At 45.8% G+C, this 60948-nt stretch overlaps 3 long non-coding RNA genes and 1 other non-coding gene across 4 annotated transcripts; 3 read left to right on the top strand and 1 right to left on the bottom strand.

The window, feature by feature from the left end:
* Positions 1-12777: 12777 nt before the first annotated feature.
* Positions 12778-15113, bottom strand: LOC135372345 (uncharacterized). Its single transcript, XR_010415960.1, has 2 exons — positions 13600-15113; positions 12778-13502 (listed from the first exon to the last, which is right to left on the bottom strand). It is a non-coding gene; the product is annotated as an uncharacterized LOC135372345 (long non-coding RNA).
* Positions 15114-24814: 9701 nt separating this feature from the next.
* Positions 24815-25932, top strand: LOC135372389 (uncharacterized). Its single transcript, XR_010415980.1, has 3 exons — positions 24815-25190; positions 25263-25581; positions 25676-25932. It is a non-coding gene; the product is annotated as an uncharacterized LOC135372389 (long non-coding RNA).
* A 13715-nt stretch (positions 25933-39647) lies between these two features.
* On the top strand, positions 39648-39720 carry Trnas-aga (transfer RNA serine (anticodon AGA)). Its single transcript has one exon. It is a non-coding gene; the product is annotated as a tRNA-Ser (tRNA).
* A 10545-nt stretch (positions 39721-50265) lies between these two features.
* On the top strand, positions 50266-51146 carry LOC135372390 (uncharacterized). The gene is made up of 3 exons (XR_010415981.1): positions 50266-50437; positions 50535-50646; positions 51130-51146. It is a non-coding gene; the product is annotated as an uncharacterized LOC135372390 (long non-coding RNA).
* Positions 51147-60948: the final 9802 nt, after the last annotated feature.

The following is a 60948-nucleotide window of genomic DNA, read 5'->3' as shown; positions in this document are numbered from 1 at the left end:
GTTTTCGTTAAAGAAGCAACGGTGTTTGTAAAGAACTTTCGAAGGGGTGCCAAGTGGCTACCTGCGACTGTGCTAAACCATTCCGGCACAGTGTCTTAGCTATTGCACGTCGAGACTTCCTAGGGGTATACAAGTGTGGAAACGACACGTGGATCACATACACTAAGGACAGTCTCCAAGACTCATCACGTCGCAGCCTCTCCCACACCACATAATAGTGACACAGTAGTGCTGATACCGATACGGATACTCCACTAGCGACTCCTAACGACACCAACGGCCATCCACGAGCAGCGACGGAACTACCTTCCACTTCCACACAAAACCGAACCTCCGAGGTGATGTCTCCACGCACCGAAAGACCTCAAGAAGGGCCGTCATAAGCAGAACCGGTATCCCCATCGTGAAAGGAGATCACCGGACTGGTACAAGCCATGAACTTTTTTAAAAATCAATTCCATTGAGATAAATTTATTTACTTATTTTTTTATAGCGTTGTTTATTTGATGTCCGGTGTCTCGTACCCTGTTGGAACTTTGTTTCTGCTAACACACCTTTTGGTCTTCACGGGGGAGGAATGTGGTGAACGCGATATCAGTTATCGCGGTGATGTAACACTGTTATCACCTTGTTTGTCTGGGTGGTATCACTTTAAGGAGCCTGCTCCCTAGACTAAGCGTTCAGTTCTTGTAGGCAATTACTGGTTGCCGTCTCGGCGTTCATTGTGTGTATTTGTTACATGCCTGTCCTGGACGGAATAAAGTCATTCCGTCCAACTGGTTGTTCCTGCGTACGTACACAACAGAATGCACCGAAGCGTGTCACATGAACTTTTGTCCCGCGCTGTACCAAGGCGGAACCATGCAAAGGTTGCATCAGCTTCGCGCGGGACCGTAGCATCTCCAGAAGCCACAGTTTCCTTTCTCTGTGTGTGTGTTTTTTTACGTGAGCTTTTTTTTTACATAGGTTACTTTGCGAACTTGGATTCGATTACACATCTGGAAAAAAAGTTTCAAATGATATCTGTGGGAACAATCTGACAGAGTGGACTCACAGTCGCTCCACTGATGGATGACAGGGAACAGGGGAGCCTGAGAGCATTAGATGCGTATTGTAAAATTCTGAAGGTCAAACCACAAACGTGTATGTGCTTCTTCACACAACAAGTTTCGGATGAAAATATGCATGCTCCGCTATGGACAACAACTTCAAAGTAGCACCCCCCGAGTGTATCACATGTTTCAAATCCATAAGCAACACCTTAAGTGGTAAAGCTGCTTTTACTCGGGCTCTAGTATGGATTTGACCATGTGATGAGACACCATAAAAAAGCAACAGCTGCAGGCACAGAAGTGAACAGGTAAGAGTAATTGTTGACTATCGTTTTGTGCAGTGTCTTTTCTGCTAGTATCATTTCTTGATTTCTTTTCTTGCTCTTTTTTTTTTTCATCACATACTCTATTGGGGAGTTCCACGGGAGACGATCGAACAGCCCTGCTCGGCCCTCACAAAACCATGACGAATTGTTACAAAGTGTTTTTGGGAGTTCCTCATTGTGGAAAATGACACACCCCGAAACGTTTCTTCCCATATCTCAATGTAGGGGGTGCTAGACACGCGCGAAGGTCGCAGCGCTTGCGAAAACCGTACCTGGCGTGAACGGGAGCTGCGGTTCACAAGTACCAAGAAGTGTGCGGTTTTGATGATGATGATGATGATTGGAGCTTTAATGGCGCATTGACAACGCAGGTCATAATGCGCCAACGCTGTGATTAAAAGTAGACTAGTAAAAGGTAGGTGCAATACTTAAAAAAGGAGAGAAGTAACATCTAAAATACAAAACTACACAAGACTTACAATTCCGATGTCTCTTAAAAAATTAAAAATTCTACTAAAAGGGATGATAGCCTCATCACCAAGCAATAGCGCTGGATGAAGAGGCAAGAAATATGTATAAAACTCTTTGAAATGATGCTGACGATGGATTTCGTGGTGCGTGCAGGTGATAAGAATCTGTATGACAGAGACGAGTTCACCACAGCACTCACACAGTGGCGGCTCTTCTCCACAGAGTAAAAATTTGTGCGTGAGGAAGGTGTGGCCTATCCGTAACCTCGTTCGCAGAACACTCAAGGGACGTTTTTCGTGGCGGTCTCCATAACTTTGGATGTGTTGTTTAATGAAGTGTAGCTTGTTTTGTGTCTGAGTGTTCCAGAAACTCTGCCATTTTGTGTACGGTGATTTCCTAAGTGCTGACCTAATACCTTGCATAGGCATCTTGAAAGGACTGACGTCTTTTGAGGCTGCCGCAGCAGCAGCGCGGTTGACAACCTCATTGCCTTGTATGCCTGTGTGGCTAGGCATCCAGCATAAAATAACTGAATATTGTGCCATTTTTGTGCCTCTTTTGTGCCATACTGACTAAGGACTCTGCCCGCTGTATCAGAAAATTCTTTGGTTTGGGAGTGCTGCAAATAGCGGCCCCCAAGGAACGCCTTCAGTGGCCCGAAGAGATGGAAATCGCTGGAGGCGAGGTCTGGACTGTAAGGGGGATGTGGCAGCAACTCCCAGCCAAGTTCCTGTAAGGTGCGTGTCGTGAGATACGCGGTATGTGGGCGTGCATAGTCCTGTAGGACGAGGACTCCGTCGGTGATGAGGCCCGGCCGCTTTTGCTTCAGCGCCTTATGCAGATCCCTGAGAACCTGGCGGTAATATGCACTATTGATGGTGGTACAACTGGGCAGAAAATCAACATGAACGCCAGAAAACCGTGGAAAACTTGGATGTTCTCACGAACTCTGACACTGGGCTCTGAGCCGCCCCGGCCGGGATCGTCCTGCAGTGATGTACGGCCGTCTCGGAACCGTTGGCACCACTCAAACGCTTTGCTGCGGCTAAGTGTATCGTGGTCATACTGAGCCAGAAGTCTTCTGTGAATTTCAGATGACTTTACGCCTTCATTCACGAGAAACTTCATGACAATTCGCTGTTCGATGTGCGCGCTCACCTCGTTGTCGGCCATCTTGTCCAGCACGTGTCTTCTGCTTTGCACAAACTTTGGACCACCACGTGGTGAACGCGAAGGCCTGTCGCGTGTGAAAATGACGAAAAAGAAGTAGCGCGAGCCATTTGTGCACTCAGGAGACAGAAAGTCCCGGTTTGACTTGAACACCCCTCGTATAACTGCTGACCTGATGCAGCCTTCAAGAATGTGCGTAAGTGCGAGGATGATAGCATAAATATCTGCGGTAAAGATAGATGCTATATTGGTTAGACGATGTGACCTGTCACATGTGCCAGAAGTAATAGCACAGGTCACACCTGCACTAGACTTTGATCCGTCCGTGTAAATTTCTGTGTGAGTCCCAAAACTCTCCCTCAGGTGTTCAAATTCTTGCTGTAGTACTTGTGTAGAGGTGTTCTGTTTGCTGTATTTAGTCAAAGTGGTATCATGCCTTGGGGGTGGTCCCCATGGTGGGACCATCATCCCATATTCTACAACTTGGCAATTATAGGAAGAAAAATTGTGATCCCCAATATTCCGTTCAATTCTCATTGAAAAAGGGGGGACTACTGAAGGCCTGTTAATAAACAGCTGTTTGAAACGTGTACTTTTAACACAAGTCAGAGCAGGGTGTTGCGCATAACTCCTTATTCTTAGTGCATATGACACCCCAAGATAAAATCGTCTTCTAGTCAAGGAATATTCATGTGATTCCACATAGACACTTTCGGCTGGAGAGTTTCGGAATGCACCAAGGATGAGCCTGAGCCCTTGGTGATGAACAGGATCTAGGACTTTCAATACGGATTGGCGGCCTCAGCCGTAGACGACAGACCCATAATCTATCTTGGAGCGAATGCAGGCTGTATATACACGGCGGAGTGTCTCCTCGTCTGCACCCCAAGATCTGTGAGAGAGGATTTTCAGTAGATTCAGTGACTTCACACATTTTGCCTTCAGGTTTTGAATATGGGGCTTGAAAGTGAGCTTTGAATCGAACGTAATGCCAAGAAATTTGCATTCTGATTTCACAAGAATGTCTTGTTCATTCCATTGCAGTGCAGGAGACTGAAACACTCCTCTGATTCTCGAGAAATGAATACAGATTGTTTTTTCAGGAGAGCATTTAAACTCATTATGTGAGGATCATTTTGCCATTTTATTTATACAGAGTTGCATCTGTCGTTCACATATGGGTAAGCTTGCAGAACAAAAAGATATCTGAATGTCATCCACATACAAGGAAAAGGATATAGAGGGTGGGATGACACTGGCTATAGAGTTGATTTTGATAAGGAATAATGCGACGCTGAGAACAGATCCTTGCGGGACACCATTCTCCTGCACGAACGAACGGGATAAGGTAGTTCCCAGCTTAACTCTGAATGTTCTGCGTTGAAGGAAATCAGCAATACATTTAAAGAGACGACCGCGTATACCGAACGAATGGAGATCCTGTAGTATACCGTATCGCCACACAGTCTCTTATGCTTTCTCCAAGTCAAAGAAAACTGACAAACAGTGTTTCCTCCTCACAAAAGCTTCACGGATGGTTGTTCCTAGACGAACGATCTGATCCATTGTGGAGCACCCCGTTCCAAAACCACACTGGAATTCTGACAGGCACTTATTCATTTCAAGAAAATCAACCAGTCTGTTATTCACCATTCGCTCAAAAATTTTGCCTACGCAGCTTGTCAGAGCAATGGGACGATAACTGGCAGGACAAGAGGCTTCCTTTCCGGGTTTCAGGAGGGGGATTATGGTGGCAATTTTCCATGCAGACGGCAGTGTCCCCTGTATCCAAACATGGTTGAAGATCTGAAGTAAACATTTTTTCGATATGTCAGATAAGTTTTCAAGCATTGAGTATGTGACACGGTCTGGGCCTAAAGCAGTCACTTTTGCTGACGATAAGGAGAGTGACAATTCTACCATGGTGAAAGGCTGATTATATCCAAAACAGTCTCCACCACTTGCTGCGCCTGCTCCGCCTTTAATTTTAAGGAATTCACGTTATAATGGGCAGAACTTGAAATGCTTTGGAAGTGTTCCCCGAGTGTCTCAGCCTGTTCTTCTAGGCTTTCGCATACCTGATCGCTAACTTCTAAAAGAGGGACTGAATGACTGATATGCTCTCCTCTGATTTTACCGAGTCTGTCGCATACGATTTTGGACGGAGTATTACAAGATAGAGAAAATACGGAAGTTCGCCAAGAGGATCGTTTAGCTTGTTTTCGTGTCCATATGGCTTCGCTCTTGCCTTTTTGAAGAGTAAGAGATTTTCTGAGGTGGGGTATCTCCGAAATTTACCCCAGGCACGATTTTGAAGTTTGCGAGTTTCCTCACATTGATTATTCCACCAGGGTTAGGTCGCTTTGGGAGACGACCAGAAGTCTGGGGAATGGATTCCGTTGCTGCATCAAGTATGATGTTGCTGATAAGACAATTAGCTTCCTCTATCGTTACACTATCAATAGAAATTAAAGACAGGTCACTTCTTTCTGAAAACTGCTTCCAGTCGGCTAGTTGGAGTTTCCATCTAGGAAGGCGTGTTGTCAGAGGGTTCACCGGCGTAAGATATTTTAACACCACAGGGAAGTGGTCGCTCCCAAGCGGGTTTTCTTCAACAGCCCATTCTATCTCTCGAAACAAGGATGGACTGCAAAAGGACAGGTCTAAGGCTGAGAGAGACTGACTCGAAGAATGTATATATGTAGGTGTCCCTGTGTTTAAAAGGCAGATGGATGTTGATAATAAAAATTTCTCTAACATTTTTCCTCGAGTGTCAGTTCTTGTACTGCCACAAAGTAGGTTGTGAGCATTAAAGTCACCCAGAAGTATATAAGGACCTGGAAGTTGGCTGCACAAATTTTCGAAATCTCTTTGTGTAATTGTGCCTGATGGTGGCAAATAGACTGAGCAGATGGTGACTATCCTGTCCAGACAAACCTGCACAGCTACAGCTTCAAAGTCTGTAACTAGGTGAAAAGCTTTGGTTGGAAAGATCCTCGCGTGACGATCGCAACACTACCAGAAGCTCAGGTGGCGTCAGTTCGATCTCTTCGAAAAATATTGTGTCTACGCAGTGGAGTTTGTGTTTGTGTGTTCAGATATGTTTCTTGAAGACAAAAGCATGGTGTGTTATACTTCTCGAAAAGATCGTTGATGTCATATAAATTAGAGAGTAACCCACGGCAAACCCATTGGAGGATCGTATGTTGCATAATGATTGCAGTAAGAAGAAAGACGTGTGTCAGCAACTTTTGCCGACTAGGAAGAGCTTCCATTACCTATTTTTTTGTTGGGGGTGTGACCCGCGGCCTTGTGGGTTTCTTCCGCGCAGCCGCAAGCTCGCTGTCAGATATGTCAGCGAGTGACCCACTCCCCGACAGACTAGATCTATTCTTTTGTTGGGGCTTGGGAGCTCGTGCTCGCAAAGGAGCGCTCAGAGCTCGTCTCGTCCTCGCAATCCATGGATGTCACCTCCGTGGACTGTGAGGACAGGAGTGGCGCCGGTGTTAGCGACTTCACAGGAATTTCGGGAGTTGGAGGTGGATCTGCACCTCTTTGGATCCAACTTGCGTTGGTCTGGGTGAATTTTGACTGATCGGTCTGTGTGTAATGTGTAACTGGTTTTAAGTTCTGTTTTACAGCTGTGGCAAAAGATTTCTCGAAAAAGATGGGAGCTACTTTTTTTCTTGATTCTGGGTAAGTGAGGTTATGTGTGACCTTAACATGTAGGACTTCTTTTTCGTATTTCCGTTTTGCGCAGGATCTCGAGTAGGATGGGTGGTTAACACAACAGCATGGCCCTTTGCATTCTTTCGTTTCGTGGTCAGACTTCCCACACCGTGCGCAACAGGCGGAGCCATGCACTGCACAGTCGGCAGCATGACCGAATCTGTTACAACGGAAGCAGCGCAACGGGTTTGGGATGTATGGGCGAACTTCTGCTGACAGATATCCTACTTTTAGCTTTTGAGGCAGAGTCGGGCGATCAAAGGTAAGAATAATATTGCGGGTTGTAATGTACCCATTGTTCTTTCTTATTTTTATTTTTCGTACATCTATGACGTCCTGGTCTTTCAGGTTTAGAAGAATTTCCTCAACGGGCACGTCGATGAGTTCAGATACGGCGATGACGCCTCGGCTGGTGTTCAGTGACTCGTGTAAGGAAGCTGATATTCATTTTCCCAACATTTCATGTGTGTTCAGAATGGTCTCACAGTCTGTTTCAGAAGTGCACTTTATTAACAAGTCGCCAGATCGCATGCGCTTGATCTCAGGTATATGTTTAGACAGAGATACCACCGCCTCCTCAATGAAGAACAGCGACATCTTACCCAGGGGGACTACCTTTTCTTTGACATTTCCTGTTGCTGAAAGCACGATGTACTTTGCTATGAAGTTTGTAGACGATGTTTCATATACTTCGGTCCGGGGACGTTTGCCGCCCCTGCTCGTAGAAGGGGAAGAATTATTAACCATGCGCAGTTTTAGAAAATGGACGCTCCTACATGTCGCTGATGTTTCACGTCCATACGCGTGAGAAGGTCCCGGAGTTTTAAGGAAAACCCGCCGGCCGGGGCTTGACCGAGACCATGACCGCCACCGTTCAAGGCTTCTACCTTTCGCCTTTCATCCCCTTGGCACGGTACGGATAACACCTTGGGACTGGTAGCTGGGGTCCGTGGTGGCGCCACTCACCAAACACCAGCCGAAGCCGGTGCCCCCTGCGGGGAGTGTGCGGTTTTCTTTTGCGTATAGAGGAAACCATGATCTACACAGTGTCGGAAATCCAGGTTGCCACGCCCTAACGGGTGCTGGTGTATACAGGCCGGAAGTTTCGCAATTTTCCTGTTATTTCACAATTTTTTGTGGAAAATCATACCATTGCATTTTAATGTTTTTTTTGTTTTTGTTGTTGTTGTTGTTCTAAGGTCTCATTGAATACTTCTGCGAAATTGCAAGGCATGTAACTTTCGTAGTTACTGCTGGAAAAACAGGGAAAATATGCGTTTTTCCAATATGCTCTACAATCGGGCGGTCAACACGCAATGAAAAGGTCAGAAGAGACGTCAGAAACCAATGCAGTTTGATAGAACGAACTTTCCTGTACAACATATAAAAAAATCTCGATGGTGTTTTTCCGTACACGAGAGAAAATGATTTTTTGGTAGTAGGAGGTATTACGACCACAGTGACCTATGTTGCGTATATTTGGTGGGGTGCATGTTCTATCTTCGTTTCCTGGACTCCCGTTTTAATTCGTTTCATTTCAAATTCTTCCTAGCATGGCTGGTTTTCAATGTGCAAGCAATATCCTGTCGCACGAACTTCTGCAGGGCTACCACAGTCTTTCCTTCTGTAGCATTTCCTTCCGCAAGTTTCCTTGCGGATATCCGCTTCCATCTGTGGATGGTGCAGGGCTTTAGCCGGCACCGTGCACACCGGAAACAAGGCGAAACGCAGCCAGCCTCTACATGCCCGCTGGCTTGTAGAGGCTTACCGTGAACTCCAATCTCGTAACAACGGCATCTGTGCTGGTTTTGTGAAAGCAGGTATCTGCAATGCCAAGTGATACACTATGTGAATAAAGTACTCATGTTCCAGTGGCGTTTCAATTATAGTAATGTTTGATAAGACCAAAGTATCAGAATAAAGGCCGTCAAGTAAGTCAATCTGTCTATGTGGAGCTCATGGGAACCGGTCCACTCGTCACAATCCCACTCGTCACCGGAAGACTCGTCACAGGATAATTGGTCACACCGGCCGTCTGGTACGAGGTCCTGCTGTCACCGGAACACTTGTCAAGGGGGCCGGTTCGTCACCGGAACACTAGTTGCAAGGTTGACCCCGTTCCAAAGGGAATGCGTGTCACCGTGTTTTACCAAAGGGATTAGTCCAGTGCACGACCCGCACTTCCGCGGACCCGGATTCCGAAGACCGCTGACCGTACAAATTTCACGTCTTTGCTAAGGGCACGGAGAGCATGGAAGTGACGAAAACTCAGCGTGGGGCTCCGTTGCTGGGGCGCGGACAAAAGTTGAGAGACTGACCAAGGTGAGGTCAGGAGAGCCTTTTACGTATTTCACACGTTGGGGAGTGGGTCAGTTCATGTAGAATATACACCCGTCAAGACTGACGAAGGTTAGGTCAGGAGAGCCTTTTACGTATTTCACACGTTGGGCAGTACGGTGCGGTGAGCAGGTGGCAGGTTCACGTTGACGATTATTCCGGCGTGACGACAGTTCCTCGTACGAGGTGTCCTGTGACGAGCTGGCATCTTTGACGGGTTCACCTATGACGAGTTGGCCTGTGACGACCGGGTTTGTGACGAGTTCTTTTCCTCACGCGTTTTCGCCTGTCGCGTCATTCAACTGGACTACTACCTCCATAAAATTCGCCGCTCTGTCTCTCCTCTTTGCCCTTATTGCCAGCAAGACGAAACCATTGAATACCTTTTCCTCCACTGTTCACGCTACTCCTCCCAACGCGCCATATTCCTAGCCGTCCCGTTTCCGTGCCCAGGATATTCCACTGTCGGCATCTTCCATTCTGTCTTTTGGTAGACTGCCAGGTCGTCATTCCGCTCCCCCGCTCATCTTTTATTCAATCATTTCATTCATCTCATCCTCTCACCGCTTCGCATAACCGTCATTAATTGGGCCCTCATGTCACGATCTGTGGCCAATGAGGCTTGTGCAGTGACGTCACGCTTGGTCACGTGACTCGTGAAAACATATTGCCGCACCGGAGTTACTCCAGTGAGTTGTTGCAGTGTGCATGTAATTACCAGCGTATATTGCAAAACACAAGCTGTTGGCTCATTTCTTACGCGGTGTGACGCCTGTGACGCATCCCCATGTTTTCCCGAGTCACGTGGCTCAAAGGCGCTCAAAGGCCGCGCGTGACGTCATCTGCACGAGATTCATTGCCCCGTGCTACGCGCCACTGAGGAGGGAGAAGAAGAAGAAGAAGAAGACGTCTGATGAAAGTGTGTGTGCCAATTTACCGGATAGCACGAAAGGTATAACGAAGAGGAGAACCATGATGCCACGTCCCCGAAGACGTTGCAGGGCCCATGTTCGTTGGCCGCTGTAAACCAGTTTTGCCAGTTCCCCCCCGAGAATCGGGGAAAGAAGGACCGGCCGAATCATGACCGAGCCAGGAGCAATGCTTTTTCAGAGCCCCGAACAGCCGAGTAACAGACGACAGCTACGTAGCAGACACCATTTTTCTGAACCAATCAGCGAGGACGGACTCTTAGGGTCATTCCAGGCCAAATCATCCAATGCTTGCGCTCGATTCCCCGAACTTTGGTTCCCAAAAATTATGATCGACACGTCCTGACATTAGAAAGCACATCCCAAGGTTTTATCGAAAAATATTCAACCCCTCTCGATCTACGCGGTGTCAAAGTTCAGGGTAATCACAAAGACTATGGTGCGGAAGTAGTAGACCAGGCAGTGGACCGTTTGATCTAGCCAGACATTCTTGGTACAGAACACAAGATCAAAGTCCGAATAACGTACTGAGCGCAAACCATTTCCCTGCATTTCATGTTTTACCCGTCAGAGGGGTGCACGCTGCGCCGCGATTTCTCCATTGTTCACGCCTCAATAAGGACACTTTCTGAGAAACCTAGAAAGCCCCAAATTTTTTATCATACTTGAAAATTCCCAGAGAATGAAACAGCAAATTTTGAAGATCTTAGTCGCTGTGGTTTTCGTCCCATTTAATGCGAAACATGGCAATTTCTTCAAAGCTGGACGTTTTCAATGCCAGTTTTGGAAATGAAGCGGTCGATGGACAGTAATCATTCGGTATGCATATGATAGAGAGCTGGCTTCGAAGTAACGCACATAAAAAAAAATCGAAGATGTACTCTTTGAAAAGGCCGAGGAAATATTTGCGTTTGACAGGGTCCGCCAAGCCGGTATCGACATCGGCTAGCGCAATGTAGTTTCAGCTGCTTTTGGTTTTGGGTGCAAAATCCAATAACATTCTCAATTGGAATTCATATTGGTTGTATCGTTTCCAATGCAACCGACCTGGATTCCAATATGTCCTAATTGGAAACCAATTTGCTGAGATTGGATTACAATATGTCCAACTGGAATCCAATTTGCTGAGATTGGAGTCCAATAAGTTGCAATTGGATACCAATTTGCTGAAATCGGAGTCCAGTCAGTTGCAATTGGAGACCAATTTGCCGCGACTGGAGTCCAATAACTTGCAATTGGATACCAATTTGCCGACATTGGAGTCCAATAAGTTGCAATTGGAAAACAATTTGCTGAGATTGGATTACAATATGTCCAACTGGAATCCAATTTGCTGAGATTGGAGTCCAATAAGTTGCAATTGGATACCAATTTGCTGAAATCGGAGTCCAGTAAGTTGCAATTGGAGACCAATTTGCCGAGACTGGAGTCCAATAACTTGCAATTGGATACCAATTTGCCGACATTGGAGTCCAATAAGTTGAAATTGGAAAACAATTTACAAAGGTTGGAGTACAAGTTGCAATTGGAAACCAATTTGCCGAGATTGGAGTCCAGTACTTGCAATTGGATTTCCAATTTACTGAGATAGGAGTTCAATAAGTTGCAACAGGAAACCGATTGATCGCGATTGGATTGAATAAGTTGTATCTGGCAACCAATTACCGAGATTGGATTTTCAATAGGTTGTAACTCAAAACCAATTTCCACACATTGGATTCCAGTAAGTTGTGACTGGAAGCAAGTTCGTCACACTGGCTAATTTATGGGCACTTTATTTGATATTAATGGGCAGCAATAGATATGGTCTGTTGTAAACCAATTCATGCTTAATAGACCACAATAAACTGAATAGAAACCTGTATATTCTGTTATATGCTGCACCCACATTCAACTACATCATTTCATTTTATTGTAAAAGAATCTCGCTTTAAATGTAGCACGCTGTAGTCCCTGAACATTTCAGCATTCTAGTCACACATAGTCATGGAGCCAACATATAAAGAGAACATTGTCACGATATATTTTGTATGAAATGAAAAACTGTAGCAAACTAAAAATTATGATTGGTTGGAGCAAACACAAATACAGTGGACTCTCGTTAATCTAAAGTCTACCTAGAGACTTCAGTCACAAAATGTGCACCTCTTCAGACGCTACCTTCTTTCTTTTTCTTGTTCTCTTTGTTTTCTTCTCGTAGAAACAAAAGTGTTTAAAGGGGTTGTGACAGTATGTCTGAAGTTATTCTGCATAAATGCAAAATGCAATTATTTCCTTCATTCCAAATTTTACATCAAGGGTGTAACAGACACATAGTAAACACACAATACCTAATCTCTTGCGTGTCTAACATCGCGACAGGCAAGAGGTTATCCACCAATGGGAACGGCAGGATCTCACAGCTTGACCATTACGTGCGTTGAACCGCTTATATCTCGTCAAGTACGACATGTAGAACTTTTTAATTTAGATAATACTTTTTTCTTTCTGAATACTCTAGTGTGCAATACAATTTGTGAATAATGCAATGAACCACATATATGAAAACGTCACAACAAATGATGAAACTCATTCTTCATCATCTCGCAATAAAGTTGTTGTTGTCACAGCTTCTTCCCATTTCCAACTGAATAGTGTTTGATTCAATGAGTCAAATGCTAATGCACAAAAAGTAAGTGGGCTACAAGGAAAAATGTCTACTGACGTTCAATACTATTCGCCAAGTCGCACACGTAGGACCTCTTTTCTGATGAAAAGGAGATGTACAAGCACACGCGTTTAATATCGCCTACTTCCGCAAGCATCAGTGGCCCGGATGGTGGCAAGAAACACCCTTTATATGATGTGGGAACTGATTTTCCCCATCCACTAGAACAAATCGTCTGCATACCAGAACACACTAGTCCCCACCATCACAGTTCACCTGAAATATTCGCAGAATGCACAGATTGTTATTTGTTTCTGTTACAATCACTGTCGCGTTGCTCTTTTTGCTCTTTGTATATCTCTGGCTGTGGTAAACTTGACCTCCCCAAAGGAACCGCTGGTACTCTTTGGCTGTAGTTGGGACAGTGTTGTACTCTCTAAAAAAACTTCTGTCTCCTCTGGTGTAAACTGGTTCACATGATGTGCAACTCGAAGCAGCAATGCACCTTCAACGCTACTGAAGTTCTGCACATGCCGCACCTGAAGCATCTCGCTGCAGATCTTCTTGACTTATGCTCTGTGTGGCAGGGAACCTAGCAGCAGACGGAGTTGTTGAAGGAGCATCACCTTTTCTACGACTTGAACAGGCACGCCCTTTGCTGCAGTAACCGTTTACGAAAGGTGGACATTTCCGCCCTCAAACACAAAGGCTGAGTGTGCCCATAACGGCCCCAAATACTCTGTCGATTTGCAGAGATGCAGCACCTGATGCACGTTGAACGTGACATGACGTTCACCATACAACGAGTGCACCATGGAAACAAAGTTCTGCAGCAGCGTGCCTGGAGGGGGCAATTGAGAATTATGTCATGTCACAACATTAGGTCATCTATGCATGCAACCTGTGTACGGGCTACATTATCAGTAGCTAATACGTACAGATCCCAAGAAAAGCATGAAACACTTGGGTCGCATATTTCTTCCTCTGGGCGATACTCTAGTAGTGAATGGCAGGTGACCAACCAGGAAACAGGTCACCAGGTAATGCATCCTCACGTCATTATGTGTCTGCATTCTTGTCGACTTCTATTGTACGGTGTTGCTCCGATGAGGAAATCAGGAACCCCAGTGTGTCTTTTTGCTTCATTCAGCGTTCGCGAACAGAAAAAGGAAAGGAAAGAAATGTAGAATGTCTTGAACCATGTCAAATGCCAGTGTCAGGTGTGGGGAGGTTCCAATGCATAGTGCTAAAATGGGCAAGTGCTGTCTGTGTCTGTATATGGGAGAGTCTGGCACATGGAGATGACACAACAATAAAAACAACATTTCAGGTATGCTAGGAAAAGTGAAAGTGTGTCTACACAATGGGAGCGCTCGAACGTGAGAAGTGTTGTTAAGAGAGACAGTTGTGATCCGGATAGGTTCTGGGAACGTACCACTGGTAGGTTCTATTCTGGGCAGGTAAGCGAAAGGAGAAAGTGCATTTATATATGTTCCAAGATTTGTTGAGTAGGTTAACTAATATTACCTATTACAGAAGAAAGTAGAAGTAGGCAAGCTACCTGCTCTATGTACTGCAAACATAGTTCCCTGAGCTTGGGATAACCGGCCTAGGTGGCTCAGTCAGTAGAGTGTTCGCCTTCTGATCCCGAAATCGCGAGTTCGAACCCGGCCGAGGATGCCAGCAACTTGGTGGCAGGGTACAAATTGCTTAGACACGCCGCCTTCCGCGAGGGACGTTAAATACGGGGTGCCGTGTAGTAAGCTTTCATCGCGCGTTAAATAACCCTCAGGTGGGCAAAAGCAATCCACGGACCGACCGCTGTGGCGTCGCTCATGATCTCAGTCGTTTCACGACGTAAACATTCAATTATTAATGAGTTTGGGGATCATAATGAGAACAAAAAGAGTTAAATGTGTGTTGTTCTCATTGTGATCCCACAACTCAGGGACATGTGTTTGCAGTGCCTATTGAATATTCACACCACAAATTTCATTATTGTAAAACACATTCATGCACAAAAAGTGGAATGTTTTTGTAGCAACTGATTTCACACACACCAGCATGTGCAAGAGTTCACAAAGCAGAAGTACTGAAACTTGGAGGTAAGATACATGTATTCACAGCACATGGCTGTTTAAACAGCTATTTCTGTGTGTGCATTTTGCCGTGCAGAGAAGGGGAAGTTAGTCGACAAAGGGAACTGGTTACCAGTTACTGTTCAAAAAATGTAACCAAGTTACCAACGAAGTTGCATGTAACGAAAATGAACTTCAAGTTCCTAAGCTACTTGAGAAACGTCACGAGTTACTTTCAAGTTGCTTCACCTTCTAACAACAAAGGAGTCAGACGCGCCGTGCACATATCGCTGGCGTGCAATGTTTGTAGACGATTATCGAACGAAAGGAAACTTTAGGAAGGGAGTTGCCTCAGGACAGAAGCCGCCGATATTTTGAACGGAGACTGTTCTTCTTCTGGGCACCGTCCTCATCATTGGCATGGTATTTAAAGGGTTAGGTGTGACGTGTTTAAAGGTTCATGCGAATTGTGGGTCAACAGCCCGGAGAGAAGAAAGGGTCCGTACGGGCTTCTACGGCCGGAGCGAATGGCTGCTTTGTTCGAGTGTGGAGGGGATTATGTGAACGTAGTGATCTAGGCTACAGACCGGTTACAGAAAAATGGAAGGTTCACGAACACGTGGACGAAACGGGACAACAGGCAAGAATTGGCAAGCATAGCGAAAGATAAGGAGGTTAGTGGTTACGTGGGGAAAGTTCCAGAACGAGCAAAGTTTTTTTTTTTTTGTAATACAAAGTTGTAGCAGGCAATAAAGAAAGCAGTGGCCATGCAGAACATAACAGATGACAATGGAGGTAGATGGGAAAAGCATATTTTATTTGTGAAGTGTTTCTAGGGTGCCTTGTGATTTGTTGATACCGGACGGGTGAAGAGCGTTGAGCTTGTATATGAGATAAAACTCCCTATCACGTCTGTCAAGTGTGGATCCAAACCCGGTTTCTAACCCTTTAAATACCATGCCAATGATGAGGACGGTGCCCAGAAGAAGAACAGTCTCTGTTCGAAACATCGGCGGCTTCTGTCCTGAGGCAACTCCCTTCCTAAAATGAACGAGTTCGTCAGAAAGTTTCTGGAGCTCAAAAGCAACGAGCTAAGTTAAAAGCTACCTAAAAAAAGTACCTTAGTTACAGTTATAAGTTGCTTGTAAGGAGTTACCCCCAACACTGTTGCGATGTCCGTAATCGCTGCAAAAGCACTGCTCTCAACATACGCTTACTGCGCAGTTATGCTGCATTGCTTTTGTCTCGTATGAACGGTCATGTCTCGTATCCGGAGTTCAGACATTTGGAAAGCTTCTTATCCTGAGCACATTACCGGGCACGAACCTGTTGCCATTGGCGTTTGTCCCAGTTATATGGAATTTGTTATCTGTATCTGGAAAGCAAGCATCGGAACCAATCTTCCAGGACTTAGGTCATTCTGATTTGCTTATCGGGAAAATTGCCAATGTCATTTGTCCCTGTCTTGTGTTGTGTTCACATTATTCCGGAAAGGGGTACCAAGGTACCAGAGCACGCTGTACTTTTGAGTCCCCTTTCTTCAGAGGTCACTCCCTTTTGGTGTGTGTGGACACCCTGTAGGGATGGTAGGCAACAAGCGGAAGAGGTGCCCTGTATTCACCAAGCACATGAAATCTACATGTGAACGTCAATGTCCAAGCCGCCCAAAAGTGTCCCCCATCTTTCCTTGCTTCTTTCTTTTTTGCCCATGCCAAAAACATTTGGAAAAGAACAAAAACATGTGCGCGGGACCAACTTTCTGATACATTACTTTTCTTTGAACAGCAGGGTGACGCGACAGCTGCCATGGATGGACCAAAATTATCTGACACGCGTGGCTGCTAATTTAAAGCAGCTTACTCTGAATGAATGTTTTAAGTAGATATGTTTTCCCTGTTTCTGGAGCTTTAAAGAGGTCTCCCAAGTGTTTTGGGTTTCCCTCGAGGTTTGCTTGGTTCGGTGATCTGGTAATTCGTTATCTGGACGAAAAGAGAACTCCCGAGGTGTCCGGATAATTGAGGCATGACTGCATGTAATAGCAAGTACCTCTGTGTTTCAACACAAGGGACGGTGATTCTGCTTATGCTTCCGCATTTTGTGGTATAATGCACTTTATTTGCGCCACAAGCTTTTGTTCTGTACAGCTAATTGTTACAAAACCAGAAAGCTGATTTACTGACACTGACAAGCTTGAATAAGACCCAGGGTGGGCGCTGCATGGTGAAACATGACAAAACGTAAACCCCAATTCTGAGGGAACAAACAAACTGCAATAATTTGTTGCGGTTGTCTGTGTTTTCACTTTTTATCATATTGACAAGCTTGCATGTACTTTTGGGGATATACTTGTCTAAAATCTCCAGCCTGTGGCGAAGCAGCCTCCATTGGCCATGTCGCACACGAAGGATATGCTATACCTTTTGCTGGACTTTCCAGTTAAAGATGGGTGGGTGAATGTACAAACATTAGCTCACATGTGGTGATGCCCACTACTGAACTAGTCATTTTTCTTGCAACATGCTATTTGGCAATTAGTAGCAGAGTTCGATATCACTCCTTGCAAGCAACTTGTTACTGCAACTAAGTTCATTTTTTTCAGAGGAGCTTGCTTCAGAGTAACTTTCAGAGGAGCTCGCTTCTTTTTCAGGTAAGTTTGGCAAAGTAACATCCAACAAGTTCAGTTCCAACTTACTTTTAATTTGCTTTTCACTCACATGCACACATTTTCTTGCTTTATCTCCGATTCCTTCATACCATTTTTTGCCATCAAACGTGATATTCACTCAATGACAAAATTTTATTCTGGAAGTAAGAACCGCTGCCATAGATATGAAGCTGAACCATTGTGCGCGCACGGGGAGTAAGATGTAAAGCGTTGGAATAGACCTCTACCAGAGAAACGTCATCACGACGTTGGAAGACAGACTGAAACCGAACAAATCGAAAGGAGAGGGCTGGGTTCCACGCACGGGCGATTGTTCGCTGCCTCCTACTGAACGAAAAGTTGGATCGAAGGTCGCGTCCCTTTCAGGGACGTCGCAATCCCCCAAGACCAAGGCTTCTGCCGCGGCCTTTTTTACCTCTAGCTTCGAGCGTAGTGCAACTCTACCATATTTGTGGCGCAGTCGAACACCATGACTTCATTTGTTTACAAACGAGAGGTCTATTGCTGGATACAAGCAAAAACTGAATGGAATGGAATGGAATTTGTATTCGAAATTTCCAATATTCGCACACCTCTAGAAATTAGGTATGTAGGTGACATATTGTTTTAGTGCCACTTTTTGCTTCATGCAGGTCATTCTCTCTGATGGTGTCACAATGAAGAAAGACGTAACGCTACGATGGGGTCGTGGCATCAAGATCAGACTCAAAATTTTGTAAGGACGTCGTACGAACAATCTGGAGCACAGATGAACTGACGAATCGCAGCGTTACAGGTGCTGCATGCCGCAGAACAAAGGACGCCCAAACAAACCGTGCCCTAACGCCAAAGTTGGCAGCAGCAAAAAGTAAGTAATCATGATTTATCACCTCTACGTCATAGCCATGCACAGGGATTGGAGCTGTTATTGTTTTCGGATCAGGTTCACACATACTGATTCAGTTCGGGATCAACTTAACAGGATTGAAAATATTGGTTCAGCTAATTCCAATCTGAGTGAATAACCTTGGGCTACGTCCCAGCACGTGATATATAGGGTGTGTGCAGATTAGGTATGCACACATTTTATCATTCAACACATTTCTTATAGAACGTGCCAAGTTCCGGTGGCATATGAAGATGCATTTATGCAGCAAAAACCTGCCGCAAAATTAGGAAGCCAGACTTGGTGCATTAATCCAATCATAATTCGGGGCGAAAGGCGCTGACGCCAGGAATCGAGCGTGGACCCCTTGATGTCTGGTCAGGGAGGCTGCTGTTACACCACCACAGCATTTTTTAATAATGATTTTAATGCGTCGATGATATGATACAAGACGTCGTGTAGAAGAATAGGTACTGTATTTACCCCAACGTGAGTTGACACCCCCCCGCGCGCACAAGTTTCGTGGTGACCAAAAAATGATTTATTCATTGTCGGAAGACTTCTTCTGACGTGCTTCCTCAATCTCATCGAAGGTGTAGAAGACGTCGTCGTCAAGCCATACACACGTGATCACAACGATCGGAAGAGAAAAAAGAAAAACTTATCAATCAACAACTGGAGTTCACACGCACAACTTTACATCACCAAATTCCCCAAAGGGGCCCTGACGTAAAAGCAACATATCGTTAAACACTTGAACATGAGGACAAACAAGGGTTCATGAAAGGCTCCTCTGTGTAGCAGTATTCCCCTTCTAGGTTGGTGAGAGACAGGGGGAGAGAGAGAGAGATTATGGGTTTAATGGCACAAAGGCAGCAAAGGCCATAGAGCGCCAAAACTATGGTGAGTGTGTGGTGTTGTTGTGGTGGGAGATGACGGGAGAGAGAGATAGGGATGGGGCATTTTCCCTTTAACAAGTAGATGGAAAGAGCCTAAATTATCTCACACATTGTTTATCTCTAATCTTTGGTGACTCAGAAGTATGTTCATACCTAGGTGTTCATGACAACTGCCTACACTGGGTTGCAGGATGGCAGATGGAGATCTGCCCCTAGCGTTGAGGCATGCTCCCTCAATTAACCATTGAGGCAACGGCCTGACTGACCCCCACATCCTTTCTTATTTTTTGCTACACTGTCTTCAGGAACTAATATAATTCGCTCTCACAAAAGAACAATAATTGCAGGTGACCAACACAGCGTGCATTAGCCTCTGCACAGCTTTAAAAAACCCTCCACTCGTGAAAATTGTGCATCGGAGAATGACAGGATATTTTAGCGTAACATTGGCACGTGACCCATGACTCCCAGCAGCATAGAACCGGCGTACGAGCTCCAAAGAAAGAAGCATAGCGAATTCAGCTGGTCATTGTAGTGCAGAAAAAGTTTACTGGCTCGGGTTTGCACGTCACACGGCCGCTTCAATCTGACATGCATCGCGTTTCATTGGCCATCCGTTCATTTCTAGGCTGAACCCAACCTGGAACACTACACTGCGCTGCATGCACACAACCACCTGAATTCGATAAAAGTAAATGGGCGCAGGGACATTCATACGTCATGTGAGGATCTTGTTGGCAGTCATTGGCTGCTTTCACAGAGTGTATTTACTTCTTTTTTTTTCTTTTTTTTTAATTTGAGTGCAGAGCTACAATATACAGCAGAGCAAAAATATTTTGCATGGTTATTTCTGATGCATAGCTTGAGAGGTGGGCCATGTCATGTTTCAGCCATATGTGACCTCATTTCTAATTTAATGCTCATAATTCTCTTAGGTCTTCATGTCTAATAATGCACACATTTTGCATATAACGTCCCACAGTAGCGCACTTGTCATTAGTCTAGTTTGTTCGATTAGTCATTTGTTTTCTCTGTAGCACTATTCAGCAGTGCATTCTTTAATTTGTTTCATTTTTTGTTCCCCTTTTTTTGTGTGTGCCAGGAGGTGGTACATAAAATTGCGCCCAGTCAATGAGCCAGTAAAGGAAAGGCGCATTCAAGCACATAAATACATAGGCCAGTTGCTAGGCGATATGATGCGAAAAAAAAGCCTGATGTCTAGTGTTGTAATTTTCAACTGTAAATATACTGCATGCGCTTCTTTCATGCTCGTTGTCTCTGATTTCCTCACCCTGACATACACTGATCATAGGCACATGTCATGCAGGGTGTCTACCAATCCGGAAAACTGGGAAATGAGGGAATTTTGATGCAACTGGAAAAGTAAGGGAATAGACCATTTCCATGTGCGCGTAACCCCTGGCGACGGAATGTCGAACGTCGTGCCTTTCCCCCAATAATGGTGACGTGCTTTTCGGACTGACACGTTGCGTGGCAAAGTAGCAACAGAAGATTGGAAGAAGAACGCGAAAAGAGTGAAAGCGCATCGTACTCGTTACCAGACCTCAAACGTCCGAATAACGTTGAAACCGATTAAATCCCCACAATGAACATGACAGTCTCCCGCAGGTGGGTCCATAGCGATGTTTACCACTCAAAGATGGCTGACTCAAGGGCTGGGCATGCGCATACGCGTTGTCGGAAATGGTCCATTTGTCAAAAGGCAGCTGAACTCATGGAAAATTGCAGACAACCCCTGTGGTGACACATAGCGAATCACGAGTGTCGATCACTGGTTGAGTGACCACGCCGCAGCAACGTTCCCGTGATTATAACAGTTCGCCAATACAACGAGCTCAGAGGCAGTAAAGTTGGGCAGCGTCATTAATACTCAAGACTGGATCTGTTGTATGAGAGTTCTGCATCAAAGCATAGCAGCAGGCACCAAGTCCCCATCTGTTTTGGTCTGGGAATTCACCTTAATGGTCAGTGAAAACCGGAAAAAGTCAGGGAATTTGGAGGTTGCAATTTGGTAGACACCCTCATGTTACAGGCCGGTTACTGGCGCCACTAGAGCGCGGCGGCGGTTGCAGAGCGCTGCGTAGGGTAACAGGAGAAGCAGAAAAAAAGGAGACGGGTCTGGCAGCGGGCGGATAATATGCAGTACTTGCTTGTATGTGCGCTATGATTAAATCCAGTTATACTTCTTAGGTTGTCTTGAATATACTGCAGAGCTTACGATCTAACAAATTCAGAAGTGGGATTACGAAGTCCACAGTGCAATTCTGACGGCCATAGCAGCGGATGTAACTGGATTTTTGTGACCATGCCGCGACGACATCCTACCACGACCACACGTGCGAACACGAACCCAAAACAGCATGATGAGAGTGTCTCGAGAGATGCAGTTGTTTCACAAGGGACTAACGTAGCCGACGACAACGAAGACCTCGATCAGGAGTCTCCGGAGGACCAACAGCACAACGTAGGAGAGACGGATTTGTCGTATGCAAACGGCACACAGCGCACCATTCAAAACGAAGAGCACCGCACCGAACAACAAGTAAGCAGTAGCAACGGCGCCTATATTTCCATGATGTGATGCAAGCGGCTATACGGGCTGCAGTCAGCGAGGCTATCACGGGTGCTGCTTCATTGTTTGGAAAGACTGGGACAGGCGGACAACCCTCAGGGATGGGACGATTAGCGGATGGTGGGAATCTGGTCCCTGTATTCAACCCTGTCAGTGATACGAATGTCACAATCGAAACGTGGCCAAAGAGAGTGGACAGTATTGCAACGGATGGACTGACACACAAACAGTCTGTCACGCTGTGTCAAAGTTAGAAGGACCGGCCAAAACGTGGCATGAAGGACTTCAGGAAGTGCCGACGACGTGGCAGGAATGGCAAACACACCTGCGGAGCGCATTCCCAGTCATAAGAAGTCTTCCGAAGCTGCACCACTAAATCGTTGATAGAAGAAAGAAAAAGGATGAAACGGTTGACGAGTATTTTCACGATAAAGTGAGCCGAGCTAGGCGATGCGGATTGACTGACGAAAATATTATGGAGTACGTGATAACTGGACTAGACGATGAAGCGGCAGTTCGTTGTCTCAGTGTGACCTCCTTTACGTCGCTTCAAGACATTCTCAAGTGCATCAAAAAACTAGACGACAGACTTGTTGCTGTTAGAGGTGCATCGAAGCGTAACGAAGACAAATCAGCAGACGGCGTTCGTTCGAGGACATCTGATAATCAAGCTTCAGCAAAGGTGAAGACGAAGCGCAAGCCGATATTTAATGATAAGAAGGAACCTCTTTGCTTTAATTGCAACACGTACGGTCATATCTCGCTGGAATGCCCAGAGCCACAGAAGCGACAGCGTTGCGACAAATGCAAGAAGGTCGGGCACAAGATACAGGATTGTCCAGCAGAGAAGACGACATCTCATACTGTGAAAAGTCACCATGTTGAAAATCAAGCAGCATCGAGCAGGCACAATGAGAAATATTTCGTTGACGCGGTCATAAACGACGTGCCGATAAAGGCGTACGTAGATCAAGGAAGCCAATGCGTGGCCTTGAGACGCTCTGACGCCGAGGAGTTAGTTGTCGTGTATTCGCCTCCTAAAGAAAAGATCAACATCGGCGGATACGGGTCAGGAAGTGTACCTGTATGTGGTATTGCGAACGCTAATATCAAGATCGACGAGGCGAAAGCACAGGTCCCAGTCTACATTGTTCCAGATCACTCTCAGTCTATACCGCTTTTCAACGGACGACTCTACCGGAGAGTTCACATCGACGATGGCGAACACCTGCGTTGGGTGGTGCCCAAGGCGGCGAGACATCAAATCGTCCGCAAGTGCCACGACGACGTTGGGCATTTTGCTGTTGAGAAGACTCTTGAACTCCTGCGCCGTGATTACTGGTTCCCGCGAATGAAACGCTACGTGCGACGTTACATCGCTGGGTGCCTACAGTGTTTGTTTTACAAGAAACCTTCGGGGAAACAGCCAGGTTCATTGCACAGCATCGACAAAGTGGGTGAGCCGTTTCACACCCTTCATATGGACCATTTGGGCCCGTTCGTTAAGAGTAAAAGCGGCAACATGTACATCATGGTTGTAGTAGGCGCCTTCACCAAGTTCGTGCTACTACGCGCTGTCCGGAATACCTGTGCAAACGGCGCTCGACGCTTTTTAATGGACATAGTCGCTATCTTCGGGGCACCGAAACGTTTGATCAGTGATCAGGGCACGTCATATACCGGTTCAAGTTTTCAGCAGTGTTGTCGAGACCTCAACATCGTCCACATCAAGAATGCGACTGCGACTCCTCGTGCCAATGGCCAGGTAGAGCGATATAACAGAATGATCACCCCAGCAATTGCCAGCTTGTGTGAAGACCCCAAGGGAAAAGACTGGGATCACAAGCTCCCTCAGATACACTGGGGAATTAACAACACATATCACAAAGCGACACGCACCACACCGTTTGGTTTGCTTTTGAACTACAGACCGCGCTCTGCATCGGGGGATGATACGCTGGATGCTATGCACGAGATGTTCGATGGGGATCTGTTGAACAAACGCTTGAAAGCAATCGACTACATCAGGGAGGATCAGCGAAAACAAAGGATAGGCTACAATCGGAAGAGAGCTGAAGCCCCGCACTACGCTCCTGATAATCTGGTTCTCTTACGACATAATCCAGAGTCGACGGGAGTATCTCGAAAGTTGGAGGAGTGTTACAAAGGCCCATATGTCATAACTGAGGCTTTGCCTAATGATTACTACCGAACAGAGGACATCCCCGAGATACAGCGGACGACCCGCTTTTATAGCAATGTGGCGCCCGTGGACAAACTCCGGCGTTATCAGGTTGCTCAGGACAGTGACGACGAACTCGTTCCGTCCAAGGACTGTGAATCGGAAGATGACGACGTGGCTGTGCCTCGCCGTTCTTCGCGCGTCAAAGGAAAGCCAGAGCGGTATGGTTTATCTCCCGGGTCGGTCGACATTTAGGATGGCCGAATGTTACAAGCCGGTTACTGGCGCCACTAGAGCGCGGCAGCAGTTGCAAAGCGCTGCGTAGGGTAACAGGAGAAGCAGAAAAAAAGGAGACGGGTGTGGCAGCGGGCGGATCATATGCTGTACTTGCTTGTATGTGCGCTATGATTAAATCCAGTTATACTTCTTAGGTTGTCCTAAATATATTGCAGAGCGATCTAACACTCATATGGTTAATATCTCCTGCCCGAGCAGCACAATATGTCGGGTGAGGGTCGGGGTCCCATCGGGGCAACCGGGCCGCTGCTGGTCAATACCGCGTACCGGGAGCCAGCACGATCCCGTTTGGACAGCGGTGGAGAAAAACGAGAAAGTAAGGAGGGTAGCGTCGACCCCCGACAGGTAACGGAGCTATATCCGACGGTCTGGGTTCTGCGCCGCACACCACAGGCTGGCTACCGGCCCTCGGCGGGCATGTGATCGTACCATTCCGCGCATGCGTTAGCATTTGTTTCCCTCTCCTCTAATTTTCTTTGTGCGCCCCTTTAGTTTGTTTGTGGCGACCGTTGGCCAGACGCGCTGTCAACCGCCAAATAAAAAAAGTATGTTTGCCATAAGGCAAACATAGGTAACACGCAGGTAAGTTTACGCAGGTAAACATGCAGGTAAGTTCTTCGTTTTCTCTTTTTCCTAACATCTGTTTTGCGTACACGACAGCATCTAACAGCAGTGCTGCAAATTCCGCTCAAGGTGGGTATTGGCATGTTGCTCTATTGTATCACATAGTCGTGTTACGACAATGTCTTCCAGGTCTTGATAGAAACATACTCACCGTACTACTTGATATATAAAAAAAAAACAGTGAAGTAGGTGGATCGGCGTCTGCAAGCGTACTGCCAGCGAAATTTGGTTACGAGATTCGACATCCCGGACCTCCCTTTGAAAACTGAAGGCGATCTTCTTCAGCTTGACACAGTACTGCAGAGGCCAAAGGCAGGGCACATATGGTGATCTGTTCTTGTGGTTTTGGGATGCATAGTTCCGGTCTAACGAATTTTACTTGTTAATCTTCTTTTCAGATTCAGATGCTGTCCCGGCTGGGAGGGAACTCAATTCAAGAAACGGTGCAGCTTGCGATGAACAAGCTGCTGACTAACAACGTAGCATTGCTCTACAAGTGTGAGGGGCGCTCAGCAGAAGCATAACTTCTCCACTTGGCGACTACATTATTGCATTCTTGGTGATTATCCTGGTGTTCAAGGACGCTGCTTTGCCCAGCCCATAGTATAGCGAAATCAGGCTCCTGATCACTAAAGGACACTCCAGGATGCTACGGTTACGCTTATCGTACAGTAGGTGTGCTTCAAGGATATGCATGGTTCAGGTACTCACCGAAGAGTAAGTGCTCATTGTGTGTCGCGCTAAAAAATGAGCTTCGTGCATTTAGGTTAGCACCTGTAATACTTACTAAATTCGCCCTCTCTTTTTACAGAGGTACTTCTAAAGCGGTACCCAGCATCGACAGAAAAAGACACTGACGGGAAACTCGGTCGCTTCCTTGCCGGGGCGCCAGACCGAGAAGGGGACATGAAGCCCGCAAGAGGGAGGCTACTGCAGAGGCGGGGAACAGCGAACAAGAATATAATACTTGCTGCGATGAAAACGGCGTACAAGGAAAGAACATCTGCTTTTTATTTTTTAGAGAAGCAAATATTTGGAAAAGTAGCGAAATAAACTGTTCCAAGCATTTCGAAAGGCCTTGGATGTATTTTTTTTCTTGATGTGGTGACTCTAGTCACCCAAATTCATCACCCAATCACCGAAAAAATCTAGCATCCCGAGCGGCAGAGTGCGCGAGCTATGTGTATCAACATCACGTCGGGGAGCTGTCGGGCATGGGTACCCATGGCCAATACTGGGCCAGCACTGGTGCGATGTTGCAAAATGGATGACTCGCCGGTGCCGTACCCCGGTGGATCCCCAACCCTCCACCGGTATCGGTCCGGTCGAGTGTGCTACTCGGGTGGTTTATAAGAGCTAATTATACATTCAAAGGCAGAAAATATTCCTACACTGGGTTCTACTTCTCGCAAGCCTCCTACGGATCAAATTTCAATTGTCGCCATCCTTGTCCAAACAACTGTATTTACAGCTAGCTGCAGATGCCGTAATGGCGTGCAGCTCATAAAGTGTGTTTTAGAGGCTGTACCAGATTCCTTGGAAACACCAGAGGTGATGAATTTGTTTCATATTTTATGTCAGTAGGTGCTACTACGGTATAGTGCTGCATTTTCTGTTCATGTTGGAGTATGATCCCTGCTCCACACTATCGGCTAAGGTTTCGTGCCGTGCTGTAATTAACAAAGTGCACCCAATATGTCCACGTATTGGCCTCATTGCTGGGCCTTCAAGTTGCAAGTGGCGTGCTTTAACAGTCTTATGAAAGAAGTGGTTCCTCTCCACAGTGTTCCACACAATCTACATAGCAGGAGCGCGCTAGCACTTCCATTGGAGCAAGACCAAAGGTACCATACAGTGTCTTATGTTGAATGGCTCTGTGCTTTTACATGTTTTCTTTAGTTCCTTCTGTGCCCCGCATTAGGAATACAACAGCGCTTTTACTGTAAGGCCAGATGCAAATGAAACAAGATGCCCCTAAAATGCAGCGACTGTGTTTCTTTACTTTGCAGACAGCATGGGATGGGCTTGCCCCGTAATATGTGTGTTTATATACAGGGTGTATTCACCTGATGTCATAAAAAATTCTAACTAGTCACGCACTCGATGGAGGATTGTGGGACTTCCAGCAATTGCCCTCTCGGAGCTTTTCCAACCATTTATACGAAGCCTTTGGGCAGTTTTTAATTGTGGGATATTTGCTTTCAATTTAACTTTGAAAATTGCATGGCAAACCTTATTCTTTTATATAAGAAGTTCTCAAGGATAACCGCAGACCCGACGATAACAATGCATAGTATAGCCACAGAAATAGTCGAAAAATTAGCGAAGTGCTGCTTTAGCCCTGCTTACTTGATTGTCGCAAACAAAACATGCGCGGAAGGTGTGGTGAGAGGAGGAAGTGTTCCCGCCTCTTGTTTTACCTCTTTCCCCCGCTTTGACCTTCATGCTGGTGACGACTGCCTTATCACCAAGAAAGCAAAACAAATCAAGACATCGACACTTCTTCTTGCGGCACATATCGCGCATTCTTTTTTTGACAATCAAGCATGCGGGGTTCAAGCATAATTTTCACTAATTTCTTTTTCCACTATTTCTGTTGCAATAATGTGCATAGTTTTGGTTGGGTCTGCGGTTACTTGTGGAGGACTTCATATTCCTGTAAAAAAAAAGTGAGGTTTCCTTGGTAATTTTCAAAGTTCGATTGCAAAAAATCCTAAGTGGCGACAAAAAATTCCAGAAGATAATTGCGAAAACTTCCAGAACGCTCCAGCGATTGCGTCCCAGGGAATATTTTTTTTAGCACTTCAGATGGCAGCCTCTGTGCACCCCATAAAATGCATGAGTGCACACATTCTGACAAATGAAAAATAACATCCTGTGTAGAGATGCACGATCATTTCAAAATCAATTATTTCTGTTGGTACCGGTTTGCTGCTTTTCAGAATTGCTAGTACACAAATCTCCAGTTCTAGTGTTCTATGTCTGTTCCTTGAATGAAAAACATTTTCCATCTGTTCTGGTTCTCTGCTCGTGCACGTGACCACTTCTCTCTTTTTTTTTTCCTGTACCCTAGGGGCGTACCAGGGGCCGGATTCATAAACAGTTCGCACGACAAAAATTGTCGCAAGTCCGTCGTAAGACAACGTTGCGATAAAGTGCGGATTCACGAAGCGCGGGCGTCGTAAGATCGTCATAAGTTACGGCGAAATCCTAAGAGAGCCCCCGAGCTGTCGTAAGTCAATCAACAGCAAACATGGCTGCCTACTTTGGCCGGTGTGGATTTCGAACAGTTGGAACCGCGACGAGGTTTGCGACGTGAGAGGGCTTGTTGGAAACGTGTGACCTTGTTTGACGTCTCCGAGAGCCACTTGCTACGCTATCATAGGATGTCAAGTGCTGGGATTCGTATAGCCTGTGCGACGTACGTGTTGGCTCCCTCCTTGAGGTGACCAACTGATCGGTGCCACGCTATTCGCGGGGACGTGCAGGTGATGGTTGCGTTTCGTTTTTATTCAAGTGGAAGCTTCCAGTTGGTGATTGGAGATTTGGCGGCCGTGAAACAAAGCAGTTGTTCCCGCATCGTCGTTGGTGTAACAAGTGCAGTGTGGACGCTCAAATGAAGTTCATTCGCACACCGAGTGAACTTCTAAAAAACACCCTGGGTAAATTATGTTTGGTCATGTCCAGGCAGTTGTCATGCAATGTAGCGTAAGCAAGGTCCTTCTCTATGAACATTCCGTATACGTGTGCATATTCTAAAATTGTGCAGGAGGAGTGCCCGGGGGATGGAAAGTGTGGTTGTTTTAGAAAACACGTTTATGTCTGAATACGCTCCTAAATAATTTTGTATCTGAAGTCAACTAAATAAATGAAGATTCCACATTCTTATGTACGCAGTCTATTCACTGTTGCCATGGTTTAAGCTGCCACCTGGCAATGTGTTCACCCCATACTTATGCTGCTCTATATGGCAAGCATTCGCATTGCAGGACAAGCAGGCCTGCTAAATGTTTCTCAGTTTTCTTGTGAGTCTCCAAAACTTCCTCTGCCCCAGTGCGGCTGTCATCTTGACGCCTTCATGAAATGCCATGCACACACTAATCTGAGAAGACAGGCATATAATTATTGACTCAATTGACTGTACACTGTGAATGCACGTGACGAAGCATGAGGAGGTACAGTATGCTTGTGGTTCTGTGCGTGGTTCTACTCTGAATGCCCCTGCTCAAACATGAGTCCTTGCTTGACCATGAGGCGGATGCCTGAGGCTGCTGAGCAGGCTCTACATAGATATCATTCGCAGTCGCTTTTTCTGAAGGTAAGTACACATGGGAGAAAACGTAGCCCCTGAAAGAGGCGTCGTTGGACATGGTCGATGGGATGTGCCTGGATTGGTGAGTTCTTGTGCTGAGTCAGAGCTGAGCACAGCATTCTCAGCGAATTAATTAACACAAGTTTGTGGTGAGGGTGTTTGGTGCACTCATCCCCCCTCACACACATACCAATATCGAAACTGCCAGGAATATCATGGACAGCAGTTCGGTCAATGGCCCCAACCACTCTTTCCTCCAGTATCGTCACCGGTACTAGCCGCGCTGCGGTCTACACTTGCTCCTGACGTTTGAAATTAATATACTTGTGAATGTTATGAAATTTCATAGCCGTCCTTTCCTTTCCTCTCTGTAATATCCACCCTAACAACTATTGTAATTCCCAATGAACCCTCCCATTGTGCTGTTCCTGCGAACGTCCACATCGTATACCTGTCTTTTGCTCGAACTTTTAAAGTCTGTCCACTTCTACTTCTGCAAAGTTCCGTGTAATTCCCGAAACCGCGAAGATGGCTGCAGTGATGTGCTTAGGGACCTTTTGCTTGTCTTTAGCTCCTGCTGCTCCATCTCCACTGGCGTCGATAGCGTTTTTGTTTGTTTTGTACCCTTCCACGAGGGTCTCTATCTCGCTCTCCGTAAAATTCGGCCGGTGGACACCCTTTGAGGCCCGATGAGTGACTTCTATATCAACTTCAGAACACACTTCTGAAAATACCGAGCGATTTTGTTGACAAACACCGTGGCATGTGGCATAGGATACAACGGGCCCCATTGGTTGAGCTGACGTCGTTGCTATAACAATAACATAACCTCGGGCCCAATCGCTCATTAATCCCACGGTCACATTTCAGGAAGCACGTCAGCTGCTCTTTCTTGCTCGTTCTGCCCATCTTGAAACTCCCTCTCCTTTACGATCCTTTCGTGAATACTGAACCCCGCGATTTGCGACGATGTCTTACGACGGTTGTAGACTACGACATCGTAGCGAATCTTACGAACTTGTTTGTGAATCCGACCCCAGAGGAGCATTGGATTCAAAGAGCTCGGGAAGTAACGGCGGCTGCATGACAAGTGTGTTACCTGTTTCCTGAGTGACCTTATGAGGAACAAGAACTGAAGATTAGAAACAGAGCGAAATATGCAGATGCTTCTTTCCAATGTTACAGTCGTATCTATTATTGAGTGCACGTTTACTAGTAGTTTCCAATACCAACGATGTTGGCCTTATTGGGAACCAGTAAATGCTATCCAATATAATTGACATATTGGTTCCAATAGAGATAACCAGTATAACTGACATAGGTTCCAATATAGATAACAAACACAACTGGCATATTGGTTCCAATATTCTAAATCGTATTGGAATCCAATTTTCATCATACGATATGCCACTGACATATTGGAAACCAATAACAGGATTTCCAATAGGGAGACACTCGCGTCACAGGGACCACATTCCACTACACTTGAGGCTACCTGCTGGTGGCATTAGAGTTGGCTTGCAGGTTCATCCAGCAGCCGCTGCTAATTAGTTTATGGCAGCCTTTCCGGCAAGCACGAAGCCCGGACCGTGCTCGTCGGGCTACCGCAATAGTTGGTGATGATGATTGGGAGTTTAGTGGCGCAACGACAACAAGGACTACCGCAATAGTGATTTCCCAAGCACTCACCGGGTGTGTGGTGTCGTTGTTATGGACCTTTTTCAGGTATGCATCGTATCCTAGGGGCTCTCTAACGAACCATGCCCGGCGCGCGTCAAAACAAATCCTCGTTGATAGCACAAAGGACCAAAACCCGCCCGGAGTGGGGCCGACAAGGTCGCGCCATTCGTGCGGTCTCCCCACTTGTCCCCACTTCCCTCGTCAGAGCCATTTATAGGGAGAGTTTGGTCATTCTTTTATCTTTTGCCGCCTCATGGGAGGCGCCGCCCAAAAAGCCTGAATCCGAGCGGAATCCGCTTATCAGCCATCTAGTCCGCGCCATATGGATGCTGTCCGCCAGCTGGTCGACAGCTTCGTGGTCGCCTTGAATGTAATCTGCAGGAATAACCGGCTTATGACCACTGGCGTCAGTGATAAGGGGGGGCTTTGCTGCCGAACTGAAAGAGTCCAAGGACGAAAGGCTTTCGAAGCAAGAAGTACGCACGTGTCTTCTCTCCTTGGATTGTAAACAACGGTCTGCATCAATATGGCGTCTGCGACCAGTTGACGACTGGATAGACGACTGGACTGACGACTAGAGCACGACGAGGGAGGTCGTTCAGCCGTGATGTCGCGCTTTAAGTTAGGCTCCTCTCTCCAGGCCGAACTCTCTTTATAAACAGCTCTGTCTGTCCTCCCCATAGTGCGCCATCTAGTGAAGACGAAGATAATCCTCTCCGGCGCCTCAAGGTCATATGCATGCGCCTAGGCCATTGTGAAAATGTCCATTGTGGAAGAGCTGACGCCTGGTCGCATGACCGGAAACGAACAGTCGAGAAGCTCGCCATCCCTGCAGTTCTCTCAGGTAAAGAGACCTCTTCTATTCCACTTTGCGCGCTCGGATAATTTCGACTCTGCATTTGAACTCTGCGTAACGTCTTTGACGCCTCCGTCTTTGTTTTTGTCTGTCCTTAGTTAAATAAATATTAACTAAGATAACGAAGCACAGCAAATAATGAATATTGTCTTCTGATGCGTATTATGCCGTCAGGCGTGCAACGCATCATGAAAGCTAAAGTAAGGAGAAAACGTGGCGCTGGAAAAATCTTGCCATGTTCTTTCTGCAGGACATAATTTGCATTCGTCAAGTACGGTCCCCATGCTGAATGTCTTGCTTTGCATTGTGGGCATTGTTCTTTGTCTACTTTGAAGAACACGCGGATGGCGAGCTAAGGTTTTATGTGCGAAAGCGGGTAGGGTTGTAAAACTAACGCTTGTTGTTCCAGAGTGCAACCTTCTGTCTTGCTCGTTGGGACCATCCGACGCTTTGATGACTTGTGCCTCCTTGCAGAGAAGAGGGCCTCACTCCGCACTCGCATACAATGGGCCGACATCACAACTATCACCAATCGTCATCTGAACTTTTACGTGTACAAGTACGTCTCGCATATCACATAAAAGAACAGCGTAAACCCATTCTCATCCCACCAGAGCCCATGTCGCGGTACAAGAGCCATATCTTGGAACGTGTCAAGTGAAGCATGTCTTCTCAACCTGTGCCCAGGTGATAGACTATGTCCCAAGAATAAGACAGATCAATAAGAGAATCCACGTGACAGGAACTGTCGACCAAGAAGTGCGCGTGCATATGCAGAATAGCACGCAGTGGCAGTGGGCGAGAGTGGGCGTGCAGAATATAGACAGCCGTTGTGAGGTCTGCCACGAATCAACACTGCAGTCAATGAATGCGGGCCTTGTCACGCTGGATGAAACACCGCTAAACCGCAAACTAAGTTTAAGCACCCCCGACGGATATGCATAACGAAAACTATAGAACGTGCACAGTAAAGTAAGGAAGCAATTGGAACGAAGTTTATCAGTGTCTTTGGAGGACGCTTCTTCGCACGACGGTATCCGCGGCGAGTACGAGCCACTGCTGCCAGGGCTCAAACCAGTGTCCGAGCATACTTCTTCACTGGCAAAAAAGTGTCGATTCTCACCCCTGCAACTAACCATATCATATGATTAGTTGCCCCGAAGAAATCGCACCGACGCACGAAGATCAACCGCGTCCGATCGTCTCTACAAAAGCCGACGGCGAACGATGGCTGACTCAGTTTTCTGGGCCACTGTGAAGAGTGTTGCTGCGAGAAGGAAGATCGGCCTGCCTGTCAACGGAGGGCTGCCCACGAGTGTCCGCAACCCTGACTTGCGACGTGAGGCCCCTTCCGGACACGGACACCGAACTCCTGCACTCAACTGAAGCTCTACTGTCCATTGGCGAAGTGCAGCCCCTTTCTAACACGGACATCGACCTCCGACTCTTCACAGCGACTCTACAAGCAACGACCGCTGGTGAAAACGTACAGCATCCGAAAGAAAAACCAACCCAGAGGAGGACAGCGACGTGGACAGTGCAAGCAATCGCAGGAACCAAGTTCTACTAGGTGAGTCCAGAGCGCACCCGGGGTCCAGGCGTCGGTTAGATCGAGAACGGGTTTGTTAGTGAACACTTCCTGTTGTTATGAACTGTGTTGTTGTTCTCATTCACTCTCAGTCTCACACAAAAGTGGATCCTTTAGTATAGAATTGCTCGCGCTCAAATCGCGAGAAGCCTTGAGTTATCACAGTACCTATCCACGCGGGGGTGATCGTTGTGCTTTCGTCAGTGTTCGGTCGTCGATTGCGGTTGCGTATAACAGCGTCCGCATCGACCATCGCTTGTTTATCGCCTGTTGTACGACCTGTGTGTTGAATTCCAACGATCAAGATAGCCTCTCGATTGCTGGGGCATTTCAGCAGCGTCTTTCATACGCTTTCGAGCCTGGTGTCATGTTCGCAACGTGTGTGCAAGCGCTTGATAACGGTAGGCTATGAAAGAACATTACCGAAAGAACATTGATGCAAGGGTGGCCTTATCCTGCCTGGGACTCCAAAACGCATAACTTTTGCCCTTATGGTTTTAAGAAATCAACGTGGTACTTTCAACGTGTCACAAATCTGCAACGCGTTAGAGCATCTCTTCGCTGACTGCGTTTCTTCGCAGCACGACTCATACGGAGAATGTGCTCAGGGTGCTGTCTTGTTTACATCCTCGTGTTGTGTGTGTGTGTGTGTGTGTGTGTGTTTAGCGCGGTTTTCGTCATGTTCCCCAGGGCGTCCCTGCTTGTGAGCGTGGAAGTTGCCAGTGTCGTGACCCCCTGTCAGTGCTGTGGCTGCTGTGCTTAACTCTGACCCCTTTTATTTCTGCTTCTCTGCATGATTATTGTACAATCATCAAGCACTGAATTCATTTGTTGCGTTCAGCCAACAAAAATCATCATTACGTTGTGATTGTCTCTTGCTGGGATGAAATTTCACAAAATAGGGACGTCACTGCAACCTAATGTATATACTTGTTATTACACAGTAAATCTTTTTGCACCCTTTAGGGTGTAAAAGGGGTGTAATTTGCGGATAACACCCCACTTTTTTCAGTTACACCCTTCGCTACACCCTTGTCAAGCTACGAGCGTGTTTCTACAACTGTGTTACTGTCTGCGGATGTCCGAATTCCCATGTTTGTTGCAACCCGCATTTCGATACCGGGAATGGGACTGAGGGGGGAAATATGAGTTTGTTCTCAAAAAGAAAGGAAAAACAAAAGAGGAGGGAAAGGATTGAGGCTTTTGAACATATTCATAGCTAAGGCTGCCGTCATGTAGTATATGTGGACTCTGAGGGTTCGGTGTCGTGATGCGTCCCCCAAAAATCAGGGTTCCGTTATCGATGCCAGTTTGATTGATTGATTGATTGATTGATTGATTGATTATGTGTTTAATGGCACAAAGGCAACAAAGGCCATAGAGCGCCAAAACTATGCTGAGTGTGTCGGAGACGATTATGGAAAGATGATGTGAGAGAGAGTGTGGTAGTTAAAACCTATCTACAGGTATGAGCGATGAGCGATGATTGATTGACCAGGATAAGAGAGAGGGGGATGACGATAGCAAGCGAGCATGGCAGTTAAAAGCTATCTACAAGTGTGACAATGAGATATTTACATGAGGAGTTCGGTGATAATGGATAAAAGCGGAGCCAGTTTACCTGCGCTGACTGTCTTATATGCTTGTTCCATGCAAATTTCGTGCTAATTCACCCGTAGAATGAGTATCCTATAATCGGGACCGCCCGCATTTGATAAAAAAAAAAAAAAAAAAAGGACCGCCCGCACGAGCGTCGGTAGCTCAGTCGGTAACGTCTTGGCTTGCCGTTCTCTGGGTCGCTGGTTCGATCCAGGTATGACACGAGTTAAAATTTCTTCCAGCATCGGTGTCGGATATGGGCTATGCATGTCGGAGAACATCAGGTGGTCGAAATGCAGCATAACGCACTAGGCTATCATCTATTATTATTATTCATACTGAAAGGGTGTTTTTCCGAAATAACACCCTTTTTCAAAGGGTGTCCACATGAACCCCCTTAAAGGTGTTCGCCATGGGAAAGCTCAAAAAACACCCTTAAGGGTGTAAAAAGTTTTACTGTGTACAGTTATTAAGCGTACTTGTCATCTGATATGATGCACTTGACATCACAGCCAAAAATAAAAGGCCACACTTTAATGCGATTACAATACGTCCGACCATTCAGAATTTGTTGTTTATTGAGATCATGTAAACAAAATCTAAACAATCATCTCCTTGATGTTAAAATGAACCACATATGTCATATAGAAGGAGGTCTTATACCAGTTTCAGTAGTGGTGTTTGAAGGATGGAGCAAACAGGAATCAATCAAGGCAAACACACACCACAACAGCTGCAACATCATGCTTATTTGTTCAACGTCATATATTATTAAGGAAACACTTTTACGTACCTGGTCAGGGACGTATGTATTTTTCTGTGCTCATTCTTAATAAGATCCTTTCGTGACTTCAGACTGTCACTGTAAACAATTTCACTTCCATTATTATTGCACCATTACAAGCCAAACCATCACCACCACCAATGCCTAAAAACTCCCCCACAGCTCATCCCATGCAATAATATGCCGACGTCCAAGAGCACATCATGCACAACGCTCTGCAAAATCACTTATTCAGGTTTTTAATTTAGGCTTTTTGTTCAGAAAAAAATTTGCATGCTGACACAGTTGCAGTTATCACTCCACCCTGACACAGATCACTCAACTTTGACTGTGAAATGACATAAGAGGCACCGGGGGTTAGGCCTACCGGCCACCATCGCTTCTGGCAGATTCTGGCGAAATGTGCATGCGCCGTCCAGGAAGCTCGCTATGTGCGGTGCCGTAGGCTTCACAGCAGCAGGTGGTAGAGCATGGGGTGGTGATTCAGGATTGGCGAACAAAAATCTCACGTGATCGATTTAAACTCGTTTACTAAACCAATGGCTTAAGGAAGTTGATCGATACGGGCTATGTAGAGTGCATGTGGTGTCAAAGCGAAATATAAGGAACTGCTAGACATGGTGTTATGCAACACAATGAACGAAAACTGCATGCTGAGCAAGTGCTCCAAGTGCATGGGAAAAGAGAGAATTTTGGACTATATCGAAAAGGAAAATGTGCCAACTGAAGGTGGCCCAGTGATCTTTCAGCAGTGGTCCCTGGGCTGCTATGGACGCTCGAGAGAGAGAGAGAGATTGATTGATTGATTGATTGATTATTGATTGATTGAAAGGCAACAAAGGCCATAGAGCGCCAAAACTATGGTGAGTGTGTCGGAGATGATTATGGGAAAGATGATGTGAGAGAGAGTGTGGTAGTTAAAACCTATCTACAGGTATGAGCGATGAGCGATGATTGATTGATTGATTGATTATGCGTTTAATGGCACAAAGACCAGGATAAGAGAGAGGGGGATGGCGATAGCAAGCGAGCATGGCAGTTAAAAGCTATCTACAAGTGTGACAATGAGATACTTACATGAGGAGTTCGGCGATAATGGATAAAAGCGGAGCAATGCTTATCATCTACATCTGACTAAGAAACCCACACGTGGTCAAAAATTTGATTACGTTATCAAACGGCACAAGAGGGGTGTCACCCAGTAGAAGGGCTGGGTGGAGTGGGACATGGTATCTGTAGAATGCGGTGAAATACTGTTGGCGTTGGTGTTCGAAGTGAGGGCAGGATGCCAGTACGTGTAAGACAGTCAAGCTGTCACCGCAGTGCGCACAAGCTGGCGGATCCTGACCTCTGAGTAGGTGGTGATGCGTGAGCCATGTGTGTCCAATCCTCAATCTCGCGTAAAGAACTTCGGATGATCTGTTGATGTGTTCAGTCCGATGCGGGGGAGAAACGTGTGGCTGTGTGAGGTGTAGCTTGTGTTAGAGAGAGAGATTATACGTTTAATGGCACAAAGGGAACAAAGGCCAAAGAGCCCCAAAACTATAGTAAGTGTGTGCTTCAACCAGTCGATTTTGTTGACAGTCTTGCTCACAAACTCGAATCTCTGAAACACCATCATTTCGTGTCACTTCGAGCAGTCAGGCTATCTTCGACATCTGAAGGCAACTCTCCCTCCTCAAGAAGGCACCGTCCTCATGGATTTCGCCGAAAACTACAACTTTCTGCAAAATTCTCCTCAGTCTTTCTATTGGGACCAGGGACAGGCCACCCTTCATCCTATGGTGTCCTACTTCCGCGGCTGTACTGGCCCAGACCTATGTCACCGTACTTTCGGTGCCATATCTGACGCTCTGTGCCACGACAACGCGGCGTTGCATTGCTTTCAGGCAGAGCTGATAGAAAGACTAAGAGCGGAATATCCAGCCGTAAAAAAAACTGCATCATTTCACAGACGGCGCGACGTCTCAGTACAACACAAAAAATGCTTTGTGAACATCTGCTCTCATTACTCCGACTTCGGCATAGACGCGCAGTATGGAACTTGTATGCGACTTCACACGACAAGGGTCCGTGTGACAGAGTCGGAGGTACAGTGAAGCGGCTTGCCACTACCGCAAGCATTCAGAGGCCAACTGAGCACCAAATACCAAGCCCCATTGACCTCTACAACTGGGTCTGCGCAACTCTCGAAAACATTCAACCGATATAGGTGTCAAAGACTGCAATAAGCAACAAGCAAGACATGTTGAAAGACCGCTACGAAAGGGTAAAGGCTGTCCCTAACGCAAGGAAGCACCATTTTTTTCCAGTTCATGAGTTGTTCGGAAATCGCCGTAAAAACCACGTCCTTTTCCGTCCTTTTCCGAATTCGGGTGTAACATTCGGATGAACATTCGGGTGTACAGAGTGATCAAAGAATATGGGCATTCAAGCCACAAAGAGCGTAGTAGTGGATCGCCTGCATTGTGCACAGTTGTATAGATGCGTGCGAAATTACTCGAATAAATATTATAAACCTACCTCTGCTTATCGTCCAGGCTGGCTGTACAGGGAAGCATTTCGAGAGACAGAGAGGGCAGTGAATATGTTTATAATTAGTTAATCAATAGTTATAGTTAGTTAATATTGTAATAGTTATAGATAATACAGGTTGTCCCAGAAAACATGTCATTGAATTAAAAAATAAAAGTAATAAAAAAACTAAGTCACCTAGAATCATGCGGTCAACGGCATTTGTTCTTATTAGGTTTTTGCCACCTCCTGGTGTGAATGTTATGTATCGTAAATTTAATTATGTAAAAATTTGCGAACTGAACTCGGAAATTTGCCAAGTAAAGGTAACTTTTTTATCCCACCAATATGAAGGCGTGCCGAACTCACTCAAGTTCGTGATAATTGACAGTGATATTTGCGAGCCACCCTATCGGAAAAAATAGCCGAACATCATGCTTTTCGTAGCACCGAACTATAACGCGCGACGACTTTTTGAGCGCAATCGCTCTCAGTCCGACGAAAGGAGGTTCCAAACCCAGCCCACAGAATGATACTAGAAAAAGTGACAGTTCCTGAAATTGGGAGAGAGAAACTGCCATCCAGCGAAAGTCAGACGCCATACCTATGTTATCTCTTTCTGCGTTGCAGGTGTGGGTTGGGTTTTGAACCTCCTTTCGTCGGACTGACGAAGACTGCGCTGAAAAATTTGTCGCGCGCTACCTCCGTAGAGCATTATGTTCGGCTATTTTTTCTCATAGGATAGCCCCTGAATATCCCTGTCAATTATCATTAGTTTGAATACATTAGACACGCTCTTCACATTGGTGGAGTAAAAAAGTGACCTTTACTTGGCAAATTTCAGACTTCAGTTCGCGAAAATTTACATAATTAAACTTATGTTAGACTACATATTCACGTCAGGAGGTGGCAAAAACCTAGTAAGAGCAAATGCGGTTGACCGCATGATTCTAGGTGGTGTAGTTTTTTTATTATAAAATAATGACACGTTTTCTGGGACACCATGTATATTAAATTATAGTTCATCAATAAAAATTAAAATCAACTTTCCGAAGCCAAAAACACCGCCGTTTTAAAACGTCGTACGGCGAAATTGTCCAAACCCCGCACGTGTTTTGCTCACGGGCGCACGTGTCGGCGCGGCGGACCCTGTCTCACGTAAAAAAAATTCTCACGCTTATCAAAAAGCATTGAATTGATCATCGTTGAGAAGAATCATCGTTGATTTCTTAGGCAATTTGAGGCTTTGTATCTGTCCCTTCTGTGTTGTTCCAGCCTCAGAACATCAGTTTCTCTCTTGTTCAACAGGTGCCGCTTGCGTCGATTTCCGTCGTATGAATGTGTGTATGAGTGAGCAAAAAATGTAAGAGTGAAAGGAGGGTGAGTGAGAGTGAGTGGCTGGTTTGTCGACCCTTCAGATGACGCACCCCGAAAGTCGCTGGAGAGGCGTGTTAGCTTAGCTCAATTGGTAGAGCCCTGGACCAGAAATCCAGAAGATGTGGGTTCGATCCCTACAGCTGGCTAATCTTTTCAGTGACTTTCATCTTTCATCGTTGATTTCTTAGGCAATTTGAGGCTTTGTTTGTATCTGTCCCTTCTGTGTTGTTCCAGCCTCAGAACATCAGTTTCTCTCTTGTTCAATGATCGTTGGTCTGTAACCACTGCAAGAGTTGCCCAAAGTCAAACACCGCTGATTGTGTAAATTTCGCACAAATAGACATTTTTTATTTACACGCTAGGCGGGACACCCCAGTGTTTTCTATATATATGAAGAAGGAGAATGTATCAATTATGATTGCTTATTGGGTAAACGAGACACAGTTCTTGAGCGTATAATTGGCTGTGCTGGCACATTAGAGGTTATTGAATCACCTTGGATTCACACTTTGCAGGGGACCAGCGCCCCAGCTTGTTCCTGCAGACCCAACAACAAAGCTACACATGCGGAACATCCCCAGAGGCTTCCCCTTCTGACTCCCGCCTCGATTCCTTGGGTTAGAAAAGTTATTTTTTCTGTGAGGCTTAAAGCACCGTCATGAGGGTTAAAAATTGTAAGTCGTATGCAGCCATACAGCATGAGTGTGCACTTACATATATGTTTGTATAAGATGCACATGTTACGGATTGCACATGTCGCTGCCGCAGTATATAACAAGGTGTCTACCAACCTGGAAATAAGGGAATTGTTGGGATCTTAACACGACTTGGGAAGTCAGGGGATTGCCAGGGAAAATGTCAAAAAAGCCTCTGAGTCAGGGAAAATTATTAGTGGTCACATGCCGTTGAGGCCACGTTCATGGGCCACGATGTCGAATGCACTTCATCCGTTAGTGTTTTTCTACAGACAAGTGGAATGTTATTTTCAAGATAGGTCACAAGGTAGCAAGGACAAACAATAGTCACAGAAAAATTGTGCTTTGCCTTGTTTCAGTAAATCGTTTAGTTTTGCGAGTGGACTTTGATGTAAAACAATGTTAAATGGTGTGCAGCGGTGGTCAGAGAATTTTGTTGAAATTGTCAGTGAAAACCAGGAAAAGGAAGCGAATTTACGCAGCACAGTTTGGTAGACACCCTGTATAACAGCTTTGGTCCTAAAATTTCACTTGAAATTTCAGGTTCTTCGTGTAGACAAGCTCTTTACAAGCTACACCAAGCGGTGCTAAATCTGGAGACAAGATTTGTCGGTATGGGTTGTGTGTTCAGTTATTCATTTCTTTCACCCTCTCAGCCATTTCTAACTGCTCCTATGGTCCATGTTTCGACGATACCATTATCTTGCAGTTGTCCTCGGACTTCCTAAATATTTTTTTTCTCTCAATATTAAAGCATTTCAAATGAACGCATTCGAAAACGACAAGGAGATAATCCTTATGCTCAAAGCGTTACGGAAGCATCACATTCTCAAGCTGGCAGCAGTGCATTTGCCTGAAGGCTGCCCAGACTTGCCAGACCACATTTGAACACCTTCAACAGCTTGAGGCCTTCTTGGGGGACAAGGACAACATGTTGGACAACTTTTAGGACAACTTTAGGACAACTTTTATCTGTTAACCTTCATTTTCTGTGCACATCTCTTCAATGCTGTGCTTGTGCATATTTTTCTTTTCTTTCTTTCTTTTTCTTTTTCTTGAAGTAATCGTTCTCTCAGTGTTGACAGAATTGTGAAAATGCACTCATGTTTTATGGTTCTCAGTTCCTTGAACTGCCATGTTGGGGCTATACTTTTCTCAGGTGCAGTTTTTTGCCGTCAAAGGGGGTTCCGAGCCCAAAGATGATGTACGTCAAATCCTAAAGAATCTCTTAAAGGACAGTCTGGCCATCCGATGCAGTTGGAATGGTTCTAAAGGCGAAAAGCATCCATTCTGAAAACTGGAGAACATCAGGAACCTGATCTTGTGTAAGTCATATTCCTGACATAGAACACGTGTAATTCTCCCATGCCTGATAGTTAGGCTTCCGACTTTTCGGATTTATCCGATAGCCTCTGATAAACTACCTCAGATGTTTTTTGCAAGACATCGGATTTATCAGATAAACTCCAATTTTTCCAACGTCCACGGGGCGGCCTTAAGGTTCTTCCCGTTTCCTTCTTCCTTTGTCTCCCTTCTTCCACACCAGTTTTCGACTTCAAACTGATTCACAACTAAAAAAAGGTCAGAAGTGGTAGCCTCCTTCAGGGTCGCTAAATGCATGAATGGCCCAAAAGGAGGATACAACACACACTTGTCCCATCTGTTCTATGTATCCTCTACCCTAGTGACTCTACTTGACCCCAGGTACTGGGCTAGTTTTGCACAGAATGGTTCTGTGTTTGTCACAGCTGCTACTCATTTTGAGTCTGGGCACCATTCACAATTTGTGCAAATACGCTTGTTTGTACTTCAATAGCTCTCGGTATTAAAACATCCGTGCGTTACATCGTGTGGTCCCAGTCACTTTTGCACATCTTTCCTTGCATTGTCTCTGCGTTGACTGCTCCGCAATTCTCCGAAATCTGCGCCGTTCATTTTTCAGACTTTTCAATCCTCCGAGAAACTCCGTATCTGTATCCGCTGTATCTGTACTAGGTGAACCTAGAACTAGCTCGTTTAAATTTTTTTCCTGTTTCTTTTTCTTAAATGCTGAAGTGTTATAGTACCTGCCTACTCATACTACTCAGATATTTGTTTTATTTGTACACAGTACATGTGAAATTACAGATATTATACATCTGACATTTCTCCTACTTCAGCATCCTGCTAGGGATCAGTTCAGCACCACTACAGATCAACTTGTCAAGCACACCATACAGAACAGGCTAACGTGAGCAGGTGACCGCGGCGGGGGCCGCACCGAAAGACGAAGACGGAAGGAGGCGACACAGCGTGAAGATGCACAGCTGTAGGGAAGCTGAAAAAACAAGGGCACCACAGAACAGAGATACGAGTGTGACCCACCAGGCCCCGACGTCGTCTTTTCTGCTGCTGCATTTTGTGCTGTGCTCTGACTGTTGTTTCAGACAAGGGACTGTCCATTAGGTCTTGGAACTGCATCATGGTCTAGCACCCCATGTTGTTTTACCCTTTATTTCTATTCATTTTTGCTTTTCTTGATTGGCTATCGTGCACTGAGAGTGCTGCACTCAGAGCTTCATACTCCTGGCAATTTGTGCCATGTTGTCATATTTTGTAACAGATTTATTTTTGTATACATGATGTCATGCTGTTATAAGTTGCCCATTGTCATACCTACACTCCAACACCAATATACACTGGTCTGATTTTTTTTACACCCTTTCCGTTTTGCTTTCTCCTGCCTCTGAGAGCTGTAATTGCGTACAGCTCCATAGACTGTTGTCAGTTTCTCAACGGGTCTTCGTGCATTTTAGTTTGATGATACCTTTCCCTCTTGCCGTTGAGAGCTCTAATTGTGTAGGGCTCCATAGACTCTAGTCAGTTTGTCACTGTGTTTAATGCCTTTTAGTAAAAAAAAATACCCTTCCCATTTACCCTAGCTGTATGTGAAAGAGCCTAGCTTTCTTTTGCCTTTGAGAACCATAATTCTAGTCATATTATCAGTCAAGTTCCCTGTTACTACATTTACCTGTCCTAACACTGCACAGTGTTTCTAAGCATTATAACTTAATTTGTTTTATGATTCATTTCTTGAAATCTTATAACACCAGATGTTTTGAGCATGGAGACTAGAGCATTGTAGTGAACGAGCAAGGTTGCCGTTTTTTATTGCATACTTAATTGGCGAAAAGTGCTTTAATCTCTCCTGTTGAGACGAGTAATAAACAGTTTGAAAATGCCATGAATTGTGTTAATCAATATAAAGTTCAGGGGATTTAAAATTTCCTGTCTTTTGAAAGACAGATTGGAAGAGAGTGGGCTGGCCAATAATACGCCTTATTCATAAATGCTGCCATCTCGTGGCGGCGGCTGGCGGCGGCGCCATGTTTGAGTATTCGGGCGGTCGCGCCATGGGCGATTTCCTGTAACGGGACCAGCTGGAAAGCCGGGAAACTTGCGATTCAAGCTTTTTAGCATGGCAGGCGAGCAGGAAGAACGCACAGCCGAGCTCACGAAGCTAACGTTATACGAACGTTTCTTTCGGACAACTTCGTTATTGTCTTCTACAACGAGCAAACAGCATCGGATAAGCACGCTCGGCGTAGCTGCAGCTTCGTGACTGAATCTCACGTCGAACTGCGGAATTTTGGGGACTCTGTCGCTTTTGTACATATGAATACTCAACTACTTGCGCGAACTTTACAGCAGAGTGTTCTGATGCGGTGTGTTACGCAGTTACGGAGCGGGTCCCTATATGCGCGTTTGTGCAGCATGGAGTGGCGATGGATGATCTTACTACAGGACTCTCTGCTTAGCTGCTGGTCCTGTTCAGTAACGGAATAAAAAAGCATTTGAGCACCTGTGACTAGACACATTTTGTGTACCTTGAGTAAAATATCAGATGTACTTTCATACTCGCACATGTAGTTGTTTGGTGCTAGTAACCCAACAAAAGGTGAAGGGATACATACTTTTTTAGATGGAAGTCATGTGGAGCTGACTGTTCACACAAAGAAAGAGGAACAGCCCCTTTTTTGGATACACAGAAAACCAGACTTTCTGTGATTATTTGACGATTTCCTCGCATCATATGCCATTGTCTTTGTGATGCAAAGGCAACGGCACATCAGAAGGAGCACATTGCTTTTGCTCTAAAATCTGATGTGTCGTACTTGGTTATCTGCTTGGTACATAGCTCGTTTCTAAAAGCAATTATAGCAACAATGTCCCAAACAGACATGCACCACTAAGAGTGACAGTGCACAAAGCTCATTTTCCCAATCATCTTCTAAATGCTGGTCTGGCAGCACGCTTCCACTGGAAATTCAACACTCCTGCACATAAATGAAGTCCTCTGTAGCTCGCGTTTAGTATAGGCCTACTTCTGAAAGAAGCTGCCGTCCCGTGACACGCCAAACAACCTCTATCTAAGCATGTTCTGACCGTGTCACGTGCCTTTTTAATTATTTTAGAATCAATAATAGCGAACTGAGGTTTTTTAGGAACCTTACTGAGGAACCTTATCGGTATTCGAGCCAATATTGCCCTTTTGGGTGCACAGTGGCACGAGCAGTAATGAGGAGTTGCCGGTCAACCTCCCGGGATGCCGCGTTGCTGGCGATAGGCGATGTCGCGAAAACCGAAACCACCGGCAGCTATACTCAAACATGGCGCGTAAACGTAGTCTCCGTCTCCGCACATAGATGGCGCGCACTTATGCATAAGGCGTATTGGCAATGGGGTGGCCAGTTGGAGGGCCCTAGCAAGAAACAAGCTGGTTGGCCAACTACTGACCATGCTTTGAACAAGGTTGGCACAACACTGGCAGGCCAAGCACCGGCCAGAGAACAGATCCGTACCAAGGGCTAAGCCTGTTGGCCAAGTACTAGCCAAGCCTGGCCAGCCAAGCTTTTTTTTACTTGGGTTTCCTGCGTGTGTCGTTTACTGTAAACGTATTTTTATTCGCAGTGCAATTTTCGCGAATTTCGCGACCGCTAAAAAATCGCGAAAAATTATACTCCCGATTACAACGTCACGTTTATCCCGCGAAAGGAAACAGCCCTGAATGAGCGAAATGAAATACTCGCGAATAACTTTGCAAATGACTGAATGCACGATTCGCGAAAAGTAATACGCCGCGAATAAAACTACGTTTAAAGTATTTCAGCTCCCCAGCACTGGGGTTTTTAGCGCTTTTAATCATACTATCGAACCAATCATTTTTTATTTGCAGTAGCATTACGCAGTTAAGCGCGTTACCGCAGTTGCAACATGTCCGTGCATAACTCACTGCTCTCTTGCAACCCATAACCGATATTGATCGGTAGGATTTGCCTCTAGAGGAATAGTGGTGTTATAATGTAGGAAGCTTCCTTACTATACTTCTCTTACGGCGCAGGAACGAAATGGGAAACGCGGAAAGCGCTTAATTACACCCGCCCATAAACTATCGTCATGACACTGCCGCTCTCGCAACAACGATTCCCCATTGGATCAAAGTTGCATTCCGTCCGTGGTGTGCTGTGTGGGTACTCGATCCATTGTTGTGACAGAGATTCATACAATTTGAGAATCACACCCTGTTGAAAATCGTTCTTTTACGGCGCTGCTTCGCTTGGGACAGTTACGGCAGTGCACTACGGCACTTTTTGCAGACTCCAAATCGCTGCTTCACGAGTGCACCGTGTTTCCTGCTTTACTGAACTTGAATGTTATCTCACTTAATTAATCAGCACGTCTTTTATCCGCAGAGCCGTTACTTTTGGTCGGAAAAACGGATCACAAACCATTCTTCGAACGTTTACAGCAATCTGCTACGAAGCGCCGATTCGCAGTAGTCGCGGAATGGTGGAACATCTGTTTCGGAGCAGACGACGCGTCCGGCATGTGACGCGTGGTCTGACGTATTTTGACGCAGCGCTAGTGAGGCTCCTCCGAATGGCCAAACTCTTCCTATATACGGCTCTGTAAATACAGGTGTCAGAGTATCATATTCGTTTTCTTTGCCGCCGCCCCAAGTCTGCCTGGTGAGTGGACGAAACTGATCACGTGGGGGATGCTTCCCAGAACCAGGGGAATGAACGTGTAGTATTCGCGTTTTTCATGACCTGTACGTGGCGCATCTAAACTCCAACATAGCGGACGAATCCAGGTTGTAGCTTAGTTTCGATTTTGAGATTTCTGGACTGCAATGTTAACTCTCGATGCGTCGAAGGCGAACGAGTATTAAATGCCGCACATATACTGGCAGGCGCAACCGGGTTGTCCAAAGAGAAGGCTATAGTTGTCGCGTATTATTTGCGAAGTTCCGTCGTGTTGGATCAACCACACTTCGTGAAGGTGAACTTCACGTTTACCAGTTGCGAGGCCGGAATAGCAAGCAGCGAGTGTCCTGCGCTGCCGGAATGTGAGAGACATGCAAGCACACATCTGTGCTGCCAGTTATCTTACAGCTAACATCTTCTAAGTGTGTAGCGCGTGTACGAATGTAGTTTGGAAGGTACACGGTAATGTTGCGACATCCGTGTGTCACTGGTGCGCATGTTTTTGGGAAACCTTAACGAAACGTCGCATTCTTTCGGCATTCTTTCCCAAGTGATTTGACGAGCTGATTCAAATGCAGAGTTACAAAACTGACTTGGTATACGTTTTCACGCTATCTCTTGCGCTTTCTTACACATTTTGAACAAGTTTGAAACAAACTTGTTCTGTTTTGCCTAGACAAGTTTTTGCTTCTCTTCCTGTCGTCAGTTGCATACAAGTGTGCTTCAGAAAAAAGAAAAAAAAAAGAAAGAACGTTCATCAGATATCTGTGCCAGACACACACAAGCATTGCTGATGTAACAGGTTTGCTGATTTTGAGTCGCTCAATCCATTTCTTCCAAGGATGCGTCGAAGTAGGCGGTATTCTATGTGCGGAAAGAAGAAAACGCGAAAAGACAAACTGCTATCCCCTCAGCGCGCAGAGTCGCATTGTGACACAGAACAAAACTAGTTTGGTTTAGTTCGCTGGTCGTTGTCTGCAATGCTTACTTCATCCATGACTTCAACAGCAAAATACGGATGCAGCTCAGCGATTCATGCGAAAAGCAGCAACTTCTCCGCAAGTGTATATACGCGGTGTCGGCCGGTTGTACCTGGTTTGGCTAGTCCCGAGTTTCACCGCTGCGCGGCGTCGATTTTGCAAAAAACGCGAATATTTGTATTGTCGGGAAAAACTCACGTGACCTCTGGCGTCGGGCAAATCGTTGGGCTGTAGCTGGCCGTGGACACGCTATTATCCATCCATCTATCATGTTCCATTCATCATGTCGGTATCGACGGGCACTAAAAACCATCCAAAGCGGTACCGGCAATGTAGAGGAGGAAGAGTTCCTCTGCATGAGTCCCGACCGGCGACAATGGTATGCCGCGGAAAGGCAATGACGGTGGCCTATCTCCATGGCCGCGCCGGTGGAACTGAGGCTGGTGCACCAGGCGCGTGGCCATCTTCGTCGTTGTCCACGGTTCGCTCCACGGTTCGTAAAACGATGCTGCCGAGGCGTTCTTTTTCCCTTTCCCATCTGTTCTCTCCCTCGTTGTTTTGGCAGGTTTGGGCTTTCCCTTTCTCATGTGTTCTCTCCCTCTCCCCCGCTTTGGCGGTTCTGGATTTTCGTTCGCATCAAGTGAAATAAATAAAACGCGGAAGCGTTGGCTGTTTCTGTTGCACAAGGTGCTTTATTTTTCGGGATTGGTATTTCCAAATCACATATATGCGGTCTTCTGTATCTGCGCCAAACACGAACTTGACATGAACATTGTTTCTGAAGTTCGAGTAATATGCCAAAGCAACTTCGCATTCACTGTTAGCTGATGTCTCACGTGGAAGATTTCACAGTAGATCCGTAGATTCACTGCACAGGCACACACATTCACAGATCCAACATGACAGAAAACATGTCCATATCCCTTTGCTGCTTGTGTAGTGTCACATGTCAAGGCTGACCCGTCACAAAGGAACCTGTGCATCTGCTATGCCGAAAGATGATGTTCCAACCACTCAGAGTGGCTTATCCATTCTACTGCATCCATGCAGATGCTTTTCTGAAGCAGATATGAGTTGAGCAGTACCTAGTTGATACCTGAGCAAGAAAGACAAAAACAGGGATCAGAAAACGTTAACACTGAAAATTCTACTGGCCGAAATGTTACGTATATGCCACAGGTGTGGTGCTATGCTTTGCTATGCTATGCTAAGCGGCGGAATGGAATAGGAAATGACTTACCTGTCATCGAGTGGAAAAACACAGTATTAATACTTCTTAAATCGTTGTCGCACCAAGCAAGCGAAGCAGACTTGCCTTCCACGTATCTATCTCTGAATTTACTTGCAGAAGTATCCAAGAGGCTTCGAGTTTTTCAGAGTCGGTATCGACGGGCACTAAAAACCATCCAAAGCGGTACCGGAAAAGATGCTTTGCGTGCGTCCCTGCTGCACCATATTTCGAAACTTTACGGCGAGCTGCTCCGGCCTCCGGCACCCTCGACACGGCGGTGCCGGCTTACGCGCGCCAAGAAAATGTTATAATTTCAAATCGACCAATGAGCGGTCGTATACCGGGGGAGCGGCCGCAGGAGCCAATGGGATGCCCTCGGTAGAGAACTCGCGCTTCGACGTAAAAATTTTGACTTTACATGACGTTTGATGACGCGGAAAGCTCGCAGCGCCTCACTTTAGTTCGCAAAGGAACTCGCGAGTTTCATCCTCTTGCCAGAACTAGCAGAAGACGTTCGCCATTTTGGTTCGAGCAGCCTGTGAGACGTCCGCTGTATTTCTAGAGTTTTGCGCTGTTTTTGCTGTGCTGTCATCAATTTCGTAGACGGCACTGAAGTGCAAGTCGTACGCGATGCCTGTGTGTGCAGTATACAGCTGTACAAGCCCTACAAAGGATGGAATCCGCGTATTTCGGTTCCCAATGGGCACCAGCTCAGAGCGCCGGTTGCTACAGTGGATCCAAATCGTCCACAAGGATGGCTTCACGCAGACTGTGAACTCACATATGTGTAAGGTAAACATACGTTAACATGTTACGCGTCTGTTAATTGATATTTCTCTATTTTGGATGGTGAGTTGTTCAACAACATACTACCCATCGCTCAGCCTAGTCCTTAAAACTGTGCAAAGTTGTTACCGTGACCAGTCTTCTGCTCCATTTTGCACCGATCCAGACACATTTTGAAGTGGACCAGTTCGAGAAGAACACAGCAGACGGCCGACTCCTCTTGAAATGTAACGCCGTACCAACAATCTGGCTGCCAAGCGACGTAGTGAATGCAAGTGACGCTAAGTTATCCCCTTCCACGACGTGCTCAAACGCTTGCAAACTAGATATGATCACGACCAAATTTGTTGATAACTGACTGTGCAGAGCAGACACGATGCGGTACGCATTTACAGCTATACACAGTAAATTTTTTTACACCCAGTTTTGCACCAAATCCGTGTTTTTCTACATAAGCACCCCTTTTTACTCCCTTAGGTGTAATAAAAGGCGTAAAAAACAGCGTAAGAAAAGGTGTTCTGAAAATTACACGGATTTTTACACCTACAGGCAAATCAAATGGTGTTACTAGAGTGTGAAAAAGGGTGTAAACACCAAAACACCCTTGTTACACGGTTTTTACTCTTTTTGCGCGAGTTAAGGGTGTTAAAATGGTGTTAAAAGACGTCAATGATGGTTTTGAGAGAAAGGCTATACCACCATCACTAGTGTTTTAGAAGGCACGAAGGAAGCACATACTGACGAGATATAGTGTTTATGGCAGGCCAAAGTCAGATGTGTGCAATTAGCTTCGTTTCGTTATTTTTCTTTTTTCCAAGAGGTAAACAGGCGTCGGTCCCCTGGCGGAAAACCCCGCCAGGGGACCGACGCACGTTGGAGTCGGTGGGCGGCAAGCCAAGCCAAGTCAAGGCCGTCGGCGCGGCGTTCGTTTTGGTTCGTCTGGTATGGTGAGGCCGCGTCGGTTACGGTGAGATAGAGCTTGTTTTTCAGCAAAGATGACAGACGTAGCGTGCCTAGTTGTGGTGCTTCATGCGGACATTAGACAAAAGTGCCTGCTTGAAGAGGACACTCCAACTGCTTTGAGGAGTGCTATCTCGGCTTCGAGAATTTTGGCGTCATACGTGAACGCCACTGACAGGATTCAGGTATGTTGCTTCTTGTGCCATACGCTTGAAGTAGAACACAGAACTACACATGCAGAGCGTTGTGATGACTTAGTAACAACATTGCTGTCACCTCTAGGTTCGGGATAGCGACTTCAGTGGGTGTTGAATTCGCGGAGGGCGATGAGATAATGCATACGGCGACAGTACCCGTCTTGCAACCTCACCGCCAGGAACGCTCGAAGGATTCAGTACGTATGAGTCGACTGTTATCCTATCTCTGCAATTTAAGCTATATTGTGATCATATAATAGTAGTGTTGCTCAGACTCTCATGCGTCCCTCGGAGCCCGCTACCATGTGTTGAAATAGCTTGTTTGGAAACTTAAAATTGCGCGTCGTTGTCGTCGCCAATGTCATATTCCTTTTCTCTCGCCACGGTATTGTTCGACATTGTGCAGAAAAGGAATGTCAGGCTCCCTTCTGGTAATTCATGCTGGTAGTTCATGGTGAACAGTAGGATTCAAGGGGAAGACGTCGAGCACTGAAGTGTTGCCTATCAAGCAAAAGCTATTGTTTTCTGTTGGAAAATCAGTGTGTATTGGGTACATATCTGCTGTGCTGTGTGCACTTGGTGTTTTCTCGCTGAAAACCGTAAAAATTCAAATTGGGAGTATATTTACATGTAAAGTTACTGAAAACAGTAAGTTGTGTTCCCTGTTGGGGCTTTTACAGACCTCCTTGCTGTCCACGCGCTGCGAATACTGTGTTCGTGCGTGAAGGGTTCCGAAGCAATAAAGAACATGTTTGTGCATTATGTAAGTATATTCCACTTATAATCATGATCATAGTCCTGCAATTTGGTAAATTTAGAGAGTACGCAGTGGTACCAGTGAATCTCATGGTAATTGAATTACTGGGTCGTGTAAAGAATATCTATCACTATTTTTATCGATATTGAAATAGATAAGCTATGTATATAAATATTGACGTTTTGTCGGTTCAGAGACAGATGTCTTAGAGGTAGAAGGTCGATAAGGCATGGTTATGCCCAACTAAGCGCAACGTACAAGTGCAATTTATTTGAAGGCTGATGACGTCGCACAAGTATCTCAAACGCTGTAGATCTGGTACCGATATTTTTTATTGAATGTCCACTTACATATCGATATACTAACAATTTCCAATATCGATGTAAGATTGTGTTCATCAATATTTTTATCGAATCTCGATAATGATATATGTGGACATTTTTTTATATCTTTGCTCCTCTACAGGTTTTCCCGCACATTTTAATCCAAGCGTTACCCAATTTAACCCACTGTTCCACCACATTAATAAAAAACACCAACCAATTTAATTCAAGCAACGTGTGTAGATATATTGCTTCATGGAAATAGACATGACCAAGAGTTTTGTGATTATGCCAATGTACCTGACACCTGATATCCGTTCTGTTAATGTATCCTGAGTTTAACACCTGATCTGTCAACCCCTGGCTTTTGCAGTGTCTTATGACTGCTTTTTGTCGTTATGAGTTTTCATGACTATTTTCAGGATTTGTTCCAATAATTTATTATATCGGATTACTGTTGCTTCAAACAGTGTCACAGTGTTTTATGACTGTCGACGGTCATATTGACATTCCATGACCATTTCCATGCCATGTGTCATGAATCGATTTTATGGGACTAGCGCTGCGTCGAACAGTGTGATAGTGTTTTATGAGTACCGATGGTCATTATCACATTCCATGACTATTTTCATGATATGTGTACCGAATCAATGTTATGGGACTACCACTCTTTCAAACAGTGCGATACAGTGTTTTATGACTATGGATGGTCATTATCACGTTCCATAACTATTTGAATGACATACCATGAATCAATTTTATGGGACTACTTCAGCTCCAAACAGTGTCATATATGTGTTCTGTGACTACTGACTGTTATTATGACATTCCATGACTATTTTCGTATGTGCCGCCACGAATCAGTTTTATGGGACTACTGTTGCTTCAGTGTCATAGCTCTTTTCTGACTATCAATGGTTGTCATGACACTCCATGAGTTTATTCATGAATTGGGTCATGACTATGCTTTGTCCGAACACCGTTTTCCATGCCGTGCTGTAAGTGTTTTATGACTTCAGACGGCTGTTATGGTATTCAATGGCCATTTTCATGGTTCTGTGTCATGAAACGTCGTTATGGGGCTATTGCTGCTTCACACAGTGTCATATAGCGTTTATGACTACCAACAGTCATTATGACATTCCATGATATCTTCATAATATCACAATGGCCTGACACAATGCAACTCAGTTTCTTCAGATCATGTCATGCGGTGTTTTATGACCATCTACTAACATCTTAGTGACCATCGGCAGTCATAAAAAAGTGCGTGACACTGTGTGAAGGAGCAGTATAGCTGCATAGAGTCATGACCCGCATTATGAAAATAGTCATAGAATGTCATAGTGGACAACTGTAATCGTAAAACAATATATGGCAGCGTTTGAAGCCGTGGTAGTCCCATAACATTGTTTCATGGTACATATCATGAAGTACTTATGGAATGTTATAATGACCGTCGTTAGTCACAAAACACTGTATGACACTGTTTGAAGCAGCGGTAGTCCCTTAAAGCAATTCATGGCACCATATCATGAAAATAGTCATAATGATAAAAAGCAGTCATAAACACCGCATAACATGCAAAAACCAGGGGTTGTTGAATCAGTATTCATAAACTTGTGATACATTGGCGTAACTATGAAAGTCTCAGTCATTACAGTTACCATGACGGAATAACACAGAATACCTTTACACATGTTGCTCGTATTAGACTACGTAGCGTTTACATTAAATTGGTTGGTGTTTGGATTATTTTGGTTGTCCAATGGATTAGCTTGGGTAGCGCTTGGATGAAAGGGAGTGACCAGTGGATTAAAATGAGCGAGAAAACCTGTAGTAATTACACAACAGTCGTACAAGTATGCTGTTGAGGCAGTGTTTCCATTTGGAAGGCACAGTCTCTTTGCATATGGGAACTGTATGAACATCTCAGACAACATTTGTCCTAGATGATAACAGTTCTGAAATTGTTATGCAAATTCCCTGAGCAGTGAAAGAAGGACGGGGTCATATATTTGTGTACTACAGTTCTATCCAATGTTCAAGGCTATTCACTATTCAACCATATTCACACTATTCACAACCAACTATTCACACCATACGCATTCCTAAACCTGTGTTTCCCCTTTCATAGGATACACCTGTGCCGGTGACACCGTGCATCATGTTCACTGGGAGCAGCATTGAAGAAGCGGAGCATATGGACCTCTATGTCGGCGAGTAGCGCCTTCTCAGAACCATCGACCTTGAAGAGGGCTTGGCTGCCATTCTTGCAGCTATTGGTTAATTCATATTGTCTACAGTGCAAAGCCGCACCGTACATTTTGAAGCCTGGAAGAGCGGTGTCTGAAAGTGAGTGACTCTCGTGTAAGAAGCCCCGTGGATCAATTTTTTCAACAGTTACGGAAAAGAGCTTGTGGATGCTTCGAACATCTAAAACATTTGCTACTTTAACTGACTTGTAGTGAGCCCTGCATCCCCCCCCCCCCGCCCACCTCCCAAACAGGCAGCCATTTCGTCAAGGAATTGGAAATTCTTCGGAAGCACGGGTGTGTTCTTTCTTGTTCTTTGGCACTGAACTCTCATAAGCATGGGGGATTACCATTCTTCTGGCAATGTAGCCGTCCATTTGTCAACATACCTGGCACAGCGCATTACATTTAGGGAAATTACTTTGGGTATTCTGTGCTTCCATTTCTAGTCTTTAGTATGTGCTCTTGTTAAGAGATAGTCTTCTATCCGTTTTCTTTTTTCTGCTTGCCAGAAAAGCTGTTTTCTTTTGTAAAAGCTGTTTGCTGGCTGTTTTCATTACCCTTTCGCATCAACGCTATTTGCAGTAGCTTCTTATTTGGTGTACTGGATCTGTAGTGGTGCCTTATGTGGATTTAAACATTTAATATGCCTTTTCATCTTATTTTTTGTCTCATTGCTGCTGTTTCAATTAGTTATGTCATCAAGGACTCAGTTCTGCTTTGCCTTCCTTCCACATACTGTGCATATTGTTCCACTCTGGGCAACATTATAAGGAATTTAGTTTCACATGTGTACATGCACTTGTACTTCGCCAATAAACATAACTTTGTCGTCATACATTGTTCCAGGCATATTCCTCACATTCAGGCACGCTGTTGAGCTGGTCGGGCTATCCTTCTTTTCCAATCTGCGGAACACCAGTCTTCCAGTGACCTGCCATAATGGCTTTCTATTGCTCGTCTGGTGCGCCAAAAATCTCAGATTATACAAGGTGACAAGCCGAGGCCTCGCAAGATTTCCGTAACCAGCATATGCAGCTATGCAACAACCAGCTCAACAGCGGAGGTCCGTGCAATGCTGCGTCCGAAACACTCCATTGTAAGGGTGTTTCTTCTGCAAAACACCCCTTTCAATCGGTGTTTTTGGCAGCTTACACCTTATGGAAGGGGTGTTTTGTGCACGTTACACCTTTTGAAAGGGTGTTTTGTGCCGATTACACCCTTTTAGAAAGGTGTAAAAAATTACACCCTGGTGTATGGTGTAAAATTTACACTGATATGAGGTGCGCTATGGGACAAACCATTTACACTAAAAAGGTGTAAAAAAATTTACTGTGTAGAATAAGGGGATGAAGTGATCATGGGGTGAAGTGCGGAGATATGGTGAGCTAGAAGGACTGGTATGTTGAACGGCGGTTGCAAACGGGTCGTGCCGACGGGCCTGCCGACAGGTGGCTACGAAGGGCTCGGCTCGCTCTCGCCGCGCGCGCCCTCGTGGTCACGTGACCTTTTGTGCAAAGAGCAACGCGGAGAACCCCAGAATACCTGCGATAGCCGAAATTGAAGCCGTAAATTCGAGGGAAATGAAGATATGCCCGTGCTGGCGTGCTGGTGCGCCACGCTGGTAAACTCGATAAACTTGATAAACTGCTGACAACGAGGTGAGCTTGAAGTCAGTGTAGGGTTCTACCCAGGAATTGGCAGTAATGTTTTCGTTTTTAATGTATGGTAGAGGTAGCGCCTTAATGTTCGAAGAAAATGTCACTCGGTGATTCTCCTGTTTTCGCACATTGCAAGAAGGTGGCGAAATCTTCGGTACAGCATTTTTAGTTACTTTTCGTTACGCCTGGATTTCGTTATACACCCCGTTCCACGCTGCTTGTCATGAGTGAATGCAGCTTGTGTGCGAAACGTTAAGGTGTCCTTGGAATTCTTTGGTGGGAATAAGTTTCGCACATAGAGACTCACTGAGATTTAATATAGTATATGCTCTGGAAATCGACTGATACCGTTCCCGCTGAAATCAGCTACTTTCCATTTTCAAAGACATAGCGATACATGTTAGGAGGACCTTGATGTTGCAAAACATGGCGTTGTATTGGAACATGAGTACAATCTTCTTCTTCTTCTTCCTCCGTCTCTGGCCAACCAACCAATCCACCAAGGAAGATTGGTCAGGGCTAAACTCCAAATTGGGCGCAAGTGTTCCAGTCGCAGATTCGGATCACTTGCTCTAGGCCAGATCAAGCCGCTCCACTGCGGAGTCTGCCTACTTGCTCCGACTCTGCCATTGGAATTCAACATTTGTTTCCTGCCCACCTCTACAGGGGTTGTCATTACAAGTGTAGCTTAGACGTGCGGCAGCAGCGCTGCCTGCACCACTACTCTAAGACACGCAACGAAACGCATCGACATAACTTTATTTTTAAGATGAGGAATGGAGAGTGTTACAAGGCATGAAAAGCTGTCATGATGCGTTTGTATTCATAATGTTAGGTTGCAAGCATCATGCAGAAAGCGTCAGACAGCGAAAGCAAACGAAAACGAAGTTAAACAGCGCAAGAGCTCGCGGCTCGTGACGCCGCTATAGGCCATCCACCGACGCTGTTTGGTTTCTCATACCCCTGTCACACGGCAAATTGAATGGCATTCCCACCGAATGACAATCGCACTAAATGACATTCACTCGCTGCTACACGAACACACGTCTTGTCATTACACGAAAACACATTCGCTCAGCGAATGCGTTCCGGGAACTCAATTCGCATTCGTGCATGCTTGTACTGTGTAGTCTCGGTACCAGTAGTGGGATAAAACATAGCGGTGTTTAGTCGGAATCAGAAAAATATCACAGACAATAATTTATCAGATATAATTAACTTTGCAGGCTTACACCTTTGGATCATTAGAAGCGAAAGTTTTAGCTCTTTCGAATGACCACTCTCGTTCACAAATGCGCAATCGGCCAATCGACACCACTTCGTGTCAGCCGTGTTTGTTTGTGCACAGCAGGCAGCAAACGGAAGGTACGGCGTCGGCGCCTGAAAATACGTAGTTTTTGCTTCTTTCTTTGCTTTGTTCTCACTTTTTTGTCGGTTATGGCCGAAAGCGTGACTCAGTAACGCATTCAGTGGAGCGAGAGCGAGACTCATGCGCTAATAAGACTGTGGGAAGACCACTTAAGTGACCTGCGCCGGGCAAAAAGGAATCTCAAGGTGTATATGTCAATGACAGAAAAACTGCAAGCTGAGGGCATCATGAAAACAGTCAAAGAGGTCAAGGCAAAGATCGAAAACTTGGGCAACAAATATTGGCAAGTGCTTATCTTCCTGAAAGTGCGTCTTATGTTTCGTACTTTCACCTCTTCAAGAGCCGTATTCAAGCGACACACGACCGAAAATTTCTTTGCGAGGCACATTGGCTATGATCACGCAAGCTTAATGAGAACCGAGACAGACCAGTCAGTAGCGGATTCTTCACCACGAAAGAAGAAAATGTGGTCGCTCGAGCCACACTGCACGGACTGTGACAAATGTAGGGCACCGAAGAGAACGAGGAATAAAGCGACAGGGGGCACGAGCAGAGAGTGCTGACCCTGGCTGCGAACTGACAAGAAGGGTCTGATCTCTCTATACATTGGCGCAGTCGAAAGTTCGAACTAAGATGTGGGTTGAGTTCCTATTCGAAAGGACACCGGACGGCCCCGTGGTCAAAAGTTGCTACGATGCCGAAGAAGCCTTCACCCTGGATGCCCAAGCAGACCAGACTGCCCTCCTTCGCTACATTGCAGAGAAACTCGATACAGATGTGGCCTCTGCAACCACAAAAGGATCCGTGAAGGTGAATATGAAACTGGTGGATTTTGATCGCCTTGTTCGTCCCCGACGGCAACCTGAACAAACCCCCACTGAACAGACAGACACCAACACGAATATGACAAAGATTCTTGGCATCGTCGAGTAGCAGCAAAGTCAAATCATGCAACAGCACAATATGTTGATCGACCTTGTACGCGACATGACTGTCCAAGGTAACCGTCATCACAGTTTGGTCACGCCCGATAAGTTTGATGGTTCCACGAGCCCTGACTTATGGATGACCACCTATGAGCATGCATATGAACGAAACGCTTGGACCAAAGACGACGATAAAGTTGACAACTTGCGCGCTCTCCTGGGGCCCTATTCCGAGGTGCCTCGCTCGCGCAATGCGCGTTTGCAAGCGACGGCACGTGGTGTGTGATGTCATCGAACGACAGCGCCGAGAATTTGGTATTCCAGTGCGGCTCGCGCGTGAACGATCCTGTCGCTTGACCGATGCGCACCTTGTTCAGCGGGGAGAGCTCAGCAGAAGGGAACGTGAAAAAGAGCAATTTTCAACACGAACCACCAGAAGACAATGGCAAAAAGTTGTGGACAGGACACGAAGAAAAGAAAATGAAGCCGTCGAGAGCGTTTGTGAGCGAAGGTGTTCCTCGATTTGCGTCGTACTCGTGCGGTAGTGCTTGCTGGCGAGGAAGCAGCAACAGGCATTCGGATGGGACGCGATCGCATCAATCCAGGAAGAAAGTACTTTACGTATGACATCACAACAAACAAGTCCGTCTGTATCATGCGCTTCAAGAAAGGAGAATGCCTATTTGAACAGACAGTCACCTACAGGAACCAGGAGCTACCAATTTCACAGTTGCCTATTAATATTAAATACCATGTATGCATATAAACGGGTTTACATTTTGCAGCATTGATGTTTTTACTAGGAATGAATATGTCCACCAGCGGAACCGGTTAAAACCGGTATGAACCGTTATTTTTTTGCTCCGGAGCAGAACCGGTACCGGACCGTTTATGATAGAACCGGAACGAAAACCGGAACGAAAAACGTTTCGGTTCGACACCCTGACTACAAGACGGTACTCTCTCAGCATTGAAGTTTGCTATCACCGCGTCTGCCGTTTTGGCGCCCCACGTAAGGCGCCACCCGCATGGAGCGTATTTGCCAGCCGAATTAAAGCGGAGCGTGTGCCGAGCGTGCCCATCCTCGCAACCGAACGACAGAACAATAGGCGAACAGCCGAAACGCTCATATCTGGCGGGATAGAAATTTCGGCAGTGAAGTGCGCGAGCGGAATCCGGCCAGCCAATAGCAGTGGCAGGAAACTGCACGTGACCGCTCTCCCTCCAGCCGCTCCAGCACGGCACGTAAATAAAAAAAACATGGCGGCTCTATTCGAGGTTGAAAGAGGTTGAACGCCTGATTTTAAGAAGATAAGTGCATTGGAACGTGAAGGTGATCGCAGTGTTGCCAATTTAGCGGATTTCCCGCTAGATCTGGCGGATTCAATTTGCATTTGGCGGGATATTTTTGAATTTAGCGGCTGGTGGATATTTTAGCGGTTTCTTGACAAAATTTAGCGGATTCTAGCGGAACTCTTTCTCAACGTACGCTCACTCTCCCTTGTTTGTAATGTATCAGGTGGCACCGTTGCGTACGCCAACATATGCGCAAGTTTATGCGCGGCAGCGCCACGTGTCACAGTTGCGTCAGCGACATGGTCAGAGACTTGCTGCAGGTGCGATGAGGCCATCTGCATACCGGCTTCAAAGTGGCGGCAGCGTGTCAAAAAGTACCGGCGGCGGCTGGCGCACATACATGTTACCGCTCAATCCGAAACTACCGAGCCAAGCTCCAGCCGTGCAGCGATAGTTTCCGTTTCTGGCGTTTCTGGTTACGGGAGGCGGTGCGATTATAACATTTGTTAGACAAAGCATGACGCAATGCTTTACAGAAAAAAGAGAAACAAAAGCTAATATAGCATTTTTATAGAAAACTTTACGAAACGCGTCTCCGTTTTCGGTCAGCCACATCGCCCTCCCCTGCAGCGCGCGGTTTCGTTTTTGGGGAGCGTCTGCGGTTTCCATGTGCGTCTTCCGACTACGTTGTATGTAGTGCGTGTTTTCAACTCTCTCAGCATGCCAAAGGTGACCTACACGCAGAAGTTCCGCAAAGAGTGGCTCAGGGACCCACTTTTAAGCTCCTGGTTGCGATCGAAAGCAGGAGTAGATGGTAGTGAAACGGCGGAGTGTCGGTATTGTGGATGTGCGATTGGTTGCAAGTACTCTGACCTCAAGGCGCACTGCAACAGCCTAAAGCATAAGAAAGCGGTAGGACATTTTGCGTCAGGACAACAAACAGTTAGTTTCGCACCTGCGAAAGCCGACGCAGCACATGAAGCGGAAGGCAGGACTGCGCTTTTTATTGCCGAGCACAGTTCCATACTCACTGCAGACCATTTGTGCGAACTGTACAAGAAAACATTTCCTGACAGTGTAGCCGCAAAGCAATATCAAATGCATCGCACCAAGTGTTCAGCAGTGCTCAAGAATGTGATTTTTCCACACTTCATGGAAGACCTCGCACATGACATAGGCGATTCTTTCTACAGTTTGATAATAGACGAATCCACCGATATCAGTGTAACGAAGCTGCTGGCTATATCAATAATATACTTCAGCGAGAAAACGTCCAGGATCGTCACAACATTCCTTGGGCTCTCCGTGTTGGAGAAATGCGACGCCAACAGCATTGTCTGTGCAGTGATGTCCATGCTCAAAAATTACAACCTCGCAGCAGGGAAAATGAGAGGGCTAGGTACGGATAACGCGAGCGTGATGGTCGGGGTGAACAGTGGCGTGTATCAAAAACTGAAGGAGGGAATACCTACACTGATCCTGATCCGCTGCGTCTGCCATTTCCTTCAACTCTCTGTTTCTGCAGCCTCCGATGCACTGCCAAGAAATATTGAATATCTCATCAGTGAGACATACAACTGGTTTTCTCGTTCTTCTGCGAGGCAGCTGGCGTACAGGGAACTGTATGGTCTCATCAACGAGGGAAAAGAGCCGCTAAAAATTGTACAAGCATGTTCAACGAGGTGGCTGTCCATTGAAAGTGCAGTTGCGAGAGTCCTGGACCAGTGGCTCGAGTTGAAGACTCACTTCGAGACAGTGAGGCTCTCTGAAAAGTGCTATGCAGCAGAGTTATTGTACGCGATGTTCAGTGACAATACGAACCTTGCGTACTTAACTTTCTTGAGGCCAATACTCGCGGACGTGCAAAGAGTCAACAAAGCATTCGAGGCCAATGATGCTGACCAAACAAGGC

The sequence above is a fragment of the Ornithodoros turicata genome, unplaced genomic scaffold (genome assembly GCF_037126465.1).
Source record: "Ornithodoros turicata isolate Travis unplaced genomic scaffold, ASM3712646v1 Chromosome14, whole genome shotgun sequence".
NCBI classification, from domain to species: domain Eukaryota; kingdom Metazoa; phylum Arthropoda; class Arachnida; order Ixodida; family Argasidae; genus Ornithodoros; species Ornithodoros turicata.
Note: the sequence above shows the minus strand (reverse complement) of the source record. Positions and strands in the feature narration are given on the sequence as shown.